Source organism: Musca domestica, unplaced genomic scaffold (genome assembly GCF_030504385.1).
Source record: "Musca domestica strain aabys unplaced genomic scaffold, Musca_domestica.polishedcontigs.V.1.1 7, whole genome shotgun sequence".
NCBI classification, from domain to species: domain Eukaryota; kingdom Metazoa; phylum Arthropoda; class Insecta; order Diptera; family Muscidae; genus Musca; species Musca domestica.
In genome coordinates this window covers 25,695,187-25,765,168 of record NW_026712383.1, presented here as the reverse complement: position 1 = coordinate 25,765,168, position 69,982 = coordinate 25,695,187, and the positions used below count along the sequence as shown (strand labels likewise).

Below are 69,982 nucleotides of genomic sequence, written 5' to 3'. Positions count from 1 at the left end.
GATTTTTTCTGGTTTAGCCATGAAAATAATTGATACCTTGAAGAAGAAGAAGAAAAAAAAAAAAAAATCCTGAAACTAAAGAAAAGACAACTGAAAACCAAGTTTTGAATAAATACCAGAAACACAGAAAATCTTAATGATAAATGTCCAGACCAGGAGGAAATTGGAGCCAACGAGCCTTTAAAGGACTTAAAGGCTCCAAAAGTTATAAACCAATAAATAAATCAAATATTTTTCCGGAAGTTTTTTTGAAGAGAGTTTCAAAACTAAAATCTTAATATAATCCTAAAACTAAAGAAAACCAATTTTAAATAAATACCAGATAAATATCCAGACCAGGATCGCCCGTCCAATCCACCACAGTGAGATAAGAATGTCTTCGGCTTAAGCCCCATTAAAAAGTAGGTGGGTATGATTTGAAAGCGGTGAGTTAACGATCAAATCTGGGACGATAAGTAGACGTCATGGCGAGAGGTGTTCTCTGAGGGAGTGCTAGCTCCTGGTTGGACAGCCGCCAGGAGTGCTGTTTCTATAGCTATAAACTAGGTTAAATGAGTTTTGGGATTTGGTGTAGTTTTGGGTGAATATCCTTTTGTTTTCTTTCTTCGACATATTTCAGGTTCCTTTCACCCCAATTTAATTTGAATTTTTTGCAAGTCCGGTATGATTTTTTTCTGGTTTAACCATGAAAATAATTGATAGCTAGAAGAAGAAGGAGAATGTTGCCAACCATTATTAGGAAGCAGCTGATTATTCCAATTATCTAAATGTCACGAAGGGGGAATACTTGAAAAGAAAATGGAAAAAACCAAATGAGGAAAATGGCAGCCTGAATTTCCTGGCAGAAAAATCTTTCCATTTTTACTTAACCCCTGAAGAAGATTGGACGTGGCGCCCTGACTAACCGAAGGAAGGAAAATTTAACAAAATTCTGGTGACTTCAGTGAAAATTGAATTCAACGATTTATTTGGTTGAAACACAAAAATACAAGCATTTTTAAGCCGAATATTAAGCCTTAAGCAATGAAATTCAAATCAAATAAATCAATAAATAAATCAAATATTTTTCCGGAAGGTTTTTTTGATGGCAGTTTCAAAACTAAAATCTTAATCTAAACCTGAAACTTAAGAAAAATCAACTGAAAACCAAGTTTTGATTGAATACCAGAATTACAGAAAATCTTAATGATAAATATCCAGAGCAGGAAATTGAACACCATCGCCCGTCCAATCCACCGAGGGACACATAGAATGTCTTTGGCTTAAGCCCTATTAAAAAGTTGGTGGGTATGATTTGAAAACGCTAAGTTAACGGTCAAATCTGGGACGATAAGTAGACGTCATGGCGAGAGGTGTTCTCGGAGGAAGGTGTTCAAATATTTTTCCGGAAGTTTTTTTGAAGACAGTTTCAAAACTAAAATCTTAATCTAATCCTGAAACTAAAGAAAAGTTAACTGAAAACCAAGTTTTGAATAAATACCAGAAACACAGAAAATCTTAATGATAAATATCCAGACCAGGAGGAAATTGGAGCCAACACCAGCCACACCATCGCCCGTCCAATCCACCACCGAGGGAGATAAGAATGTCTTCGGCTTAAGCCCTATTACAAAAGGTGGTGGTAAGTTAACGATCAAATCTGGGACGATAAGTAGACGTCATGGCGAGAGGTGTTCTCGGAGGGAGGGCTAGCTCCTGGTTGGCTCCTGGCCGCCAGGAATGCTGTTTCTATAGGTATAAACTAGGTTAAATGAGTTTGGGATTTGGTATAGTTTTGGGTGAATGTTCATTTGTTTTCTTTCTTGGACATGTTTCAGGTTCCTTTTATCCCAATTTAATTTGAATTTTTTGCAAGTCCGGTATGATTTTTTCTGGTTTAGCCATGAAAATAATTGATACCTTGAAGAAGAAGAAGAAAAATGTTGCCAACCATTATTAGGAAGCAGCTGATTATTCCAATTACCTAAATGTCACGTAGGGGGAATACTTGAAAAGAAAATGGAAAAACTAAATGGGGAAAATGGCAGGCCAGAATTTCCTGGCAGAAATTGTGAGAAAAATCTTTCCTTTTTTACTTAACCCGTAAAGAGGATTGGATGTGGGGCTCTTTTTGTTTTCATTTCTAAGACATGTTTCAGGTTCCTTTGAACCCAATTGAATTGGCATTTTTTACAAGTCCGTTATGATTTTTTTTGGCTCAACCGAAAAAGTCTGAAAAGAACCAACACCCAAATCCGACGAGCCATAGCCGCACTATACGCCAGCATACCGGCAACGCCACTTAAGGACAAACACAGCGATTTTTCATTCGTTTTTCTTGAACGCGGTTTTTTTGGACTCGATAGTTGATATCTCCGCCAAGAAGTAGTTGTTACGATACCCGAAGTATCAGTCATGTACCAGTTGCTAAGTTATCGGTTACCGCTTGTTAGTTCCTTTCATTGATATTTTCTTCTGGTGGTTTGTGCGTACTATAAATGAATTTGCACAATTCATTAAAGTGTTCGCTGGAGAAGGTTTTGAGAATTGCTGGTAAGTCCGGGAAAATCGTGAAAATATCTAACCGATCATTGCGGTATTTAGGACATACAAAGATTTGGTGATTGTCGGTGTTTGGCATATTGCAGATTTCGCATATGTTGGAATTTTCAGCCTTTATTAAAACCAGGTAATTTTTGCCATAGGTGTGGCCTGTGAAAAGACTTGAACGCGGTTGTGACACATTATTCACTCTCTGATAAGACAAGAGCGAATGAATTCATTTTCTAGTTCTATTTTCTTTTTCTATTATATTCTTGCAGCCAACTTCATTAGGATCTTACATACGATTTTAGTACGAAATATAACAACCATGAAATTCAATGAAATGTAAACGTACATTAAGTGGAGAGAAAAGTGTTGCCAATCTACACCACTTTTATGTAGGGATCTAAGAACAAAATGCCACCATGGTCAAGTGTTAGGGATTCTAAGATAGAATTTAAACAAAGTCAAATAAAAACGAAAAAAATTGGCCAAAATTATGGAAAAGAGGGGAAAATTGGCAAGATTTTACTTAGAATAAAAGAAAAAAAATTATCCAAGGCTGGGATCAATTTTAAAGTATTGCCATAAAGATTGGTTTCTAAATTCAATATTAACAATTAAAAAAGAATCAGTCGGCAAAATCGACAGATGTATACCCTGTGTACAAAAAATTTTGAACATATTCTTGAGTGCGGCTGAGGCGCTGGGAAAATCTAACCATTAAAAATAAATATTTCAAAGCATGGAAAGCAGTTGAAGAAAATGCTGGAAAATGCTTAAAGTGAAATTTTTAGAATAACGGTCCTTGACAAAAATATTCTTTAAAAAAATCCACGTTTCATCAACTGATGGTCGTTGAAAAAATATTCTTTAAAAAATTCTACACCCAAGCGAAGCGGTCGTACTCTTTTCTCGCCCTCTTACATCCTGAGCCAATGTTCGATTATTTAATTATATTTTGACGTCCGTCACGATTATTCAAATGCTTGAACCTCTATGGAGTAGGTTCCAAAGGAATGGCCCAATACTGTCAAATTCGTACCAGTCATAAATAAATATTGCTACGTGCCAGACTTGGACCATATCGCCTCCTCCTTGTCCACTTTACGGGTGAAATGAAAAAACTGCAGCCAACTTCAGACTGCTGTCATTTCTAAGCCACTCGTCCGACAGCTGTTAAAATTATTCCAGTGACAGCTCATTATATTGTTTACAAGTGTAGAAGAGCATTTTGCTGAGAATTTTTCAGAAAAAAAAAATTATTCGTGGAATGGATGGAGTTCAAGCGGGATAGTGGGATTCCTCCTTATTTGTCTGGAAAACCACAAGTGACTATCGTTAGAGCACTCCAGCATTTAAATGGGAATAAATCTTTTGTGTCTCGTACCATAGCTCATTACCGTGATGCTGGTAGCGTAGCCCGACGTCAAAGAGGTGGACGGAAGAAAAGACGGAAGCAACATCAGCAGAAATGGTTCGAAAAGTAAAGAAGCGACCACGTCGCAGTGACCGAAAAATGGCTCGTGAGCTGAACATACCGCAATATTCCATTCGGCGGCAAATATTGAAAATATGAGCTCGGGGTAAAGCCATTAAAATTCCAAAAAGTGCAAGAACTTACACCGCAACAGCAAGAAAATAGACTCAAAAGAGCCGTGGCATCAGCAGAATAAATGCCGAATATTATCGCGAAAATATTCTGGAGGCTGTATTAAAGCCTTGGGAGGCGTATAACAGCCGATGGTTGCTCTCCGCTCGTATTAATCGTCCGTGGCATCAGAATTAATTCCGAATATTTTACGCGAAACTATTCTGGAGGGAGTATTAGAGCCTTGGGAGGGTGTATAACAGCCGATGGTTGCTCTCCGCTCGTATTAATCGAGCGTGGTCTCAGAATAAATGCCGAATATTATCGCAAAAATATTCTGGAGGGTGTATTAAAGCCTTGGCCAGGCAAACATTTTGGCTGCAGACCTTGGACATTCCAACAGGACTCAGTCAGCACCATTGCACTCAGCACGCGTTACCTAAGAATGGTTAATAAATGGGGTTCCTCACCTTATTTCTACTATTGAGTGTCTGGAGTATTTGGATTAAAGCAAAGTTGGCACTAAAAAAAAATACCAAAGTGTCGATCACCTCAAGCAAGCCCCGCTTCGTCGGGAATGGGCCAAAATATCGCAGAGCAACATTCGGGCAGCGTGTGACGGTTTCATTGGCCGTTTAAAGGCCATAATTCGTGGCAAAGGTGACCAATTCGAGCAGATCTAAACTTATTTTAAAATTTAATGCCGAATTTCCGACATTTTTTTGCTGTCATTCAATAAAATTTGAAAAAAAAATGTAAAAATTATGGCGTTTGACTTTGTTGCAGCTTTTTTTATCACACCCTGTATATAGACGTTTCTCTTCCGGGGGGATAAAGTGCTTGGAAAGAACTTCTAGTATCGGTTTTGAGGCAAATCCATTGAAAAATTTAGCTAAAATCATCAAAATACCAAATATATGCAGGTAGCGAATATAGGGAGATACCGGTAGCGAATATAGGGAGATACCGGTAGGTAGACAATTTTCTTCCAGGGGGTAAAGTACTCAGAAGGAACTCCTTTCGCGGATTTTCAGACAATTCCATTGAAAAATTTTATTATTTATCAATAATGGCGCCCAACTTGGGGTCGTTCGTAAATTTGGGTTTCGCAAATATTTTGCCTTGAATATACCTACTCATGGCAAATTCTCCACAAATTCTCTTTCGAAATTCTCTTTATTCAAATTTTCCAAATTCATGAGATAAATTCCAACAAAGGTTTTACTGATGTCGGCATCCTCATCCTTTATTCCTTTAATAGCATTTTTTTAAATTAAGGAATTATTTAAAAAATCCCATTGTGGAGTCTTAGGGTTCGGGAGACCTTCCCCTGTTAAAAAAAAAAAAATATACTGTCTTAGATTTTATTTAGAAAATGTGTGCAGTCAAATATTTATGCAGTCTCTTGGTGAGTTTTTTTTTTTTTTTTTGCTCCAAACAAATTCCACACTAAATGCGACGCACTTGCGCGCTATCGCTGATGATGGACGCTGACAATTATGGTGTATTTTAAGGTAATGTTTAAAGATTTTTATGTCAATCATAATAATTGCAAGCAAATGGTGAACAAAAAGCGAATTGTTTCAACAAATGATTTCGAAAAACAAAACAAAAAGTGAGGTTTGTTATGAAAGCAAATTTCTGTTACATTTTTAGTGGATATTTACTTAACAGATTTTTAAGCTTTTATTTTCATATAAACGAAGTTTTACATGTATTAAGATAAGAGAGAGAGAGGGGAAACACATAAAAGTTGAATGCCCTTCAGGGGAATTATTTCTGTTAATTAAATTTTAAAGAAATGATCAGTAATTTAATTGTTTTCCCTCATTAAAACCCATTAAGGGGAGGAGCAAATGTATTTTTCTCTCTCTCTCTCTCTTTCCGTTACTCTTTGAATGATTTTTTTGTTTTCTAACTTCCACTGATGAAGGTGTGTCTTTGTTTTGATCTCTCTCCCTCTCCGTATTGCTTACTCACTAATTCTTAATTTATGAGCCAACACGAACAGTTATCGCTCTCTCTATCTCTCATTCTCATTGTTATTCACACTTGAACAAAGCACCTACCTGTCGAGTTCATTGTGAGTCCGTTATTGTTGTATTTGTTGTTGTTGTTGGTATATTTGTTGTTTCTAGTGTGTGTGTGTGTAATTTCGTAGCACCTTCCATATAATTTTATGCAAATCATGTTCGGTTCGTTTAACTGGATTGAAAATGTCATGACCGAAAATAAAGATGGAGTTTTGTTCAAACAAGTTTCATGCTCTACAGGGGGGAGACTAAACGGCATTATATCTCACATTCTTAGGTGCCATTAGACTCTAAAAGTTAGAAATTAGAAGAAACAGTAATTCATGAATACTTTACCTGAATTTAAATCTCTTCAACTAATGGTCCTTGGAAAAATATTCATTAAAAAATTTACGTTTTTTCAACTAATGGTCCTTGGAAAAATATTCATTAAAAAATTTACGTTTTTTCAACTAATGGTCCTTGGAAAAATATTCATTAAAAAATCCACGTTTTTTCAACTAATGGTCCTTGGAAAAATATTCTTTAAAAAATCCACGTTTCATCAATTGATGGGCCTTTGGAAAAATATTCTTTAAAAAATCCACGTTTCATCAATTGATGGGCCTTTGGAAAAATATTCTTTAAAAAATCCACGTTTCATCAATTGATGGGCCTTTGGAAAAATATTCTTTAAAAAATCCACGTTTCATCAATTGATGGGCCTTTGGAAAAATATTCTTTAAAAAATCCACGTTTCATCAATTGATGGTCGTTGAAAAAATATTCTTTAAAAAATCCACGTTTCATCAATTGATGGGCCTTTGGAAAAATATTCTTTAAAAAATCCACGTTTCATCAATTGATGGGCCTTTGGAAAAATATTCTTTAAAAAATCCACGTTTCATCAATTGATGGGCCTTTGGAAAAATATTCTTTAAAAAATCCACGTTTCATCAATTGATGGGCCTTTGGAAAAATATTCTTTAAAAAATCCACGTTTCATCAAATGATGGGCCTTTGGAAAAATATTCTTTAAAAAATCCACGTTTCATCAATTGATGGGCCTTTGGAAAAATATTCTTTAAAAAATCCACGTTTCATCAATTGATGGGCCTTTGGAAAAATATTCTTTAAAAAATCCACGTTTCATCAATTGATGGGCCTTTGGAAAAATATTCTTTAAAAAATCCACGTTTCATCAATTGATGGGCCTTTGGAAAAATATTCTTTAAAAAATCCACGTTTCATCAATTGATGGGCCTTTGGAAAAATATTCTTTAAAAAATCCACGTTTCATCAATTGATGGGCCTTTGGAAAAATATTCTTTAAAAAATCCACGTTTTATCAATTGATGGGCCTTTGGAAAAATATTCTTTAAAAAATCCACGTTTCATCAATTGATGGGCCTTTGGAAAAATATTCTTTAAAAAATCCACGTTTCATCAATTGATGGGCCTTTGGAAAAATATTCTTTAAAAAATCCACGTTTCATCAATTGATGGGCCTTTGGAAAAATATTCTTTAAAAAATCCACGTTTCATCAATTGATGGGCTTTTGGAAAAATATTCTTTAAAAAATCCACGTTTCATCAATTGATGGGCCTTTGGAAAAATATTCTTTAAAAAATCCACGTTTCATCAATTGATTGGCTTTTGGAAAATATTCTTTAAAAAATCCACGTTTCATCAATTGATTGGCTTTTGGAAAAATATTCTTTAAAAAATCCACGTTTCATCAATTGATGGGCCTTTGGAAAAATATTCTTTAAAAAATCCACGTTTCATCAATTGATGGGCCTTTGGAAAAATATTCATTAAAAAATCCACGTTTCATCAATTGATGGGCTTTTGGAAAAATATTCTTTAAAAAATCCACGTTTCTTCAACTAATGGTCGTTGAAAAAATATTCTTTAAAAAATCCACGTTTCTTGGTCTTTTGGTCGTTGAAAAAATATTCTTTAAAAAATCCACGTTTCTTGGTCTTTTGGTCGTTGAAAAAATATTCTTTAAAAAATCCACGTTTCTTGGTCTTTTGGTCGTTGAAAAAATATTCTTTAAAAAATCCACGTTTCTTGTTCTTTTGGTCGTTGAAAAAATATTCTTTAAAAAATCCACGTTTCTTGGAGTGATGGTCGTTGAAAAAATATTCTTTAAAAAATCCACGTTTCTTGGAGTGATGGTCGTTGAAAAAATATTCTTTAAAAAATCCACGTTTCTTGGAGTGATGGTCGTTGAAAAAATATTCTTTAAAAAATCCACGTTTCTTGGAGTGATGGTCGTTGAAAAAATATTCTTTAAAAAATCCACGTTTCTTGGAGTGATGGTCGTTGAAAAAATATTCATTAAAAAATCCACGTTTCTTGGTCTTTTGGTCGTTGAAAAAATATTCTTTAAAAAATCAACGTTTCTTGGTCTTTTGGTCGTTGAAAAAATATTCTTTAAAAAATCCACGTTTCTTGGTCTTTTGGTCGTTGAAAAAATATTCTTTAAAAAATCCACGTTTCTTGGTCTTTTGGTCGTTGAAAAAATATTCTTTAAAAAATCCACGTTTCTTGGTCTTTTGGTCGTTGAAAAAATATTCTTTAAAAAATCCACGTTTCTTGGTCTTTTGGTCGTTGAAAAAATATTCTTTAAAAAATCCACGTTTCTTGGTCTTTTGGTCGTTGAAAAAATATTCTTTAAAAAATCCACGTTTCTTGGTCTTTTGGTCGTTGAAAAAATATTCTTTAAAAAATCCACGTTTCTTGGTCTTTTGGTCGTTGAAAAAATATTCTTTAAAAAATCCACGTTTCTTGGTCTTTTGGTCGTTGAAAAAATATTCTTTAAAAAATCCACGTTTCTTGGTCTTTTGGTCGTTGAAAAAATATTCTTTAAAAAATCCACGTTTCATTAACTGATGGTCGTTGAAAAAATATTCTTTAAAAAATCCACGTTTCTCGGAGTGATGGTCGTTGAAAAAATATTCTTTAAAAAATCCACGTTTCATTAACTGATGGTCGTTGAAAAAATATTCTTTAAAAAATCCACGTTTCTTGGTCTTTTGGTCGTTGAAAAAATATTCTTTAAAAAATCCACGTTTCATTAACTGATGGTCGTTGAAAAAATATTCTTTAAAAAATCCACGTTTCTTGGTCTTTTGGTCGTTGAAAAAATATTCTTTAAAAAATCCACGTTTCTTGGTCTTTTGGTCGTTGAAAAAATATTCTTTAAAAAATCCACGTTTCTTGGTCTTTTGGTCGTTGAAAAAATATTCTTTAAAAAATCCACGTTTCTTGGTCTTTTGGTCGTTGAAAAAATATTCTTTAAAAAATCCACGTTTCTTGGTCTTTTGGTCGTTGAAAAAATATTCTTTAAAAAATCCACGTTTCTTGGTCTTTTGGTCGTTGAAAAAATATTCTTTAAAAAATCCACGTTTCTTGGTCTTTTGGTCGTTGAAAAAATATTCTTTAAAAAATCCACGTTTCTTGGTCTTTTGGTCGTTGAAAAAATATTCTTTAAAAAATCCACGTTTCTTGGTCTTTTGGTCGTTGAAAAAATATTCTTTAAAAAATCCACGTTTCTTGGTCTTTTGGTCGTTGAAAAAATATTCTTTAAAAAATCCACGTTTCTTGGTCTTTTGGTCGTTGAAAAAATATTCTTTAAAAAATCCACGTTTCTTGGTCTTTTGGTCGTTGAAAAAATATTCTTTAAAAAATCCACGTTTCTTGGTCTTTTGGTCGTTGAAAAAATATTCTTTAAAAAATCCACGTTTCTTGGAGTGATGGTCGTTGAAAAAATATTCTTTAAAAAATCCACGTTTCTTGGAGTGATGGTCGTTGGAAAAATATTCTTTAAAAAATCCACATTTCTTGGAGTGATGGTCGTTGAAAAAATATTCTTTAAAAAATCCACGTTTCTTGGAGTGATGGTCGTTGGAAAAATATTCTTTAAAATATCCACGTTTCTTGGAGTGATGGTCGTTGAAAAAATATTCTTTAAAAAATCCACGTTTCTTGGAGTGATGGTCGTTGAAAAAATATTCTTTAAAAAATCCAAGTTTCTTGGTCTTTTGGTCGTTGAAAAAATATTCTTTAAAAAATCCACGTTTCTTGGTCTTTTGGTCGTTGAAAAAATATTCTTTAAAAAATCCACGTTTCTTGGTCTTTTGGTCGTTGAAAAAATATTCTTTAAAAAATCCACGTTTCTTGGTCTTTTGGTCGTTGAAAAAATATTCTTTAAAAAATCCACGTTTCTTGGTCTTTTGGTCGTTGAAAAAATATTCTTTAAAAAATCCACGTTTCTTGGAGTGATGGTCGTTGAAAAAATATTCTTTAAAAAATCCACGTTTCTTGGTCTTTTGGTCGTTGAAAAAATATTCTTTAAAAAATCCACGTTTCTTGGTCTTTTGGTCGTTGAAAAAATATTCTTTAAAAAATCCACGTTTCTTGGTCTTTTGGTCGTTGAAAAAATATTCTTTAAAAAATCCACGTTTCTTGGTCTTTTGGTCGTTGAAAAAATATTCTTTAAAAAATCCACGTTTCTTGGTCTTTTGGTCGTTGAAAAAATATTCTTTAAAAAATCCACGTTTCTTGGAGTGATGGTCGTTGAAAAAATATTCTTTAAAAAATCCACGTTTCTTGGAGTGATGGTCGTTGGAAAAATATTCTTTAAAAAATCCACATTTCTTGGAGTGATGGTCGTTGAAAAAATATTCTTTAAAAAATCCACGTTTCTTGGAGTGATGGTCGTTGAAAAAATATTCTTTAAAAAATCCACGTTTCTTGGAGTGATGGTCGTTGGAAAAATATTCTTTAAAAAATCCACATTTCTTGGAGTGATGGTCGTTGAAAAAATATTCTTTAAAAAATCCACGTTTCTTGGAGTGATGGTCGTTGGAAAAATATTCTTTAAAATATCCACGTTTCTTGGAGTGATGGTCGTTGAAAAAATATTCTTTAAAAAATCCACGTTTCTTGGAGTGATGGTCGTTGAAAAAATATTCTTTAAAAAATCCACGTTTCTTGGTCTTTTGGTCGTTGAAAAAATATTCTTTAAAAAATCCACGTTTCTTGGTCTTTTGGTCGTTGAAAAAATATTCTTTAAAAAATCCACGTTTCTTGGTCTTTTGGTCGTTGAAAAAATATTCTTTAAAAAATCCACGTTTCTTGGTCTTTTGGTCGTTGAAAAAATATTCTTTAAAAAATCCACGTTTCTTGGTCTTTTGGTCGTTGAAAAAATATTCTTTAAAAAATCCACGTTTCTTGGAGTGATGGTCGTTGAAAAAATATTCTTTAAAAAATCCACGTTTCTTGGAGTGATGGTCGTTGGAAAAATATTCTTTAAAAAATCCACATTTCTTGGAGTGATGGTCGTTGAAAAAATATTCTTTAAAAAATCCACGTTTCTTGGAGTGATGGTCGTTGGAAAAATATTCTTTAAAATATCCACGTTTCTTGGAGTGATGGTCGTTGAAAAAATATTCTTTAAAAAATCCACGTTTCTTGGAGTGATGGTCGTTGAAAAAATATTCTTTAAAAAATCCACGTTTCTTGGAGTGATGGTCGTTGAAAAAATATTCTTTAAAAAATCCACGTTTCTTGGAGTGATGGTCGTTGAAAAAATATTCTTTAAAAAATCCACGTTTCTTGGAGTGATGGTCGTTGAAAAAATATTCTTTAAAAAATCCACGTTTCTTGGAGTGATGGTCGTTGAAAAAATATTCTTTAAAAAATCCACGTTTCTTGGAGTGATGGTCGTTGAAAAAATATTCTTTAAAAAATCCACGTTTCTTGGAGTGATGGTCGTTGAAAAAATATTCTTTAAAAAATCCACGTTTCTTGGAGTGATGGTCGTTGAAAAAATATTCTTTAAAAAATCCACGTTTCTTGGTCTTTTGGTCGTTGAAAAAATATTCTTTAAAAAATCCACGTTTCTCGGTCTTTTGGTCGTTGAAAAAATATTCTTTAAAAAATCCACGTTTCTTGGTCTTTTGGTCGTTGAAAAAATATTCTTTAAAAAATCCACGTTTCTTGTTCTTTTGGTCGTTGAAAAAATATTCTTTAAAAAATCCACGTTTCTTGGAGTGATGTCGTTGAAAAAATATTCTTTAAAAAATCCACGTTTCTTGGAGTGATGGTCGTTGAAAAAATATTCTTTAAAAAATCCACGTTTCTTGGAGTGATGGTCGTTGAAAAAATATTCTTTAAAAAATCCACGTTTCTTGGAGTGATGGTCGTTGAAAAAATATTCTTTAAAAAATCCACGTTTCTTGGAGTGATGGTCGTTGAAAAAATATTCTTTAAAAAATCCACGTTTCTTGGAGTGATGGTCGTTGAAAAAATATTCTTTAAAAAATCCACGTTTCTTGGAGTGATGGTCGTTGAAAAAATATTCTTTAAAAAATCCACGTTTCTTGGAGTGATGGTCGTTGAAAAAATATTCTTTAAAAAATCCACGTTTCTTGGAGTGATGGTCGTTGAAAAAATATTCTTTAAAAAATCCACGTTTCTTGGTCTTTTGGTCGTTGAAAAAATATTCTTTAAAAAATCAACGTTTCTTGGTCTTTTGGTCGTTGAAAAAATATTCTTTAAAAAATCCACGTTTCTTCAACTAATGGTCGTTGAAAAAATATTCTTTAAAAAATCCACGTTTCTTGGTCTTTTGGTCGTTGAAAAAATATTCTTTAAAAAATCCACGTTTCTTGGTCTTTTGGTCGTTGAAAAAATATTCTTTAAAAAATCCACGTTTCTTGGTCTTTTGGTCGTTGAAAAAATATTCTTTAAAAAATCCACGTTTCTTGGTCTTTTGGTCGTTGAAAAAATATTCTTTAAAAAATCCACGTTTCTTGGTCTTTTGGTCGTTGAAAAAATATTCTTTAAAAAATCCACGTTTCTCGGTCTTTTGGTCGTTGAAAAAATATTCTTTAAAAAATCCACGTTTCATTAAGTGATGGTCGTTGAAAAAATATTCTTTAAAAAATCCACGTTTCTCGGTCTTTTGGTCGTTGAAAAAATATTCTTTAAAAAATCCACGTTTCTCGGTCTTTTGGTCGTTGAAAAAATATTCTTTAAAAAATCCACGTTTCATTAACTGATGGTCGTTGAAAAAATATTCTTTAAAAAATCCACGTTTCATTAACTGATGGTCGTTGAAAAAATATTCTTTAAAAAATCCACGTTTCTTGGTCTTTTGGTCGTTGAAAAAATATTCTTTAAAAAATCCACGTTTCATTAACTGATGGTCGTTGAAAAAATATTCTTTAAAAAATCCACGTTTCTTGGTCTTTTGGTCGTTGAAAAAATATTCTTTAAAAAATCCACGTTTCATTAACTGATGGTCGTTGAAAAAATATTCTATAAAAAATCCACGTTTCTTGGTCTTTTGGTCGTTGAAAAAATATTCTTTAAAAAATCCACGTTTCTTGGTCTTTTGGTCGTTGAAAAAATATTCTTTAAAAAATCCACGTTTCTTGGTCTTTTGGTCGTTGAAAAAATATTCTTTAAAAAATCCACGTTTCATTAACTGATGGTCGTTGAAAAAATATTCTTTAAAAAATCCACGTTTCTTGGTCTTTTGGTCGTTGAAAAAATATTCTTTAAAAAATCCACGTTTCATTAACTGATGGTCGTTGAAAAAATATTCTATAAAAAATCCACGTTTCTTGGTCTTTTGGTCGTTGAAAAAATATTCTTTAAAAAATCCACGTTTCTTGGTCTTTTGGTCGTTGAAAAAATATTCTTTAAAAAATCCACGTTTCATTAACTGATGGTCGTTGAAAAAATATTCTTTAAAAAATCCACGTTTCTTGGTCTTTTGGTCGTTGAAAAAATATTCTTTAAAAAATCCACGTTTCATTAACTGATGGTCGTTGAAAAAATATTCTTTAAAAAATCCACGTTTCTTGGTCTTTTGGTCGTTGAAAAAATATTCTTTAAAAAATCCACGTTTCTTGGTCTTTTGGTCGTTAAAAAAATATTCTTTAAAAAATCCACGTTTCTTGGTCTTTTGGTCGTTGAAAAAATATTCTTTAAAAAATCCACGTTTCTTGGTCTTTTGGTCGTTGAAAAAATATTCTTTAAAAAATCCACGTTTCTTGGTCTTTTGGTCGTTGAAAAAATATTCTTTAAAAAATCCACGTTTCTTGGTCTATTGGTCCTTGAAAAATATTCTTTAAAAAATCCGCGTTTCTTCAACAAATGGTCCTTGAAAAAATATTCTTTAAAATTTCCTACAGGGTAGCCCTATTAAAAGTCAATTATGGCAATTCATGCTTCAGTTTATTATTTTGAAATTAAATAATTTAACAAAAACCGGACATGCATTTACCATCCATGAGAATATCAGACTCCAATACAAATCCCTCATCAAATTCCAATTTCTTTACAATCCAGTCGAATATTGCACCTGACATTTATCGGCCTCATACATTTTTCTCTCCTCTGGGAATAGAGCCATAAATACCATTACCATTTTCTGTTGTTTAACATAGTCCGTTTGTTGGGCAAATTTCTTATGCCACTCGACAAGATCTTCCGACTGAGCCGAATTATCAACTCCATTTAAATAGTTCTCCACAGTTTCCTTGAGGAATGCAAAGAATTGTTCATTGGAATTTCTGCTAATCGAACGCATTGGCACGCATTCATGTACTTCTTGACCCAATCACGTCTCAACTTTTCATCATCGACTGAATCGAAAAGATGGCGTATCTCCTCATGCGTCTCCTTCAATGCCAATTGTTTGGCACAATTATCCGGTTGGGCTTTGAGATCTTGAAGTTCTTCGGAGCATTTTTTAAGTTGTTCATGAAATTTATTATAGATTGAGGATGTTTGGAGATTTTCATCAGATTCCGACCACTCTTTTAGGACATTTAAATATTCCTCAAATGTGCCCAAGATTTCTTCGGACCAAACGGATTTTTGCAATTTCCCGGCTACCGTTTCGAAAAGTTGATAACCTTTGCTCTCTTCGCCACTGCCACTGGGAGCACCCAAGGCAACCTGCAAAAATATTGAGATTTTTAGAAAATAATTATTTATTATTTATTTATTATTTAATACTTACCACTATGCCTAAGGCTACCAGAAAAATTGCAATGATTTTATTCATTTTTGTTTTGATTTGTATTCGATCACCTTGCCTTTGCGACTGATGCCCAATCATGCTCTTGACCGCACTTTTATACATTATGTTTGTTTGTTTATTTTTGAATTTCTTATCACCTTATTTGCCTGCCATATGTTCGATGCCAAGCATTCGCACTATCAGCGGTTTCAATTTAAATTGTATTTCATAGAAAAAAGATCTCTATTTTCTTATCAATTTTAATATTTGTGAGAAATTCGATAATTTTGAGTAATTAAGAAATTACAGGGATTCTCAGAAGAAAATCAAAGTCATTGCAAAGATTTTGTTTACAGGAGAGCAAAATTGACCAAGGAGAGAAAAAATGGCCAAGGAGAGAACAAATGGCCAAAAGATATACTCTTGAGAATATGAAGATATAAAAGAGAGTGAATAAATCGATAAATACCAAAGAAGGTAAGGAAAATACAAAATATCGATACCAAAAAGTGACCAGAGAGTATCAGGATGCAAAAATCGATGAGAGAGAAAAAAAAACAAAATATCAATACTAGTGATATAATAGGTGTGTCTGGTTACTTTTCCTGCAGGAATTGTCCAGTAACTTCTTTCTGAGAGAGTAAGGTAGTTTTATTCTCTTTTGCAAGGAAAATGCGAAAAGTAAACAGACGGTATTCCTGCAGAAGCTTGCAACTAATCAGCTGATTTGTCAAAACAAACCAATTTGTCCCCCATAAGGAGAATTAAAACAAAGGAACCAATACTAATTTTACAAGTTTTTTAAATAAAAATGTTGAAAATAGCCTTTTACTTTTTTATTACATATTAACATTTACGTTTTTCACATTTTGTAAAGTTGTTCTCCAAAAACTATTAGTCTTGCTAATTCCAAAAAAATATTTTCAAATTGAAAGCACAAAAATAAATAAACAAACAATAGAAAACATCTGATTGAATGTCGATGAATGAGAAGAAGAAGAGTTGCAAGCGATTGCAAGAAGAAATTTTTCCAGCAAGAATTTGCAAACTCTCACTGAAAGAACTGTCAAAATTTCTCTCTCCGACCGCTCTCTTTTGCAGAACTTTTGGGTTAACAGACGACTTCCAGTAACAATTTGTAACAATTGTTACAAACTTTAGGGTAACCAGACACACCTAATGTTGAGAGTACGAGGATACAAAAGAGAATGCATAAATCGATAAATACTAAAGAAGATAAAGAAAATACTAAATATCGATACCTAAAAGTGGACAAAAGATGTTATTTTCGATGTATGGGGATAGAAAAAAGAAGATGCATAAGTCGATGAATACTAAAGATAAAGATAATGCAAAAAAATCAATACTAAAATATGTACCAAAGATATAATCATGGGAGTATGAGGATACAAAAGGGAGAATTCATAAATCGAAAAAATACTAAAGAAAAATATCAATACCAACAAATAAAAAAGCATCATTCGGATTTGCCGACAGGTGTATACTCTCAGCTAATGTTCGATTATTTAAATGTTATTTGGCCTCTGTTGTGAATGTTCAAATTGTTGACCCTCTATGGAGTAGGTTCCGAAGGGATGGACCAATATTGTCCATTTCATATCGGACCTAAATAAATATGATATAAATATTGCGACTTGCCAAGCTTGGGCTATATCGACTACATTCTTCACTTTATTTGAGATACGTGATAATTTTTAAGGAAATGTAAAAAAGTGCATGGGGTACCAGATATATAGTCGACCGATACATCGATACATATAAAAATATTGATATGGGCAAAATTACAAGAAAATCGAACATTTATATCAAATTTTATGCGAAATCATAAATTCCATATTGATCTCAGATTTCTGCTTTAGAGAAATATTTAGAAATATGGCAAGTTGTAAACAATCGCTGACTTGTTTCGCAAATTATGACAGATATATGTATTGGAAATTGTAAACCTTTGTGGGTGAGGTACCAGAAGGGGTTGGCAGATATGTATCATCTTCCCAACACATTTTGTGTTAATAAAAATATTGTGATTTGTGAGATTTGAGCAGAGTTGGATTCTTATTTCGCTATTTTTGAGCGTTTTGTTGTTCAAAATCTTAAACCCTATGTGGGGGTGGTATTAGAAGGAGTGTGCCGATATATCCCATCTTCACAGCAGATCTTGTGTTAGTAAAATTAATGGGATGTGCAAAATTTGAAAAAAAAAAACCATATGCTCATATCGAGTTTTGACCGTTTTGTTTATTCAAAATTTTGAACCTTTGTGGGGGAGATACCAGAAGGAATGATCCGATCTCTGCCATATTTATACCAGATCTAGTGCTTATGGAAATATTGAAATGTACCAAATCTGATTGGAATCGAATGTTAATATCGCGTTTTATGAGCCGCATGGATATTTAAAATTTTGACCCTTTGTGGGGGAGGTACCAGAAGGAGTGGACCGATTTATTCCATCTTAACAACAGACCTTGGGTTAATAAAATTATTGGGATGTGTGAAATTTGAAGACAATCAGACTCTTACATCACATTTTATAAGAGTTGTAATTATTCAAAATATTGACCCTTTGTGAGGGAAGAACTTGATGGAGTGGACCGATATTGTCCATTTTCGCACCTGACCTAGCACTGACGCAAATATTAGGATTTGCAAAGTTGTAGCAAAATTGGATTATCCTTTCTCTTTGTGTGCAATAAAATATTTTCTTTGAAAATTTTGACATTTTGTGGGGGAGGTACCAGAAGGGGTGAACAGATATTGTCCATCTCCAAACTCGATCTAAGTTTGACAATAATATTACGATGTACCAACTTTGGATAAAATCGGATACTCCCTTCGAGAGTTATCGTGCGCACCAACTAGACAGACAGACGGACGGATGGATGGACGGATGATTTTAGCGACATTATTCACCCGAATTGTTTCAAATTTGGTATCTGAAGTTCGTAATGGGTACTACAGCCCATGACAAAAAACTTCGTAAGCAGGTCCACGTCTTCGTATAGTTTCCATATAACAGTTTTCATTTAATTGGTAGTTTCCGGAAGTTTTTTTTTTTTTGCAATTTTTCAAGTTCCTTCCAAATGATGGAGGGTATTAAAAGTTCAGCCCGGTCGAAGTTAGCTGCTTTTTTATTTGTTTTTTTTTTCTTTTTTTAAGAAAATTCACATCTTTTAAACGCCATTGATTATCATAAAATTATATAAAAATTCACGTTTATTGGGCGCCTAGCGTGTTTGTTTCTAAAATTGAATTGGGCGCCATATCGGCTTCCAAAAAACTTTCAAGAATCCAAGTTCTTTTTACTAAGCTCTCTATCTTTCAATCCATTGGGCGCCATGAATTCTCCTTCAATGGTTTAAGAAATCCACGACTATTGGGTGCAATGGGCGCCTATAAATTTGTATAAAATATCCAGTTATTGGGCGCCATGAATTCGCCTAAAATTGTTTAAAAATTCAAGTTTATTGGGCGCCATTGGACCGCCTAGAATTGTTTAAGAAATCAAATGCCAAGCGTATTTGTTCCTGAAATTGTATTGGGCGCCATTTAGCCTTCAAAAAATATTTCAAAAATACAGGTTATTTTTATCATGCTCACTCTCCAAGTCTATTGGGCGCCATGAATCCTCCTTCAAATGTTTAAGAAATCCAAGATTATTGAGGGCAATGCATCCCTTTAAAATTGTATAAAATATCCTCTAAAATTGTTTAAAAATTCACCTTTTTTGTGCGCCATTGGACCTCCTAGAATTGTTTAAGAAATAAAATGCCAACCGTGTTTGTTACTAAAATTGTATTGGGCGCCATATTGCCTTCAGAAAATATTTCAAAAATACAGGTTATTTCTATTATATTTATTTTATCCACGTTTTGAGCGCCATGGGACCTCCCAGAATCGTTTAATAAATCCATGCCAAGCGCGTTTGTTACAAAAGCTATATTGGGCGCCATATAGGCTTCTAAAAATCCACTTTTTTTTGACTATGCTCTCCCTTACTGCATTGGGCGCCATGAATCCTCCTTTAATGGTTTAAGAAATCCACGATTTTTGGGGGCAATATATCCCTTAAAAATTGTATAAAATATCCAGTTATTCGACGCCATGAATTCGCCTAAAATTGTTTAAAAATACAGGTTTATTGGGCGCCATGGGACCTCCTAGAATCGTTTAAGAAATCAAATGCCAAGCGTGTTTTTTTCTTGAAATGGTATTGGGCGCCATATAGCCTTCTAGAAATCAACGTTCGTTTTACTATGCTCTCTCTCGCTCTCTCTCTCTCTCTCATAATCCACTGGGCGCCATGAATTCTCATTTTATCGTTAAAAATCCAAAATTGTATTGGGCGCCAAATTGCCATGTTCTTTTACTATGTTCTCTCTCTCTCTCTCTCTCTCTCTCTCTCTCTCATTCTCCCAAGAAACGAGCCTTTTTGGTTTTATGAACGGCGTTCATGAAATCCAAAAAAATAATCATATTGACAATAATCATAACCTCCCTGTAAATATTGTTTAAAAAAATCCCCAACTGATTTGAGCCTTTGTTTCCATTTTTCCGAAGCGCAGATGACTTTAAATCTCTTTTCGAAAAATTGTCCATATTTTTATTATTTCTTAAAATTTATGAAATTTCTCATGAATATTGAAATTTATGAAATTTCTCACGAATATTGAAATTGATAAACAAGAACTCAGTTTTTCACACGAATTTTTAGTTCAACTGTGAAAATCGGTGATAATGAAAAAGGCCTAGCATCGAACATATGTCAGGCAAATGTGGTGATAAGAAATTCGAATAACAATCTAGATGTATAAAAGTCCGATGCCAAACGTGGCTGGTTATCAGTGCAGCACAGACAAGGTGATCAGCGAGAAATCACAAAAGAAAGTTCAAAATTAAAAAAAAATGAATAAATTTATTCCAATTTTTCTGGTAGCCCTTGGCGTTGTGGTAAGAATTATAAAAAAAATCAAAATATATTTTTATAATTATTTTCGAAAAAAAAAAATCAATATTTTTGCAGGTTGCCTTGGGTGCTCCCAGTGGCAGTGGCGAAGAGAGCAAAAGTTATCAACTTTTCGAAACGGTAGCCGAGAAATTGCAAAAATCCCTTTGGTCCGAGGAAATCTTAGGCAAATTTGAGGAGTATTTAAATGTTCTCAAAGAATGGTCGGAATCGGATGAGAAGCTCCAAACATCCTCAGTCTATGACAAATTCCGTGAACAACTTAAGAAATGCTCTGAAGAACTGCAAGATCTCAAAGCCCAACCCGATAATTGTGCCAAACAATTGGCATTGAAGGAGACGCATGAGAAGATACGCCACCTCTTCGATTCAGTCGATGATGAAAAATTGAGACGTGATTGGGTTAAGAAATATATGAATTTTGCCGTGCCAATGCGTTCGATTAGCAGAAATTCCAATGAACAATTCTATGCATTCCTCAAGGAAACTGTGGAGAACTATTTAAATGCCGTTGATACGTCGGCTCAGTCGGAAAATCTTGTCGAATGGCATAAGAAATTTGCCAAACAAACGGACTATGTTAAACAACAGAAAATGGTAATGGAATTTATGGCTCTATTCCCGGAGGAGAGAAAAATGTATGAGGCCAACAAATGTCAGGTGCAATATTCGACTGGATTGTAAAAATTTTGGAATTTGATGAGAGATTCAGATTGAAGTCACATATTCTCATGGATGTCGAACGCATGTCCGATTTTTGTGAAATTATTTAATTTCGAAATAATAAACTGAAGCATGAATTGCCATCATTGATTTTTAATAACGCTACTCTGTAGGACATTTCAATGGTAAATAGCTTCTGACTTCCTTTTGCCTGTATCACCTGAACTGCTGACCAAGTGTAGACAAGCAATCCTGTTTTTCCTATAGACATTTTCTATGAGCTTGTCCTTCGAAAGTCTCTAGGGACATTGTGAATAGTAGGTCAGTAGTTCTTACGGGGCCATATGGAGACATTGGAACCATTGCGCCTGTAGTCCATGAGGGATGATATGGAGGCATGGGAACAAGTTAGTCAGTGGTCTATGAGGGGTCATATGGAGATTTCCTTGTTTTTTTTTTTAATAAAGTATCGATCGTTTCTGCCGACAGATGCATAACCTCAGCTAATATTAGATTATTGAAATATATATTTGGAATTCTGTAATGATTGTGTTCATCCCTAGAAGAATGTTAAGAAAAGAGGAAGAGATAGAGTTATAGACTGTGATCTAGGGCTGAGGAGTTTGCCGTGTCGTCTTTAGCCACTTGAATCTTCTGGCTAATTGAAGGATTACTATAGGATCAGTGTTAGAAAAAAAAAACAGAGATCATGTTATACTAGTTCTCCCACCAGTCTGTGTCTCAGACTAATGAGTGCTTGGCAGTGGCAGAGCAAGTTTTCGACTGTCTCGATTTCTTCTTCTTCATCTTGTCAGATCCTACAGTAGTCAATGTCGTCGCTGTCCCATTTCGAGGTCATAGCCCTCACCTTACAATGATCTGTGATGATATCCACCACAAGTTTTAGATCAGGTTTCGACAATGACAGTAGCGACCTTGTTCTCTTCTCTGAGAGTGTGGGCCAGATTTTTATATATTCTTAATATTTTTAGAGCACCGTGGATATTCAAAATGTTGATCCTTTGTTGGAGAGGTACGAGTAGAAATGGTCCGATCTCTACCATCTTTATTACAGATCTTGGATTTATTAAATTTTTGAGATGTGCCAAGTCCGAATGGAATCATAATCAAAATTCCTACCCTTTGTGAGGCCTCCCTCCCGCTACCAGGGTGTTTTTTAATAATGAAAACGGAATCCAATCTCTCTCTTCGATTGTCAACTCTATTCCCTATTCGACTCGACTGGAGCAATATAAAGTGAAAAAGGACACAACCGCTTCGTTTGGGTGTAGATTCAATTCTAGTTTTTATTTTAAAAATATGTTCCTTAAGTACTACTGAAACTAATCTAACTTAACCTAATCGCAGCTACACAATTCTTATCTATTCTTATAATGATAGGAGATCATTGTAGGGCTGCTTGTTATTTCATTTAAGTGGTCTTGTACATCTACTGAGCGCATCAATATCTGTGCGGATGTGTCATAACCTTTACTATCTCACACATTATTGTACACAGAGGGAGTGGATCGATATATCCCATCTTCACATCAAATCTTATGTTAGTAGAAATAATGGGTATGTGAAATATGAAGAGAACCGGAAGCTTATTTTGGATTTTATAATAGTTTTGGTTATTCGAAACTTTGATCCTTTGTGGGGGAGGTACAAGAAAGAATGATCCGACCTCTACAATCTTTATAACAGATCTTGTGGAAACGGTCGTTAATTTTCTAACCCTATATGGAGGGGGAGTAGATTGATATATTCCATCTTCACACCAGACTTTGGGTCAATAAAAATAATATGATCTGTTTAATTTGGAGACAATCGGACACTTATATCAAATTTTATAAGAGTTATACCGATAATGTTAATTTTCACACCTGACCTAGCTCCGATGCAAATATTAGGATTTACAAAGTTGGAGCATCGGAATATTATTTCTCTTCCTGTGCAGTAAATTATTTTCTTTGAAAATGTTGACATTTTGTGTGAAGGTACCAGAAGGAGTGCACCGATATTGTCCATCTCCGAACTCGATATAAGTTTGATAATAATATTACGATGTACCGAGTTTTTATCAAATCGGATACTGCCTTTAAGAGTTATGGTGGGCACCAGACAGACAGACATATGGCTGAGGGTATAAAACAATTACTTTTCTTAAAATTTTCCACTTTTTTCTTAATTGAATATCCCTCGTTATGGTTAATAGGAGCGCCATTTATGTTACATTTTCCAATATTTTTTATTTATTTTTAATTTTTCCGGTTCATAATTTATTTCATACCTATGGAACCCTAATGTCATACAGTGTTGTATTTTGTAAATCCCTTTAAGTGGCAACACTGAAATGTTTATATGGGCCGACAGTTCACTCTTTAGTCTAGAAGCAAGTACATCAAATTTGCTGAAAATCGGTTCAAATATAGCTATAGCTCCCATATATATGTTTCATCCGATTTGGGATTTTATGTCCTTCACATGCGTAATATGCACTACGCAAAAATGATATTAAGTGCCAGATATCAGATACAGCTCAGGAATAAGTGGTTAAAATTTTGTCAAGATCGGTTCAGATTTAGATACAACTCCCATATATATAAATAAATTGTGCACCAATATATAGTCGCCCCGCCCGGCTTTTGAACTTTCCTTACTGTTTTTGTTTGGTTCGGTAGCGTTCATTCCCATGAAATTCTTAAGAAATGCCTTTATTCTTATTATCCCTAATTATTTATAATTAATATTGAGTTTTTAATTCAAAATTTCATTAAATAATTCAGTTTTTAATTTATTTTTTCACCATTTCTCATTAGCACAGCTAAAAAGGCGCTAAATGTGAATTTGAAGTACTCTGTGTCACCATGTGAATATCGATAACTCGTTGACATCGAAAGTAAGCGTGGGTCTACTTTCTGAGATGTGACACTCTTTAAGTAAATGAGCGGCAAATTAGCGCACTCACACATAGACCCAGCAGTCTGCTGGCCGTTACCCATCCAAATGTATGCTATTTTGTCAATAGGAAAAAATTAAATAACAGTGGTTAATAGCATACAACTAGAATCCGATTTAGATGAGTCGTATTGCTATTACATTGTGAAACGAAATCCATATTGGAATCAAAGAATAAAACAAAATATAATAAAATGTGTCCATCGCACTTGTATCTGAATCGGATGTCGATAGATTTCGAATCCATCCAGCCTTCGCTTACAATGTCGGTAGATTTCGAACCCATCCAACATTCACTTACATTGTCGATTGATTTCGGACACGTCCGACGGCCTAGGCCATCGCTGTTCAAATGTAAGTAGAAATTGTGTACAGGCTTTGGATGAGTCGCACCTACATTGTCAGTGATCTCAGATGGAACATGTATGTGCAAAAAACTCCGCTGGGAAATGAAGATATAGACAACGAAAAGCTCTCACCGTTTATCTTCGAAAAAAAATCGGATCAGCAGATGTCGTCTATATCGTTTCAGGAGTTTGAGTGGGAATTTTTAAGTCACTCAATTCAAAAATGTTAAAAATAATAAAAACTGTAGTATATTTGTCAGTTGAATATTGTTCCATAATAAAAGATAAGTGAAAATTATGTAGTGACATCGAAAAATACGTGAATATTCCTGTGAAATTCTTGAAAAACGATAAATTGTGTTTTCGAAGTCGATTGGGTTGAACGCTTAATCAGCATGTAGACTATGCAAAACATGATGAGAGCCACCTGGATAAAAAGACAAAACTAAATTTTCGTTGTCTATATCTTCATTCGTGCATTCACACGAAATAGCATTGACATTTTTAAAGATTTTAAAGTCGATGGTGTTTACATAAATTATTATGTCAGTCATATGGTCTGTTCCAGAACCTGCAAGAATCTACTAGTATTGCAATTTTTTTCGATATCATAAATGGAAAATCGGTTATTGTAGTAAAAACTTTACATTCTTGCAGTTCTGGAGCAGACCATATGACTGACATAATAATTTATGTAAACACCATCGACTTTAAAATCTTTAAAAATGTCAATGCTATTTCGTGTGAATGCACTTTATATTTAAGAAGCTATACAAACCCCTTGTTGTTTATTGACCTCTATTATCTCTCCTTTACAACACGAGTCGTACATTTCTCATAGATGACCTTTTCTGTGACCATTCTTTTGATTATTTCTTGTAATTATGGAATTTGTCAATGTCTTGAAAAATTAATTCAGGAATGAAAATGAGATGATAAGAATTTAATACAGCCTAACAAGGCATAAAAAGGGACACAGCAAATTGAATTGCAAAACAGTTGCCTATCGATCAGGAACAAATCAACAACAACAATTGCTTTACACCATAGATGAGCAAAACTGTTCAAAAACATACGTTAGCGGCATTATTCTCTTTTTCTCACTCTCTCTACGTCAAAGATTTGTTGATTGTGAATAGTTACACTCATACACTTTTTCTCGATTTATTTTGTTTGCACATCATTGCTTTACATACGCGAAACATGAAGAAATTTCTTATAGTAGCATTTATTATAAAGGTAAGTAGTGCTTTTTTTGAAGAACAGTTCCCAATGGCAGTTTACGTTAATATATATCCCCTTTCAGCTTGCTTTTGCTGATGCAGTTGCCGACATTGAACATACCCCTCGATATCAGTTGTACGAAAGTGTTATCGATAAATATCTAAACATAATTTGGTCGCCAGAAATCTACCAAAAAGCAGAGGAATATATAAACACACTAAAAAAATGGTCACAATCTGATGAACGTCTTCAAACGACACCAATCTACAATGAACTACAGGAAGAAATTGAAAAATGTCTGCAACTATTGGAGGCTTTAAAAAAAGGTCAAATCAACAGCTGTCAAAAACAAATTGCATTAACAAAAAGTCACTCTAATATTGGAGCACTATTGGTTTCAATCAAAGATGAAACGCTACGCAATGATTGTGTGGGAAAATTATTTGATTTTGCGAGACCATTGCGTTCGTTCAAAGCGCAGCGTAAAGAAGATTTTTACAAATTTTTATTGCAATCTATGGAAAAGTATTTAAATGAAAATGACTCAACGGTGGAGTCTGAAGATGTGGTCGAGTGGTACAGAAAGTTTTCTGAGCAACAGAACCTATTTCTTGTAGTTAAATTTATTTATCTATTTCCGAACGAGAGAGTCCATTATGTGGAGAAGAGGAAATGTCAAATTCAAATTGTAAATGGATTTTAATGATTATATTATAAATATGTACTTGTCATCATGGTAAAATAAAGAAGGATATGTCATTTTATATCAGAATTCCCAGCTCTGCATTCCCTGTAATTTACCTTGTCAAATTTAACTACAGAGAATATAGGTTCCCATCTCTGATTAGTGTATATACCATGGATTTATAAATACCTATTTTGCCAGATAAGAGATGTTGTCAAATTCTGGTACCTCCCCCACAACAAGGTTCAAAATTTTGAACTTGGCTCATCTCAATATTTTTATCAACACAAGATCTGTTATAAAGATGCTAGATGGTATTTCATGATTTTATTATATTTTTAATCTGATAATTTGTAACAACGAAGCCTTTTTAGGCCAAAAATAGTAATTCTCCCAAATAGAAAATATCTTTACAACTATAATAATACAACTATTTATTTTATACTACATTACATTACAATATTTTATTTTTTATTATATTTTATTGTCCATTTTTTAAAACAAATTTATATAAATGTCTCAAATGTAAATCAACTCGAGTGCTGTGAAATCAGTGTGTTTAAAGTACCCTTAATTATTTAGTATCTAAAGAAAAAACCGTTCCACACCTATTTCTGTTCACATTCATTCCTCTACCACTACGAAATTAAACAACCCATGTCTGCATTGACAATTTGTTTACCATTCAACTTTTATTTTTGTGGATAAACGAAGGGAAACCCCAAGCAACATAACTTATCTTTTTACCAAAGGTGCATTTAGTTTTGTTACAAAACAAATAACATTCTAGTTATTTAGTAATTAGTAACAAAATACAACAATAAAAAACCTATTGCAATTGAAGCAAGCCTGCATGAACAGTTGTGAGTGAGAGAGACTTGTGTCAATTATTCGAGAGAGAGTGAGAGGTGGTGTGGGTGTTTCCTAAAGTGCATTTGACAAAGACTAGACTGAGGCAGTAGGAAAAACAATTAAGGAAATTTCCAGGAATTTATGTTATAATCCCAATAAAACGCTAATTTGTTGGCAAACACAGAAAAACAACCGCACACAGGTAGGCATTGGTATATTTTCTCATAATTTTGGCTTATAAATAATTCACAAAACTTTCTCGATTTCAGTAGTCGTCTGCAAGAGTTCAGTTCTCTTTGTTCAATAGCCAGCAGATCAACAACGTACCTTTTCGCCCGCATTTTGTTGGAAATTTTATCAAGTGTTTTGGAAAATTGAAAAGGGAAACCATGACCATTGAAGTGGCCACCAGTGTTGCTGGGAAAAAAGAAATGTTAACCCGCACCCTTAAACAATCCGGTCACGTAGGTTTCGACAGCCTTCCCGATCAATTGGTCAATAAATCGGTACAAAATGGTTTTGTATTCAATGTCATGTGCATCGGTGAGACCGGTTTGGGAAAATCAACACTCATGGATTCCTTGTTTAATACCAGTTTCGAATCAACACCCAGTCCCCATACGCTACCCAATGTAAAGCTAAAGGCCAATACCTATGAATTGAAGGAAAGCAATGTCCAGTTGAAGTTGACCATTTGTGATACTGTTGGTTTTGGTGATCAAATCAATAAGGAGAACTCCTTTAAGGCTGTCGTCGATTATATTGATACCCAATTTGAGGCTTATCTGCAGGAAGAGCTGAAAATAAAACGTTCCTTGGTCGACTATCACGATAGTCGCATACATGCTTGTCTCTATTTCATTTGTCCCACGGGTCATGGTCTGAAATCTTTGGATTTGGTGTGTATGAAACAATTGGATAGCAAGGTGAACATAATACCGATCATAGCCAAGGCTGATACTATTTCCAAAACGGAACTGCAACGTTTTAAGGCAAAAATCCTGCAAGAACTGAAGGAGAACAATGTAAATATCTATCACTTTCCCGTGGATGATGAGACAGTGGCCGAGACAAATGCCCTGATGAATGATCACACACCCTTTGCCGTGGTGGGTAGTAGGGAATTTGTAAAAATCGGCAATAAATTGGTAAGGGCCCGCCAGTATCCCTGGGGCACCGTCCAAGTGGAAAATGAATTACATTGTGATTTCGTTAAGCTGCGTGAAATGTTAATACGCACCAACATGGAAGACTTGCGTGAACAGACCCATCAAACCCACTATGCATTGTATCGCCAGAAACGCCTCTCCGAAATGGGTTTCTGTGATGTGGACAATGACAATAAGCCGGTATCGTTCCAACAAATATTCGAAATTAAACGAGCCCATCACTTGAGTGAGCTGCAGGCCAAAGAGGATGAGGTACGGCAAATGTTTGTGCAGCGTGTCAAGGAAAAAGAGGCCGAATTGAAGGAAAGTGAACGTGAACTCCACTCACGTTTCGAAAAACTCAAAAAAGAACATGCCGAAGAAAAACGTAAATTGGAAGAAGCTCGTCAAAAACTCGACGAAGAATATTTGGAATTCACAACTCACAAAACCAACTATGTGGCCTCACATCATACCATGACCCTGGGCAAGAAGAGCAAAAAATAAAGTTCTGCAAATATATAAATGGAAAACAACAATGACAACATATTTTGCCATATTTTTTAAATAATTATCACAAGACTACGACTTTTACATAACATATGCATGTGTATTTTTGGTTGCAATTATTTTTAATTTTGTTTATTATTTAGTGTTTTTTTCTTTATTCTATTCTATTTCGTAATTAAGTACTAAGTATGCTAAAAAAGGCCAGTTTTAAACATTTGTTTAATAAACAATAAAATAGCAATAGCTACATATAAATATTTATGGTGTGTTTTGCAGAATTTGAAAGTATATCAGCTTTAAAAACTGGAAAGGAATTTTTCTTTATAAAACTATTAGCTTTGAATTTATATGAATTAAAAAATGAAGAAGATACTGTTCTTAAAACGAATATTTAGAATTTTTTGAAATGATTTTTAAACGGAACTTAAACTTTTAAAATCAGTTGAGGAAAAAATCTTAATTTTTGTTCTGTTCCAGAACCTGCAAGAATCTACTAGTTTTGCAATTTTTGTCGATATCGTAAAGGGAAAATCGGATATCGTTTATGTTTTTAAAGAATTTTCTTCAAAATAATAGCGTTAAAAATTAATCGTATTAAGATCCTTTCATTTAAAACATGAATCAGACTTTTAAATTGAATTTTCAAGTTGCCGGTATTTGAAGAATACTTTTTAACAAATATCGGGGGAGCAAAGAAAGATTGCTTCTCTACTTTGCGTTGCCGTCTTAAATATTCGTCTTTAAATGTTGCTTAAACCATAAAAGAGCTATTCTTTCAATAATTATCTTAGTTTCCTTTCATTGAAATTATATACGGGTGAGCCCTGACTTTGTGAGCGACTATAGGGACACCTAGTTCAACGTTTTGTTCGTTTTATTTAAAAGTTAAACTAATAATCGATTTATCGGCGCCAAATTACAATAGAAAAAAGTTAGAAGTAATTTGCAGAATGAGACGAAAAAAAATCAGTTTTCTTTCTTTGAAACTATATGTGGATGAGCCCTGGCTTTCTGAGCGGGATTAGTAGGGACACCTAGTTAATATTTTTGTTCGTTTTATTTACAAGTTAAACTAATAATCGATTTATCGGCGCCAAATCACAATAGAAAAAAAGTTAGGAGTAGTTCACAGGGTGAAATGAAAAAACTGCAACCAACTTCAGACTGCTGTCATTTCTAAGCCACTCGTCCGACAGCTGTTAAAATTATTCCAGTGACAGCTCATTATATTGTAGACAAGCGTACAAAAGCATTTTGGTGAGAATTTTCCAGGAAAAAAGTTATTCGTGATAGAATTCAAGCGTGATAATGTGATTCCCTTATATTTGGCTGGAAAACCACAAGTAATTATCATTAGAGCACTCCAGCATTGAAATGTGAATAAATTTTTTGTGTCTCGTACCATCGCTCGTTACCGTGATACTGGTAGCGTAGCCCCATGTCAAAGGAGTGGAAGGAGGAAAACAGCAACATCAGCAGAATTGATTCGAAAAGTAGTCGAAGTGACTTCATCGAACCCCGCAGTGACCGAAAAATGGCTCGTGAGCTCAACATATCGCATTATTCCATTCGGCAAATATTGAAAAATGAGCTCGAGGTAAAGCCATTGAAATTCCAAAATGTGCAAGAACTTACACCGCAATAGAAAGAAAATAGACTCAAAAGAGCTAAAGAGTTGCTTCGGTTGGACGAAAATGGTGAACTGCCGAATTTGGAATTTGGTTTTCTCCGATAAGAAAACATTCGTTGTCCAGCAGTTTGTAAACAAACAAAATGATGGTATGATCGACGCTTGCCAAAGAGGTCAGCTGAAAATGTCCACCAGACACTAGAACTCAAGCGCCGGGCATGGTGATGTTGTGAACCGCCATAACAGCCGATGGTGACTCTCCTCTCGTATTAATCGACTGTGACAGTAGAATAAATGCCGAATATTATCGCGAAAATGTTCTGGGCACGCAAACATTTTGGCCGCAGACCTTGGACATTCCAACAGGACTCAGCACGTGCCACCCAAGAATGGTTACAAAATGAGCTTTCTCGCTTCATATGCAGTGCACAATGGCCACCAAAAATCTCCGGATACCAATCACCTCAAGCAAGCGCTTCGACGGGAATGGGCCAAAATACTGTAGAGCAACATTCGGGCAGCGTGTAACGGTTTCATTGGCCGTTTGAAGGCCATAATTCGTGCCAAAGGTGACTAATTCTAACAAATCTAATCTTATTCTAAAATTTGATGTTCTTTCCGACATTTTTTGCCTTCATTCAATAAAATTTAAAATAAAATTTTAATTTCATTTTTGTTTTATTTTATCTCACCCTGTACTTGAAATTTGGTCTGTTCCAGAACTGCAAGAATGTAAAATTTTTACTACGATAACCGATTTTCCCTTTACGAAATCGGAAAATATTGCAAAACTAGTAGATTCTTGCACGTTCTGGGACTGAGCAATTGTTTTGTGTAAATTTGATGATCTAAATTGAGTAAAAGTACGTTTATATATATGAGGGTTAACCCACTGGATTTGGATTTAAATTGTCATATCCATTACTTTTACTTCAAATAAATCCTCTCAAAGTAGGTTAACCCTACAAAAAGTTCTAACGTAAACATGGCATAAATTAAATTAAAAATAAATCGAATATATCGATCTAAAAAAAAGATCAGGGTTTTCATACTCTCATCTATTAAGGGAGAAGAAGCGAGAATGCGTTATATCCATAAAAGAAGACAGAATGAAGGTATATTGCATTGTTTCATGTGAACCTTTATCGATAAACCACTGACCGTGTGGGCCGCTCTCTGTCTATCAGTGTCTGTCTTTCTTTAGATTTTATTTATTTTTATTCTTTAACTTCTAAACTTCTTTTCCCATCCATACACCCAAGAATTTCCCATAAAATAATTACCATTGTGGCACAAGCTCTTGTTACACATCACCGAAACTCTCCACGTGTGCTTGTCATCATTTGAACTTGAGTAACCTATTAACGATAAATCGATTAGTGCAAAGTCGACCTACACATCCCTAATTTCGTTGAATTAATGTCAAAAAGAATAAGTCAGCAGCAGCGACAGAAGAACAAACTTTTTTTTGAACTATTTCGTTTTCTTTTTGCATGTGTGCGGGTGTAAGTGAGTGTTGGCTTTGCGAAATAACCAATAATTCAAGTTCCCCTACCGATAGCTTTCCTATCAAGCTGTCAATTTCATAATCTACCGACATTGTAGCTTTCTTTTGGTCAAATATTTAAGTCCATTTTCTCTTTGATTTTCGTTTCATTCGTGTGTGCAGAAAAAAAAAAAATTGCAAGTGTGTGTTGGTACAAAGAAAAGAAGCAGCAACAGCAGCACAGCCGTCATCGACGACGACGACAACGAAGACAAAACGGGTGAAAAGCCAACGAAGAAGCGTGTATCCGCTACGACGGTCCTATTGTAGTTGTGGCATATACGTGGGACTTTCCCAAGTCTCACCAGCAACACTTTAGGGGGCCAAGTTCCTTATGTAGCCACCATAAGCCTTCATTTTTGTAGTTGGGTAGAATAACCAAACAGCGGTACTGATCACAAGCCAAGGCTGTGCGTAGGCCCTTGTGGCCGGAAAAAGCGTGAGTCGACGAAAAGCTCTTTTTGGCTTGGCTGGCTAACTTGGTCGAGAACCATTAACCAGGGAATTGAAGTTAGACGGATAGTAACTTGCCGTTGTTGTCGTTCTCTGTGTCAAGTTCATTTGAAGCAGTTTGACAGCATTATACTACCACCATCACAGTGACAAGGCAGCGTGGTTTCCCATATCTTTCTCCCCCTCTGAACGGCAAACAACACACACACAACTCCCCTCTTATCAACATGTCGGCAGACCCTAAATCGCAACAAACTCAGCCACCAATTTCCCAGCTATGGCCAGGATTTGGTGCCAACACATCGGATGTCAGCAACTTAAATAATACTTCAACGGTGGCAAAGGACGCCAATGGCATTGCTGGTAAAAATCAAGCGAACAACAACAGTAATAATAACAACAGGGATTACGTTAACTTCAATCAATTTATAATGCAACATAATCTTCTAGTTGGAGGAGGAGGAACAACAGCAGCAGGAGGAGGCCTTAGTAGTGATATTACTGGTCCAGGATTGGGCATTAGCCCCTCAACGTATTCAAATAATGCTGGTGGCCTATTTCCTAATCCCCTAATGGGTCAATATCAAGCTCAAGATCACCACGAATATCGATCAGCTATTGGCAACAAATTGCCACAACAACAACCACAATACAGTGTAAGTTGTTCTATTTTATTTTCTTAATTATTGTTTCGTAATATGTTTTTTGTTGTTGTTGTGATAGATATTGTTGACTCATGTTGGCATAGCATATGGGCTAAGGTTTGCGGTCTTAGGAATACAATGTTATGAGGGTGCATTGAAAAAGGGCTCAACAATATTGATACAGAATTAATGAGAACAATTTTAGGGGATTCTGAAACAAATTTATAAAATTCCTTGGCACCCAATATACCAGGATTGTATATAATTTTAGGAGAAAGGAGACTTTCTTAAACCATTTTACCAGAATGTATATTGGATTGAATGGATTTCTTTAACAATTTTCGAAGAATGCATGTTACTAAGTAAATGGTATCCAAATTCATGGCAAATCTAGGTATGCCCAACACTGGCTACTTGACCCAAAATGTTCAAAATTTTATACTTTTAATATTATCAGGTACTAAAAGGACTATAGAGGTTCATAACTCGGACATCCTGCCAAATTATATACTTGTACTGAAGACCTCTGGGTTCCTGTAGTAAAGTTTACAGATCGATTCACGAGAAGCTCTACTTAATCCAAATATTAAAAAATAACGCGAGAGGCTCCGATATATACTTTTAACAAATCCTCGATCACTTCTCTTGTTGAGGATATATTCTGAAGGTTTCTGGATTATTGCAAGGATGGGAGATCAAAAGTTCCAAATTCATAAAAAAGTAGGCATTCAAAATTTGTCTTAAAATACGCGAATATTGCTGAGACTTCAGGAGACTATCTGTGAAATTGTCGCACATATTATCATATCATTAATAAGATGTTATTAAAAATCTACGATTATTTCTAAAAAAAAAATCCGATATTGTCCTGAGATGCTAGTATTTTCAAAAAGGCCTCTAAAGGTCGATTAGCTTCCGAAATGTCTTCCAAAAATGGGAGATCTTTTGAAAAAGGGACTACTAAGTCTAAGTCCTTCCAGTAGAACCGACTAAAAAGGTATGAATTTACAAAATGTCATGCGATCCTTGCTGCTTTTAAGTCCATTTTTATACCCTCAGCCATATGGCTAGAGAAATAACGGTTTTTGACCATATGTCTCTTTGTATCAAATCCGTTTCAGGACACTGAGTCGATCTAGCGTCCGTCTGCCTGTCTGGCTGATGCTCACGATAACTCTCGAAGGGAGTATCCGATTTGATCCAAACTTGGTACATCGTAATATTTTTGTCAAACTAAGATCGAGTTCGGAGATGGGCAACACCGGTCCACTCCTTCTCGTACCTCCTATACAAAAGGGTCAACATTTTCAAAGAAAATAATTTACTGCACAGAAAGATAAATATTAATCCGATTTTGCCCCAACTTTGCAAATCCTAATTTTTTCGTCAGTGCCAGGAGAGGTGCGAAAATGGACAATATCGGTTCACTACATCCAGTACCTTTCCACCAAAGGGTCAAAATTTTGAATAATTGTAAATCATATAAAATGTGATGTAAGTGTCTGATTGTCTTCAAATTACTCACATCACAATATTTTTATTAACCCATGGTCTGGTATGAAGATGGAATATACCGCTCCACTCTTTCTGTTACCTCTCCCACAAAGGCTCCCAATTTTGAATATTCATGAAGCTCATAAAACACGAAATATACATTCGATTCCATTCCGACTTGGCACTTCTCAATATTTCCCTCACCTCAAGACCTATTGATAAGATGGTAGAGATCGGACCATTCCTTGTGGTACCTTCCCAAAAAAGGGTCAAAATTTTGAATAGCAAAAACGATCATAAAATCTGAAATAAGCATCCAGTTCTCTCCAAATTACACACATCACAATATTTTTATTAACCCAAAGTCTTGTGTGAAAATGGGATATATCGGTCCACTCCTTCTGGTACCTCCCCCGCAAAGGCTCAAAATTTTGAATATTCATGAAGCTCATAAAACTCTAAATTCACATTCAATTCCATTCAGCCGTGGCACATCTCAATATTTCCATCACCACAAGACCTGTTATGAAGATGGTAGAGATCGGACCATTCCTTGTGGTACTACCCCACAAAGGGTTAAAGTTTTGAATAACAAAACGCTCAAAGAAAGCGAAATAAGCATCCGACTCTCTTCAAATTACACAAATCACAATATTTTTATTGACCCAAAGTCTTGTATGAAAATGGGATATATAAGACCACTCCATCTGGTACCTCCCCCACAAAGGGTCAATGTTTTGAACAACGAAAAACGATCATAAAATCTGAAATAAGCATCCGGTTCTCTTCAAATTACACACATCATAATATTTTTATTAACGCATGGTCTACTGTGAAGATTGAATATGCCAGTCCACTCCTTATCGTATCTCCCCCACAAAGGGGCAGAATTTTGAATATCCATGAAGCTCATAAAACGCGAAATAGACATCCACTTCCATTCAGACTTGACACTTCTCAATATTTCCCCCACCTCAAGACCTGTTATGAAGATGTTAGAGATCGGACCATTCCTTGTGGTACCTCCCCCACAAAGGGTCAATGTTTTGAACAACGAAAAACAATCATAAAATCTGCAATAAGCATCCAGTTCTCTTCAAATTACACACATCACAACATTTTTATTAACCCATGGTCTGCTGTGAAGATTGAATATGCCGGTTCACTCCTTCTGGTACCTCCCCCATAAAAGGGCTGAATTTTGCATATTCACGAAGCTCATAAAATACGAAATATACATTCGGTTCCATTCAGACTTGGCACTCTTCAAGATTTCCATCACCACAAGACCTGTTATGAAGATGTTAGAGATCGGACCATTCCTTCTGGTACCTACCCCACAAAGGGTCAATGTTTTGAACAACAAAAAACGATCATGAAGATGGAATATATCGGTCCACTCCTTATGGTGTCAAACAAAAGGTTCAAAGAAAGCGTAAAAAGCATTAACCTCTCTTCAAATTTTACACTTCCAAATATTTTTGCTCACTCAGGGTCTGTTGTGAAAATGATACGGGCGTATACATCTGTCGGCAAAACCGACTGATATTATTTTACTTGTTTTTGTACCATTCAAAAAAATCTCTCCTCATTATATTTTGTTAATAACGTTTTCTTTCTGCTTTTCAGTATTTCAATCCCCAGAGCACACCTTTCATGTCTTTCAACAACTTCCAAATGGATGCGGGCCCCAAAAGCAACAACAACAACCTGATGATGGGTGACAATTTACAAAACTATAATGTACATCCTTTCAGTAGTAACTCCAGTTCCACAGGCGGTATGACTGCTAATAACTTGTATGACAACAAATCCGGTAGTAGCTATGGTTTAAATTTTAATGGTAGCAGTGGACTTGATACGGCGAACGGTGGTACAACATATTATGCCAATCCTTTTGCGACTGGTTTTGATTTTTCCAATACCAAGTTGCAGGCTACAGCACCTGAATTTGTGCCTCGTTTTGATAAGCTTTCGTTGAACGAAACTAATCAAACAAACTTAGAGACTAATGGTAATAATGTTGGTGGGGAAAAGCATGGGCGGCCAACAACGGCAGACTTAACACAAACTACTTCCAATGGCCGGGCAGGTGATCACAAAGAAACTGCTCCCTCAACGGCCGATACTAGTTTTGAAAAGGAAGAGAAGCGACATCAGCATCGACGCAATAATCGCCACAACAATACGAAACAAGATAAAGAGAACAATAGACGTAATCACAATCGCATTGAAAGAAATATGGAAAGATTTTCCAGAAATTTGCAGGAGAAAAATACGAACAATGATTCGGCATCAAATTCGAATTCTTCAACGCCTTCACTAATCATGAATGGTGGTGGTGGGGGTGGTGGGGGTGGTGGGGGCAATGGATCCAGCACATCGGCATCTGGAAATAATCATCAACAGCAAGTGGATGGTAATGGTGGTGGGGTACAAAAGAATACCGGAGCCTTTAGTAAATCATCACAAAATCAGCGCAACGGCGATAGGTTTAGAAATGGCAATTCAGAACAGCATCCTGAGATGCATGACAAAAATGACAAACACAATTATCAGGGACAAAACAAACGCTATCAAAACGGCCGAAGATCCCAAGAATATTCAGCCCCAGCCCCTGGGGAACGTGAAGAACGTTTCGATCGCTATGAACGCAATGATCGTAGCGAACGTGGTGGCCGCAATCAACGCAATGACCATCATCAACGTTACGACAATTATCGCAGCAACAAACGCCGTGACGATTGGAATCGCCATCGTGACCGTATCAATGGCTATCGTGTTGACGAAAAATACTCCCATGACAATGGCAAAGACAGCCCCTTGCCTAGTCCCGAAAAGAAATCCCCGAAAAAAGTGTTCCCCGAAAATGAAAAACTATCGCAAAGGGAAAAGTTGATACGCGACATAGAATGTCGTCGTTTGGAGTGCTTGGTTTGTGTCGAATCTATAAAGGCCCATCAGAGTGTGTGGTCCTGTCACAACTGCTATCACATTCTACATTTGCAGTGTATCATCAAGTGGGCCTCCTCGTCGAAATCAGATGATGGCTGGCGTTGTCCGGCCTGCCAGAATGTGGAAAAGGATGTGCCACGTGATTACTATTGTTTTTGTGGCAAGGTGAAAAATCCTCCTAACAATCGTCAGGATATTGCCCATTCATGTGGTGAGGTTTGCGGCCGAGTCGAAGGGTGTCCCCATGCCTGCACCCTACTATGTCATCCCGGCCCATGTCCACCGTGTCAGGCCCAGGTAAAACGGGAATGTGGCTGTGGTAAGACCTCCAAAACCATGCAGTGTTGCATTAAAGAGACCATTGAATGTGACTCCACCTGTGAGAAATTGCTTAACTGCGAATTGCATGTGTGCCAGGAGAAGTGTCACGAGGGCAAGTGTCCACCGTGCAAGGAGAAGGTCGATCAAAAATGTCACTGCAGTAAAAATGAACGTCAAGTCACATGTACCCGGGAGTCGCATCTCAAACATGTCTATTCATGCGGCAAACCTTGTGGCAAGGATTTGTCTTGTGGCAATCACAAATGCAATCAATGTTGCCATGGCGGCGAGTGTAAGCCATGCAAAATGAGTCCCGACCTTGTGACCTCTTGTCCCTGTGGCAAAATGCCCATTGTGGCCGAGCAACGCAAATCATGTCTAGATCCCATACCGCTATGCGAGGGTGTGTGTGGTAAAACCTTAAAATGTGGCAAGGCCACAAATCCCCATCACTGCACATTCAAGTGCCATGCCGGCAATTGTCCACCCTGTAACAAACAAACTGCTGTCAAATGTCGCTGTGGCCACATGGATCAAATGATCAAATGTCGCCAGCTTTCGACCCGGGCCGATGATGCTCGCTGCAAGAAACTCTGTACCAAAAAACGTTCCTGTGGCAAACACAAATGCAAGCAAGAATGCTGCATCGATATCGATCACTTCTGTCCACTGCCATGTAGATTTACGCTGTCGTGTGGCAAACACAAATGCGATCTGCCATGTCATCGTGGCAATTGTCCACCCTGTTATCGTTCCTCGTTCGAGGAGCTATTCTGTGAATGTGGTGCTGAAGTCATCTATCCACCGGTGCCATGTGGCACCAAAAAGCCGATATGCAAAAAACCCTGTTCCCGTCAACATCCATGCGATCATCCACCCCAACACAATTGTCATTCGGCTGCCACCTGTCCGCCCTGTATGATGTTCACCACCCAGTGGTGTTATGGGCAACATGAACAACGCAAGACCATACCATGTTCGCAGAAAAGTTTCTCCTGCGGTCTGGCGTGTAACAAACCGCTGCCATGCGGACGTCACAAATGCATAAAGACTTGTCACGAAGGACCCTGCCAAACGCCAGGGGAAATTTGTAAACAAAGTTGTACAACTGCCCGACCGAATTGTGGTCACAAATGTATGGCACCGTGTCATGATGGTGATTGCCCGGAGACGCCATGCAAGGAGATGGTAAGTGCAAGGGGAGGGAGGGAGGAAGTGATTGATTTTTTTTCAAGGACTATTATTTGAGCAAACGTGGATTTTTTAAAGAATATTTTTTCAAGGACCAAAAGACCAAGGAACGTGGATTTTTTAAAGAATATTTTTCAAGGACCAAAAAACAAGAAACGTTGATTTTTTTAAAGAACATTTTTTCAAGGATTAAAAGAAGAAGAAACCTAGTTTTTTTAAGAATATTTCTTCAAGGACCATTTGTTGAAGGAACGTGGATTTTTTAAAGAATATTTTTTCATCGACATTTAGACAAAGAAACGTGGGTTTTTTAAAGAATATTTTTATCAAGGATCCAAGAAACGTGGATTTTTTAAAGAATATTTTTATCAAGGATCCAAGAAACGTGGATTTTTTAAAGAATATTTTTTTTCAAGGATCCAAGAAACGTGGATTTTTTAAAGAATATTTTTTTCAAGGATCCAAGAAACGTGGATTTTTTAAAGAATATTTTTTCAAGGACCAAAAGACCAAGAAACGTGGATTTTTTAAAGAATATTTTATCAAGGATCCAAGAAACGTGGATTTTTTAAAGAATATTTTTTCAAGGATCCAAGAAACGTGGATTTTTTAAAGAATATTTTTTCAAGGATCCAAGAAACGTGGATTTTTAAAGAATATTTTTTCAAGGATCCAAGAAACGTGGATTTTTTAAAGAATATTTTTTCAAGGACCATCCGAACAACAAACGTTAATTTTTTAAAGAATATTTTTTCAAGGACCATCCGAACAAGAAACGTGGATTTTTTAAAGAATGTTTTTTCAAGGAACAAAAGACCAAGAAACGTGGATTTTTTAAAGAATGTTTTTTCAAGGAACAAAAGACCAAGAAACGTGGATTTTTTAAAGAATGTTTTTTTCAAGGAACAAAAGACCAAGAAACGTGGATTTTTTAAAGAATATTTTTTTAAGGACCAAAAGATCAAGATACGTGGGTTTTTTTACACAATAGTTTTTCAAGGACCATTAGTTGAAGAAACGTGGATTTTTTAAATATTTTTTCAAGGACCAAAAGACCAAGAAACGTGGGTTTTTTTACACAATAGTTTTTCAAGGGTCATTAGTTGAAGAAACATGGATTTTTTAAAGAATATGTTTTCAAGGACCATTAGTTGAACAAACGTGGATTTTTTAAAGAATATTTTTTCAAGGATCATCCGAACAAGAAACGTGGGTTTTTTAAAGAATATTTTTTCAAGGATCATCCGAACAAGAAACGTGGATTTTTTAAAGAATATTTTTTCAAGGATCATCCGAACAAGAAACGTGGATTTTTTAAAGAATATTTTTTCAAGGACCATTAGTTGAAGAAACGTGGATTTTTTAAAGAATATTTTTTCAAGGACCATTTGTTTGAAGAAACGTGGATTTTTTAAAGAATATTTTTTCAAGGACCATTTGTTTGAAGAAACGTGGATTTTTTAAAGAATATTTTGTCAAGGACCATTTGTTTGAAGAAACGTGGATTTTTTAAAGAATATTTTTTCAAGGACCACTAATTGAAGAAACGTGGATTTTTTAAAGAATATTTTTTCAAGGACCATTAGTTGAAGAAACGTAGATTTTTTAAAGAATATTTTTTCAAGGACCATTAGTTGAAGAAACGTTGATTTTTTAAAGAATATTTTTTCAAGTACCATTAGTTGATGAAACGTGGATTTTTTAAAGAATATTTTTACAAGGACCATTAGTTGAAGAAACGTGGATTTTTTAAAGAATATTTTTACAAGGACTATCCGAACAAGATACCTGGATTTTTTAAAGAATATTTTTTCAAGGACCAGTAGACCAAGAAACCTGGATTTTTTAAAGAATATTTTTCCAAGGAATATCCGAACAAGATACCTGGATTTTTTAAAGAATATTTTTTCAAGGACCAGTAGACCAAGAAACGTGGATTTTTTAAAGAATATTTTTCCAAGGAATATCCGAACAAGATACCTGGATTTTTTAAAGAATATTTTTTCAAGGACCATTAGTTGAAGAAACGTGGATTTTTTAAAGAATATTTTTTCAAGGACCATTAGTTAAAGAAACGTGGATTTTTTAAAGAATATTTTTTCAAGGACCATTAGTTGAAGAAACGTGGATTTTTTAAAGAATATTTTTCAAGGACCATTAGTTGAAGAAACGTGGATTTTTTAAAGAATATTTTTCAAGGACCATTAGTTGAAGAAACGTGGAATTTTTAAAGAATATTTTTTCAAGGACCAAAAGACCAAGAAACGTGGATTTTTTTAAAGAATATTTTTTCAAGGACCATTAGTTGAAGAAACGTGGATTTTTTTAAAGAATATTTTGTCAAGGACCATTTGTTTGAAGAAACGTGGATGTTTTAAATAATATTTTTTCAAGGACCATTAGTTGAACAAACGTGGATTTTGTAAAGAATATATTTTCAAGGACCATTAGTTGAAGAAACGTGGATTTTTTAAAGAATATTTTTTCAAGGATCCAAGAAACTTTTTCAAGGCCCATCAAAGCCCATAAACTTATATTTTTGAAAGAAAATGCCATTAAACCTCCTAATTCTCCTTTATTTTTCCTTTTTGCAGGTTGAAGTTCAATGCGAATGTGGCAATCGCAAACAGATGCGCACCTGTGCCGAATTGGTACGTGAATTCAGTCGCATTGCAACGGCTCAATTGGCCTCCTCGATGGCGGAAATGCAACGTGGCAACTATATGGAACTCTCGGAAATTCTGGCCCCCGTCAAACTTACCAATAAATCCAACAAGACACTCGATTGCAGTGATGACTGCCGAACTCTGGAACGTAATCGCCGTTTGGCTATTGGTTTACAAATTCGAAATCCTGATTTGCCACAAAAACTATTGACAAAGTACTCCGATTTTATACGCAACTTTGCCAAACGTGATCCGGCCCTGGTTAAGTCCATACATGAAGCGCTCACCACCCTGGTGAAATTGGCTAAGGAAAGTAAGCAGAAATCACGTTCACACTCGTTTCCCACAATGAATCGAGAGAAACGCCAGCTGGTCCATGAAATGTGTGAAATGTTTGGTGTGGAATCGGTGGCCTATGATGCTGAACCGAATCGTAATGTTGTGGCCACGGCGTTTAAGGATAGGGTAAGTTTGAAAATCGTATGAAATGAGATTGGTTTTTTATTTAAATTTGTTGGGTTTCTTTTAGTCTTGGCTCCCCGCCACCAGTATCATGGAGGTAATGGCTCGTGAATCTGGCCAAAGACGTGTGCCAGTGCCCAGCAACAATGCCTGGGGTTTGAAAAGATAATAATGCTAATATAACAAAACTACCAACGGTCAGCAAATCGTGTATTTTACAAAATTCTATTTATCTTATGTTATGATTGATTGATTGATTTTGAAATTACATACAACTAATCCCCCTTTTGCTTATATTGAATTTGTATTGTATTATTATTTTCTTTCCTTTTTTTAAGTTGTTAAAAGAAAAATTATGTTAATAAATTGAGTTTTGTGGTCAGCACTTGGGGTGTGGTAGATAAAATACTATTCCACCCACCCCCACTATTTAAAGTGTAGAAAAAAGTATTCGAGTGCTGGCTGTAAAACTTAATTTTCCTTTCACTTTATTGTATGGCAATTAAAATGTATAATGAAATTTACAAAGCAATTGTGCCCCCATTTATTTTTTAACTAATTTTGTTTACCTTTCCATTTTCAAAAGTTATAATTATTCCCTTATATCTGCTACTCAATATTATTTGATTTCCCCACACACAAATCGAACCAAAATCAAACCCATCTTTAACTTAAAGTTCAAGTGAAAAATATACAGAAGATATATAAAAAAACAATAAAACCCTGGCTCTTTGAAATTACAAAAATAATTTATAAACATAAATTTAACATAAAAAATAAACAAACACACATCCACACTTACAAGAAACCAACTTCTTCTACTACTATTACATAAAAGAAATAATAATAAAAAAACTATAAATTTGTTTAGTAATAAAGTTGTTTATCAATGAAATGTAAAAAGATTTTTTTTGAAGAAACCCATGTTTTTATTTTTTAAATAATCTACGTTTCTTGGTTTACAGGGTGAGTTAAAAAAGTATTTTTATAAAATCCACGTTTATTAAAGACTCTTGAAAAAATATTTTTATAAAATCCACTTTTTTTGAAGACCCTTGAAAAAATATTTTTATAAAATCCACGTTTACTGAAGACCCTTTAAAAAATATATTTATAAAATCCACGTTTATTGGAGACTCTTGAAAAAATATTTTTATAAAATCCACATCAATAGAAGACTCTTAAAAAAATATTTTTAAAAAGCCCACGTTTATTGAAGACCGTTGAAAAATATTTTTATAAAATCCACGTTTATTGAAGACCCTTGAAAAATATTTTTATTAAGTCCACGTTTATTGAAGACCCTTGAAAAAATATTTTTATAAAATCCACGTTTATTGAAGACCCTTGAAAAAATATTTTTATAAAATCCACGTTTATTGAAGACCCTTGAAAAAATATTTTTTTTTAAATCTACGTTCATTAAAGGCTCTTAAAAAAATATTCTATAATAAATCCACGTTGCTCGGCCCTTGAAAAAATATTATTTAAAAAATCCACGTTTCTTGGTCCTTGAAAAAATATTCTTTAAAAAATCAACGTTTCCTGGTCCTTGAGAAACTATTCTTTAAAAAAATCCACGTTTGAGAAAATCCTTGATTTTTTAAATCTACGTTTATTGAGAATCTACGGAAATATATTCCTGAAGTTAAAAGGGGGTACTTTGAAATGTACTTTTAAAATTTAAAAACTTTTATTGAATATCGCTGTAAAAGTAATCAGTTGTTTTGGAGCTATTCCTCATCGTCCTGGTTAAGGTCCGTAAAATACACATTGAGCACCCCACGTATAATTTGCTCATAACTTGTGCGGAAAACAGTTAACCGACAATTGACATGTCCGGCTTTCGTTTCACGTTCGTATTCATTTAGGAATATTTCAAGAATATCATGGAATGCAGCAAGCTTGTCTTTGTCCGTAGTTTTGGTTTGCAGAACATTAAACCAATTGATAAGATCTTGATTTTCTTCCCGGCCAACTGCATCCAGGCTGGCGATGAAATTTTCCACTTGCCGAACCGCAGAGGGCAAATCATTATTCAAAAAGTTATTTTTAATTTCTTCAAATTTGGCATCCTGCGATGTCTCTGTATGCCTCAGAAAGATTTCATTGACTTCCTGTCGTCGCAAGACATTACGGATATGTGCAATGTCGAATAGTAGCGTATATGCCTGGTGACGTAGCGTGCAATTTGTGGGATTATTTTCAAAGCTTTCCGCAGTTGTAACATAAGCTTGTAGTTTTTCTTTCATTTCCTCATAGACTGGCAATTTTTTAGGTGACAATTTTGGTTTCTTATCCTCCAACCAGGCAGAATAGTCTTTCAGCACTTTGGCATAGATAGAAGATTTGGCCATGTTTTCCGAGGCGATAATATTATTCGCCATCAACAGAAGAGAGTCGAACAATTGAAAACGTTTGTCATGGGTGGGGGTTTCAGGGGCCGATACTACATCGGTACTGGAAGTCTCTACTGGAGCAGCCCATGAAATCTAGGAAAAAGGAGGTTAAATATATGATAATCGATTTATTTTTTTCAAACTTACCTGTGCTGCCACCAGCAGAGTTAGGCAAATGCTGAGAAGAAATTTCATAGTTAACATTCAACTGTTTCAACGTCGGTTTCCCAAAGCGATCTAATCGGAATCTGTTGTAAAACGCATTTAAATATTATTAATTTTTTTTCTTATCTGCTTGGATTTGGGGTCATCACCTCATTGCAATATTATTCATTTCCCATTTGCCAGGAATTCTTGCCGGAAAAAATAGTTTTATTCTGGGTTTTCGAAAAACCGATTATTCTATTTTCAATATATAAAAATTATTAAGAGGATGATGGTCCTTGAAAAAATATTCTTTAAAATATCCAACTGATGGCCCTGAAAAAATATTCTTTAAAAAATCTATGATTCTTCAACTGATGGTCCTTGAAAAAATATTCTTTAAAAAAATCCACGATTCTTCAACTGATGGCCCTGAAAAAATATTCTTTAAAAAATCCACGATTCTTCAACTGATGGCCCTGAAAAAATATTCTTTAAAAAATCCACGATTCTTCAACTGATGGTCCTTGAAAAAATATTCTTAAAAAAATCCACATTTCTTGTTCGGATAGCCCTTGAAAAAATATTCTTTAAAAAATCCACGTTTCATTAACTGATGGTCCTTGAAAAAATATTCTTTAAAAAATCCACGTTTCATTAATTGATGGTCCTTGACAAAATATTCTTTAAAAAATCCACGTTTCTTGGTCTAGTGGTCCTTGAAAAATATTCTTTAAAAAATACACGTTTCATTAACTGATGGTCCTTGAAAAAATATTCTTTAAAAATCCACGTATCTTGGTCCTTGAAAAAATATTCTATAAAAAATCCAAGTTTCTTGGATCCTTGAAAAAATATTCTTTAAAAAATCCAAGTTTCTTGGATCTTTGAAAAAATATTCTGTGAAAAATACACGTTTCGTGGTCCTAGAAAAAATAATCTTTAAAAATCCTTGTTTCTTGGTCTTTTGTTCCTTGAAAAAATATTCTATGAAAAATCCAAGTTTCTTGGTCATGTTTATTCAAGTTTCAAATATTTTTCTTATTTGTTTTACTAAATTTCAAATCGCTGCAAGTTTTTGCGAGAAATCTTCAATTTTTCCCCCATTCCATTTACAGTCCACCTTATTCTCACTGCGAACCCGCATAGTTCGGCTGTGTATCAGATCATAGATAAGCCTTTCGAATGACTCATTCTTTTTCTTCGAATTGGGGGCGATTAAGAACTCACTACAATATTTTAGAAAATCTTTATACTCCTCCCTCTCGGGTTGATTTAAATCTCGGCGAAAGCGTTCAATAACCGTGGGCAGTTTTTGATAAATACCATTCAGGAATATTGGAAATTCTTGTTGAATTTTGGCATTGGCTTGATTGTAACGCTGACGGAAGGCATTAAAGATCTGTGAGTTATTCGGATTTTCATTTAATAATTGCAAATATTTGGGTAATTCTTCCAATTCTCGGCCAGCTTCGGCTTGCAGTTCACAATTTTCACCGTTTGTTTTCAGTTTCTCTGTGGCCTTGATGTAACGTTCAATTTGTTCTCTGATCCTTTGGAGAGATCTGGCTGCTGTCGTTTTTTCACTGCGATTTTGAAGTTCATCGAATTGTTTCAACATTTCCGAATATGTTGAAGCTTCCAATATCAATTGTTTGACATTCCATTCATTGATTTGGGTTGTGAGGAATTCAAAGACCTCCGAACGCTTATCGGGTCTTGGAGGTAGCCCAGACGCCTTGGTGGCCAATGTTCCCGGTCCATAAAAGAGAAGCTGAAAATTTTGAAAATTAATTTATATATTTTGTTAAATATTTGCTTGTCCTAACCTGTAGCAGAATAGCCAAACTTGTCAATTGAAGTCCATTCATTCCGAGCGGTTGTGTGTAGGCAAGTTGTTGATTTTAATCTGTTGAGACTTGAATATTTGGTTTCAATTTCTTAATGGATTTCGGTTTTCTTATCTCTAAAATGTCGTAGCTTTTGTTTATTAATTTACAGCAAAGAATAGGGTGGATTAGGTTTCGATGCAGTGGCTTTTTAATAAAAAAATATTAAAGCCCGAGGACCATTAAAATGGATTTTTCAAAAAACAAGGACCTAGAAATGTGAATTTTTTAATTTCATTTTATCAAGAATCATCAGTTGAGGAAACGTAGATATTTTATCAATGCCCATCAGTTGAAGAAACGTGGATTTTTTAAAGAATATTTTTTAAAGGACCATCAGTTGAAGAAACATGGATTTTTTAAAGAATCTTTTTTTTAAAGACCAATAGTTGAAGAAACGTGGATTTTTATACCCTCCACCAAAAAAGGTATGGAGGGTATATTAACTTTGTCATTCCGTTTGTAACTCATCGAAATAATCATTTTAGACCCAACAAAGTATATATATTCTTGATCAGCGTAAAATTCTAAGACGATTTAGCCCTGTCCGTCCGTCTGTCCGTCTGTTGTAATCACGCTATAGTCTAAACGAATTAAGATAGGAAGCTAAAATTTTGCACAGATCTCTCTTTTGTCTGCAGGCAGGTCAAGTTCGAAGATGGGCTATATCGGTCCACGATATCGTATAGCCCCCATATAACGGTACCCCCCGATATTCGGTATTTTGATGATTTTACCCACATTTTTCAACGGAATTGTCTGAAAATCCACACAAGGAGTTCCTTGTGGGTACTTTTTACCTCGGCAGAGAATTATCCATATAGGTCCACGATATCGTATAGCCCCCATATAACGGTACCCCCCGATATTCGGTATTTTGATGATTTTACCCACATTTTTCAACGGAATTGTCTGAAAATCCACACAAGGAGTTCCTTGTGGGTACTTTTTACCTCGGCAGAGAATTATCCATATAGGTCCACGATATCGTATAGCCCCCATGTAATGGTACCCCCCGATATTCGGTATTTTGATGATTTTACCCACATTTTTCAACGGAATTGTCTGAAAATCCACACAAGGAGTTCCTTGTGGATACTTTATACCTCGGCAGAGAATTATCTATATAGGTCCACAATATCGTATAGCCCCCATATAACGGTACCCCCCGATATTCGGTATTTTGATGATTTTACCCACATTTTTGAACGGAATTGTCTGAAAATCCACACAAGGAGTTCCTTGTGGGTACTTTATACCTCGGCAGAGAATTATCTATATAGGTCCACAATATCGTATAGCCCCCATATAACGGTACCCCCCGATATTCGGTATTTTGATGATTTTACCCACATTTTTCAACGGAATTGTCTGAAAATCCACACAAGGAGTTCCTTGTGGGTACTTTTTACCTCGGCAGAGAATTGTCCATATAGGTCCACGATATCGTATAGCCCCCATGTAATGGTACCCCCCGATATTCGGTATTTTGATGATTTTACCCACATTTTTCAACGGAATTGTCTGAAAATCCACACAAGGAGTTCCTTGTGGGTACTTTTTACCTCGGCAGAGAATTATCCATATAGGTCCACGATATCGTATAGCCCCCATGTAATGGTACCCCCCGATATTCGGTATTTTGATGATTTTACCCACATTTTTCAACGGAATTGTCTGAAAATCCACACAAGGAGTTCCTTGTGGATACTTTATACCTCGGCAGAGAATTATCTATATAGGTCCACAATATCGTATAGCCCCCATATAACGGTACCCCCCGATATTCGGTATTTTGATGATTTTACCCACATTTTTGAACGGAATTGTCTGAAAATCCACACAAGGAGTTCCTTGTGGGTACTTTATACCTCGGCAGAGAATTATCTATATAGGTCCACAATATCGTATAGCCCCCATATAACGGTACCCCCCGATATTCGGTATTTTGATGATTTTACCCACATTTTTCAACGGAATTGTCTGAAAATCCACACAAGGAGTTCCTTGTGGGTACTTTTTACCTCGGCAGAGAATTGTCCATATAGGTCCACGATATCGTATAGCCCCCATGTAATGGTACCCCCCGATATTCGGTATTTTGATGATTTTACCCACATTTTTCAACGGAATTGTCTGAAAATCCACACAAGGAGTTCCTTGTGGGTACCTTATACCTCGGCAGAGAATTGTCCATATAGCTCCATGATATCGTATAGCCCCCATGTAACGGTACCCCCCGATATTCGGTATTTTGATGATTTTACCCACATTTTTCAACGGAATTGTCTGAAAATCCACACAAGGAGTTCCTTGTGGGTACTTTATACCTCGGCAGAGAATTATCTATATAGGTCCACAATATCGTATAGCCCCCATATAACGGTACCCCCCGATATTCGGTATTTTGATGATTTTACCCACATTTTTCAACGGAATTGTCTGAAAATCCACACAAGGAGTTCCTTGTGGGTACTTAATACCTCGGCAGAGAATTCTCCATATAGGTCCACGATATCGTATAGCCCCCATGTAATGGTACCCCCCGATATTCGGTATTTTGATGATTTTACCCACATTTTTCAACGGAATTGTCTGAAAATCCACACAAGGAGTTCCTTGTGGGTACCTTATACCTCGGCAGAGAATTGTCCATATAGGTCCATGATATCGTATAGCCCCCATGTAACGGTACCCCCCGATATTCGGTATTTTGATGATTTTACCCACATTTTTCAACGGAATTGTCTGAAAATCCACACAAGGAGTTCCTTGTGGGTACTTTATACCTCGGCAGAGAATTATCTATATAGGTCCACAATATCGTATAGCCCCCATATAACGGTACCCCCCGATATTCGGTATTTTGATGATTTTACCCACATTTTTCAACGGAATTGTCTGAAAATCCACACAAGGAGTTCCTTGTGGGTACCTTATACCTCGGCAGAGAATTGTCCATATAGGTCCATGATATCGTATAGCCCCCATGTAACGGTACCCCCCGATATTCGGTATTTTGATGATTTTACCCACATTTTTCAACGGAATTGTCTGAAAATCCACACAAGGAGTTCCTTGTGGGTACTTTATACCTCGGCAGAGAATTATCTATATAGGTCCACAATATCGTATAGCCCCCATATAACGGTACTCCCCGATATTCGGTATTTTGATGATTTTACCCACATTTTTCAACGGAATTGTCTGAAAATCCACACAAGGAGTTCCTTGTGGGTACTTTTTACCTCGGCAGAGAATTGTCCATATATGTCCACAATATCGTATAGCCCCCATGTAACGGTACCCCCTGATATTCGGTATTTTGATGATTTTACCCACATTTTTCAACGGAATTGTCAGAAAATCCACACAAGGAGTTCCTTGTGGGTACTTTATACCTCGGCAGAGAATTATCTATATAGATCCACGATATTGTATAGCCCTCATATAACGGTACCCCCGATATTCGGTATTTTGATGTTTTTAGCCATATTTTTCAACGGAATGGTCACAAGGGGTTCTTTGTACACAAGGGGTTCTTTGTGAGCACTTTACCCACCGACAGAGAATTCTCTATATAGGTTAACGATAACGTATAGCTCCCATATAACGGTACCCCGCGATATTCGGTATTTTGATGATTTTAGCCACATTTTCACATCGTATTGTCTGAAAATCCACACAAGGAGTTCCTTGTGAGTACTTTACACGCAGACATAGATTTGTCTTTATAGGTCCACAATATCGTATATCCCCCCATATATCGGTACCTTCCTATATTAAATATTTTAAAGAAATTTATTGGATTTTATTTTTTTGAAAATTTTCTAATTCGTTCCAAATGGTGGAGGGTATTCAAAGTTCGGCCCGGCCGAACTTACTGCTTTTTTACTTGTTTAAAGAATATTTTTTCAAGGACCATCAGTTGAAGAATCGTGGATTTTTTAAAGAATATTTTTTCAAGGACCATCAGTTGAAGAATCGTCGATTTTTTAAAGAATATTTTTTAAAGGACCATCAGTTGAAGAAACGTGGATTTTTTAAAGAATATTTTTTAAAGGACCATCAGTTGAAGAAACGTGGATTTTTTAAAGAATATTTTTTAAGGGACCATCAGTTGAAGAAACGTGGATTTTTTAAAGAATATTTGTTCAAGGACCATCAGTTGAAGAATCGTGGATTTTTTAAAGAATATTTTTTAAAGGACCATCAGTTGAAGAAACGTGGATTTTTTAAAGAATATTTTTTAAAGGACCATCAGTTGAAGAAACGTGGATTTTTTAAAGAATATTTTTTAAAGGACCATCAGTTGAAGAAACGTGGATTTTTTAAAGAATATTTTTTAAAGGACCATCAGTTGAAGAAACGTGGATTTTTTAAAGAATATTTTTTAAAGGACCATCAGTTGAAGAAACGTGGATTTTTTAAAGAATATTTTTTAAGGGACCATCAGTTGAAGAAACGTGGATTTTTTAAAGAATATTTTTTAAGGGACCATCAGTTGAAGAAACGTGGATTTTTTAAAGAATATTTGTTCAAGGACCATCAGTTGAAGAATCGTGGATTTTTTAAAGAATATTTTTTCAAGGACCATCAGTTGAAGAATCGTCGATTTTTTAAAGAATATTTTCTCAAGAACACTTAGACTAAAAAACGTAAATTTTTTTGAAGAATATTTTCTCAAGGACCATCCGTTGAAGAAACGTGGAATTTTTAAAGAATATTTTTTTAAGAACCATCAGTTAAAGAATATTTTTTCAAGGACCATCAGTTGAAGAATCGTGGATTTTTTGAAGAATATTTTTTCAAGGACCATCAGTTGAAGAATCGTGGATTTTTTAAAGAATATTTTTTCAAGGACCATCTGTTGAAGAATCGTGGATTTTTTAAAGAATATTTTCTCAAGAACCCTTAGACTAAAAAACGTAAATTTTTTTGAAGAATATTTTCTCAAGGACCATCAGTTGAAGAATCGTGGATTTTTTAAAGAATATTTTTTTAAGGACCATCAGTTGAAGAATATTTTTTCAAGGACCATCAGTTGAAGAATCGTGGATTTTTTAAAGAATATTTTTTCAAGGACCATTAGTTGAAGAATCGTGGATTTTTTAAAGAATATTTTCTCAAGAACCCTTAGACTAAAAAACGTAAATTTTTTTGAAGAATATTTTCTCAAGGACCATCAGTTGAAGAATCGTGGATTTTTTGAAGAATATTTTTTCAAGGACCATCAGTTGAAGAATCGTGGATTTTTTACAGAATTTTTTTTCAAGGACCATCAGTTGAAGAATCGAGGATTTTTTAAAGAATATTTTTTCAAGGACCATCGGTTGAAGAATCGTGGATTTTTTGAAGAATATTTTTTCAAGGACCATCAGTTGAAGAATCGTGGATTTTTTAGAGAATATTTTTTCAAGGACCATCAGTTGAAGAAACATGGATTTTTTAAAGAATATTTTTTTTAAAGACCAATAGTTGAAGAAACGTGGATTTTTTAAAGAATATTTTTTCAAGGACCATCAGTTGAAGAATCGTGGATTTTTTAAAGAATATTTTTTCAAGGACCATCAGTTGAAGAATCGTGGATTTTTTAGAGAATATTTTCTCAAGAACCCTTAGACTAAAAAACGTAAATTTTTTTGAAGAATATTTTCTCAAGGACCGTCAGTTGAAGAATCGTGGATTTTTTAAAGAATATTTTTTTAAGGACCATCAGTTGAAGAATATTTTTTCAAGGACCATCAGTTGAAGAATCGTAGATTTTTTAAAGAATTTTTTTTCAAGGACCATCAGTTGAAGAATCGAGGATTTTTTAAAGAATATTTTTTCAAGGACCATCAGTTGAAGCATCGTGGATTTTTTAAAGAATATTTGTTCAAGGACCAACAGTTGAAGAATCGTGGATTTTTTAAAGAATATTTTTTCAAGTACCATCGGTTGAAGAATCGTGGATTTTTTAAAGAATATTTTTTCAAGGACCATCGGTTGAAGAATCGTGGATTTTTTAAAGAATATTTTTTCAAGGACCATCAGTTGAAGAATCGTGGATTTTTTAAAGAATATTTTTTTTAAGTACCATCGGTTGAAGAAACGTGGATTTTTTAAAGAATATTTTTTAAAGGACCATCAGTTGAAGAAACGTGGATTTTTTAAAGAATATTTTTTAAAGGACCATCAGTTGAAGAAACGTGGATTTTTTAAAGAATATTTTTTAAAGGACCATCAGTTGAAGAAACGTGGATTTTTTAAAGAATATTTTTTAAAGGACCATCAGTTGAAGAAACGTGGATTTTTTAAAGAATATTTTTTAAAGGACCATCAGTTGAAGAAACGTGGATTTTTTAAAGAATATTTTTTAAAGGACCATCAGTTGAAGAAACGTGGATTTTTTAAAGAATATTTTTTAAAGGACCATCAGTTGAAGAAACGTGGATTTTTTAAAGAATATTTTTTAAAGGACCATCAGTTGAAGAAACGTGGATTTTTTAAAGAATATTTTTTAAAGGACCATCAGTTGAAGAAACGTGGATTTTTTAAAGAATATTTTTTAAAGGACCATCAGTTGAAGAAACGTGGATTTTTTAAAGAATATTTTTTAAGGGACCATCAGTTGAAGAAACGTGGATTTTTTAAAGAATATTTGTTCAAGGACCATCAGTTGAAGAATCGTGGATTTTTTAAAGAATATTTTTTCAAGTACCATCGGTTGAAGAATCGTGGATTTTTTAAAGAATATTTTTTAAAGGACCATCAGTTGAAGAAACGTGGATTTTTTAAAGAATATTTTTTAAAGGACCATCAGTTGAAGAAACGTGGATTTTTTAAAGAATATTTTTTAAAGGACCATCAGTTGAAGAAACGTGGATTTTTTAAAGAATATTTTTTAAGGGACCATCAGTTGAAGAAACGTGGATTTTTTAAAGAATATTTGTTCAAGGACCATCAGTTGAAGAATCGTGGATTTTTTAAAGAATATTTTTTCAAGTACCATCGGTTGAAGAATCGTGGATTTTTTAAAGAATATTTTTTAAAGGACCATCAGTTGAAGAAACGTGGATTTTTTAAAGAATATTTTTTAAAGGACCATCAGTTGAAGAAACGTGGATTTTTTAAAGAATATTTTTTAAGGGACCATCAGTTGAAGAAACGTGGATTTTTTAAAGAATATTTGTTCAAGGACCATCAGTTGAAGAATCGTGGATTTTTTAAAGAATATTTTTTAAAGGACCATCAGTTGAAGAAACGTGGATTTTTTAAAGAATATTTTTTAAAGGACCATCAGTTGAAGAAACGTGGATTTTTTAAAGAATATTTTTTAAAGGACCATCAGTTGAAGAAACGTGGATTTTTTAAAGAATATTTTTTAAAGGACCATCAGTTGAAGAAACGTGGATTTTTTAAAGAATATTTTTTAAAGGACCATCAGTTGAAGAAACGTGGATTTTTTAAAGAATATTTTTTAAGGGACCATCAGTTGAAGAAACGTGGATTTTTTAAAGAATATTTTTTAAGGGACCATCAGTTGAAGAAACGTGGATTTTTTAAAGAATATTTGTTCAAGGACCATCAGTTGAAGAATCGTGGATTTTTTAAAGAATATTTTTTAAAGGACCATCAGTTGAAGAAACGTGGATTTTTTAAAGAATATTTTTTAAAGGACCATCAGTTGAAGAAACGTGGATTTTTTAAAGAATATTTTTTAAAGGACCATCAGTTGAAGAAACGTGGATTTTTTAAAGAATATTTTTTAAAGGACCATCAGTTGAAGAAACGTGGATTTTTTAAAGAATATTTTTTAAAGGACCATCAGTTGAAGAAACGTGGATTTTTTAAAGAATATTTTTTAAAGGACCATCAGTTGAAGAAACGTGGATTTTTTAAAGAATATTTTTTAAAGGACCATCAGTTGAAGAAACGTGGATTTTTTAAAGAATATTTTTTAAAGGACCATCAGTTGAAGAAACGTGGATTTTTTAAAGAATATTTTTTAAAGGACCATCAGTTGAAGAAACGTGGATTTTTTAAAGAATATTTTTTAAAGGACCATCAGTTGAAGAAACGTGGATTTTTTAAAGAATATTTTTTAAAGGACCATCAGTTGAAGAAACGTGGATTTTTTAAAGAATATTTTTTAAAGGACCATCAGTTGAAGAAACGTGGATTTTTTAAAGAATATTTTTTAAAGGACCATCAGTTGAAGAAACGTGGATTTTTTAAAGAATATTTTTTAAAGGACCATCAGTTGAAGAAACGTGGATTTTTTAAAGAATATTTTTTAAAGGACCATCAGTTGAAGAAACGTGGATTTTTTAAAGAATATTTTTTAAAGGACCATCAGTTGAAGAAACGTGGATTTTTTAAAGAATATTTTTTAAAGGACCATCAGTTGAAGAAACGTGGATTTTTTAAAGAATATTTTTTAAAGGACCATCAGTTGAAGAAACGTGGATTTTTTAAAGAATATTTTTTAAAGGACCATCAGTTGAAGAAACGTGGATTTTTTAAAGAATATTTTTTAAAGGACCATCAGTTGAAGAAACGTGGATTTTTTAAAGAATATTTTTTAAAGGACCATCAGTTGAAGAAACGTGGATTTTTTAAAGAATATTTTTTAAAGGACCATCAGTTGAAGAAACGTGGATTTTTTAAAGAATATTTTTTAAAGGACCATCAGTTGAAGAAACGTGGATTTTTTAAAGAATATTTTTTAAAGGACCATCAGTTGAAGAAACGTGGATTTTTTAAAGAATATTTTTTAAAGGACCATCAGTTGAAGAAACGTGGATTTTTTAAAGAATATTTTTTAAAGGACCATCAGTTGAAGAAACGTGGATTTTTTAAAGAATATTTTTTAAAGGACCATCAGTTGAAGAAACGTGGATTTTTTAAAGAATATTTTTTAAAGGACCATCAGTTGAAGAAACGTGGATTTTTTAAAGAATATTTTTTAAAGGACCATCAGTTGAAGAAACGTGGATTTTTTAAAGAATATTTTTTAAAGGACCATCAGTTGAAGAAACGTGGATTTTTTAAAGAATATTTTTTAAAGGACCATCAGTTGAAGAAACGTGGATTTTTTAAAGAATATTTTTAAAGGACCATCAGTTGAAGAAACGTGGATTTTTTAAAGAATATTTTTTAAAGGACCATCAGTTGAAGAAACGTGGATTTTTTAAAGAATATTTTTTAAGGGACCATCAGTTGAAGAAACGTGGATTTTTTAAAGAATATTTGTTCAAGGACCATCAGTTGAAGAAACGTGGATTTTTTAAAGAATATTTTTTCAAGTACCATCGGTTGAAGAATCGTGGATTTTTTAAAGAATATTTTTTCAAGGACCATCGGTTGAAGAATCGTGGATTTATAAAATAATATTTTTTCAGGGCCATCAGTTGAAGAATCGTGGATTTTTTAAAACATATTTTTTCAGGGCCATCAGTTGAAGAATCGTGGATTTTTTAAAGAATATTTTTTCAGGGCCATCAGTTGAAGAATCGTGGATTTTTTAAAGAATATTTTTTCAGGGCCATCAGTTGAAGAATCGTGGATTTTTTAAAGAATATTTTTTCAGGGCCATCAGTTGAAGAATCGTGGATTTATAAAAGAATATTTTTTCAGGGCCATCAGTTGAAGAATCGTGGATTTTTTAAAGAATATTTTTTCAGGGCCATCAGTTGAAGAATCGTGGATTTTTTAAAGAATATTTTTTCAGGGCCATCAGTTGAAGAATCGTGGATTTTTTAAAGAATATTTTTTCAAGGACCATCGTGGATTTTCCTCTTAATAATTTTTATATATTGAAAATAGAATAATCGGTTTTTCGAAAACCCAGAATCAAACTATTTTTTCCGGCAAGAATTCCTGGCAAATGAGAAATGTTGCAATATTGCAATGAGGTGATGACCCCAAATCCAAGCAGATAAGAAAAAAAATTAATAATATTTAAATGCGTTTTTACAACAGATTCCGATTAGATCGCTTTGGGAAACCGACGTTGAAACAGTTGAATGTTCAAAATGAAATTTCTTCTCAGCATTTACCTAACTCTGCTGATGGCAGCACAGGTAAGTTTGAAAAAAAAATCAAATTGATTATCATATATTTAACCTCCTTTTTCCTAGATTTCATGGGCTGCTCCAGTAGAGACTTCCAGTACCGATGTAGTATCGGCCCCTGAAACCCCCACCCATGACAAACGTTATCAATTGTTCGACTCTCTTCTGTTGATGGCGAATAATATTATCGCCTCGGAAAACATGGCCAAATCTTCTATATATGCCAAAGTGCTAAAAGACTATTCTGCCTGGTTGGAGGATAAGAAACCAAAATTGTCACCTAAAAAATTGCCAGTCTATGAGGAAATGAAAGGAAAACTACAAGCTTATGTTACAACGTCGGAAGCCTCTGAAAATAATCCCACAAATTGCACGCTACGTCAGCAGGCCTATACGCTACTGTTCGACATTGCACATATCCGAAATGTCTTGCGACGACAAGAAGTCAATGAAATCTTTCTGAGGCATACAGAGACATCGCAGGATGCCAAATTTGAAGAAATCAAAAAGAATTTGCTGGAGAATGATTTGCCTTCTATGGCGCATCAAGTGGAAAATTTCATCGCCAGCCTGGATGCAGTTGGCCGGAAAGAAAACCAAGATCTTATTAATTGGTTTAATGTTCTGCAAACCAAAACTACGGACGAAGACAAGCTTGCTTCTTTCTATGCTATTCTTGAAATATTCCTAAATGAAAATGGACGTGAAACGAAAGGCGGACATGTCAATTGTCGTTTAACGGTTTTCCGAACAAGTTATGAGCAAATTGTGCAGGGGGTGCTCAATACGTACTTCACAGACCTAAATCAGAACGATGAGGAATAGCTCCTAAACAACTGATTACTTTTTCAGCGATCTTCAATAAAAGTCTTTAAATTTTAAAATAACCTTTCAAAGTACCCCCTATTAACCTGGGGTTTCAAGGAATAAACGTAGATTTAAAAAAATCAAGGATTTTCTCAAACGTGGATTTTTTAGAGAATATTTTTCCAAGGACAAAGGAAAGTGGATTTTTAAAAAATATTTTTTCAAGTATCCTTAGACCAAGAAACGTGAATTTTTAATGAATATTTTTTCAAGGACCTTAGACCAAGAAACTTGGATTGAAAGGACCATCAGTTTTTAAAGAATATTTTTTTATGGACCATCAGTTTAAGTTTAAGAAACGTGGATTTTTAAAGCATATTTTTTGAAGGACCGTTAGACCAAGAAACGTGAATTTCTTAAAGAATATTTTTTCAAGGACAAATAGTTGAAGAAACGTGGATTTTTTAAAGAATATTTTTTCAAGGACCAATAGTTGAAGAAACGTGGATTTTTTAAAGAATGTTTTTTCAAGGACAAAGGATCAAGAAACGTGGATTTTTTAAAGAATATTTTTTCAAGGACTCTTAGACCAAGAAGGGTGGATTTTTTAAAGAATATATTATCAAGGACCCTTAGACCACGGAACGAGCTTTTTTAAAGAATATTTTTTCAAGGACCCTAAGACCAAGAAACGAGCATTTTTTATAGAATATTTTTTTAAGGATTTTCTCCAACGAGAATAATTTAAAATCTATTTTTTTCAAAGATATTTACAAACGTGGATTTTGTAAAAATATTATCGCGAAAATATTCTGGATGATTGAAAAAATATTCTTTAAAAAATCCAAGTTTCTTGGCCTTTTGGTCCTTGGAAAAATATTCTTTAAAAAATCCAAGTTTCTTGGCCTTTTGGTCCTTGGAAAAATATTCTTTAAAAAATCCAAGCTTCTTGGCCTTTTGGTCCTTGAAAAAATATTCTTTAAAAAATCCAAGTTTTTTGGTCTTTTGGTCCTTTAAAAAATCCACGTTTCTTGGTCTTTTGGTCCTTGAAAAAATATTCTTTTAAAAATCCACGTTTCTAGCTCTGATGGTCCTTGAAAAAATATTCTTTTAAAAATCCACGTTTCTAGCTCTGATGGTCCTTGAAAAAATATTCTTTTAAAAATCCACGTTTCTAGCTCTGATGGTCCTTGAAAAAATATTCTTTTAAAAATCCACGCTCTGATGGTCCTTGAAAAAATATTCTTTTAAAAATCCACGTTTCTTGCTCTGATGGTCCTTGAAAAAATATTCTTTTAAAAATCCACGTTTCTAGCTCTGATGGTCCTTGAAAAAATATTCTTTTAAAGTCCACGTTTCTAGCTCTGATGGTCCTTTAAAAAATATTTTTTAAAAAATCCACGTTTCTTGGTCTTTTGGTCCTTTAAAAAATATTTTTTAAAAAATCCACGTTTTTTGTTCTTTTGGTCCTCTAAAAAATATTCTTTAAAAAATCCACGTTTCTTGGCCTTTTGGTCCTTGAAAAAATATTCTTTAAAAAATCCACGTTTTTGGCATTTTGGTCCTTGAAAAAATGGTTTTTGAAATAATATTCTCTAAAAATCCAGATTTCTTGGTCTTTGAAAAAAAAAAATTAAAAGCTACCTTTTTGGCAATGGATTTAACGAATTTATTCAAAATTTGGTTGAATATTTTCAAAATGTCGATACAGTTTTATCCCGGATTCACATGTATTACCACGGTATTCCAAGCGATTTCTCACAAATTTCCTGTCAACTATGAACTTATTTAGAAATTCCAAAATTGAGTTATATTTCTCTTTTTCCGTTGCCGAAGTCAGATATTTTTGACACCACGACAATAATTCGGAGAATTTTCCTTTCTCATTTTCCTCGATGCTGCTGACAAAGTCATTGAGGATTTTTGGCAGTTGGTCATAGAGTGCTTCTCGGGTCTCTTGAAAATTTGCCATTTGATCGGCATCATATTTTCGATATTGTTTTTCGACGGCTTCTTTGGGAAAATCGTCCTGAAACATTTTCGCCAATTTATCAAGACGGGGAAAACGATTGTGTTTTTCACGATTCATACGTCGAAAATAATCGGACAATTCCTGATAGGCCTGGCAATTAGTTTGGTCCACCTTGAGCCTATCGACATAACATTGGAAATTTTCAATATATTCTTGAAGGGCTTCATATTCCGATGGGTCGTAGTCGGGATTGGCTCTATGTGATTCCATAAAAGATGATGAAATTTTCAAAAGCTCCACGATGTGCAAACTATCGTCCATGAGTTTCTGGGACATGCCGTTGAAAATTGTGGTTCGTACAAAATTAAGTAAGGGGGAGCTCTTATCACCTGACAGGGCATCTATGGAATTTACCTAAAATGAAAAATGTTGGAAAGTGGAAAATGTGGAAAATTGAAATATGAAGGAAGTACCTGCAGCAGCAATATCCACAAAAGTATAAAAGTGAAAAGCTTCCGAATTTTCATTTTCTGTTTTCAGTTTTCCGGTTACTAAACAATTGGGTTCAGATTACATGTACGGAATGCCGATAGTGCCTATTTGGAAAATACATATTTGTTTTTACGTCATTCTCAATAATCTGTAATGAAAATCAATCATCCGATTAATTGAATTGATTCCAAGAAAAATGTTTGAACGTCGTAATTGCATTGTTTGTTTAGGAGGCCTATACAAGGTCTGATTAGAAACATAGTTATTTTTGGATCAGATCTCGTTCACTGTTTCAATAAAAATAAAAATTAAAAAATTTGAATGAAATATTCTTTAAAAAATCCACGTACCTTCAACTGATGGTCCTTGAAAAAATATTCTTTAAAAAATCCACGTATCTTCAACTGATGGTCGTTGGAAAAATATTCTTTAAAAATCCACGTATCTTCAACTGATGGTCGTTGGAAAATTATTCTTTAAAAAATCCACGTATCTTAAACTGATGGTCGTTGGGTCTTTAAAAAATCCACGTATCTTCAACTGATGGTCGTTGGAAAATTATTCTTTAAAAAATCCACGTATCTTCAACTGATGGTCGTTGGGTCTTTAAAAAATCCACGTATCTTCAACTGATGGTCGTTGGAAAATTATTCTTTAAAAAATCCACGTATCTTAAACTGATGGTCGTTGGGTCTTTAAAAAATCCACGTATCTTCAACTGATGGTCGTTGGAAAAATATTCTTTAAAAAATCCACGTATCTTCAACTGATGGTCGTTGGAAAAATATTCTTTAAAAAATCCACGTATCTTCAACTGATGGTCGTTGGAAAAATATTCTTTAAAAAATCCACGTATCTTCAACTGATGGTCGTTGGAAAAATATTCTTTAAAAAATCCACGTATCTTCAACTGATGGTCGTTGGAAAAATATTCTTTAAAAAATCCACGTATCTTCAACTGATGGTACTTGGAAAAATATTCTATAAAAAATCCACGTATCTTCAATTGATGGTCGTTGGAAAAATATTCTATAAAAAATCCACGTATCTTCAATTGATGGTCGTTGGAAAAATATTCTATAAAAAATCCACGTATCTTCAACTGATGGTCGTTGGAAAAATATTCTTTAAAAAATCCACGTATCTTCAACTGATGGTCATTGGAAAAATATTCTTTAAAAAATCCACGTATCTTCAACTGATGGTCGTTGGAAAAATATTCTTTAAAAAATCCACGTATCTTCAATTGATGGTCGTTGGAAAAATATTCTTTAAAAAATCCACGTATCTTCAACTGATGGTCGTTGGGTCTTTAAAAAATCCACGTATCTTCAACTGATGGTCGTTGGAAAAATATTCTTTAAAAAATCCACGTATCTTCAACTGATGGTCATTGGAAAAATATTCTTTAAAAAATCCACGTATCTTCAACTGATGGTCATTGGAAAAATATTCTTTAAAAAATCCACGTATCTTCAACTGATGGTCGTTGGAAAAATATTCTTTAAAAAATCCACGTATCTTCAACTGATGGTCGTTGGGTCTTTAAAAAATCCACGTATCTTCAACTGATGGTCGTTGGTAAAATATTCTTTAAAAAATCCACGTTTCTTGGTCCTTGAAAAAATATTCTTTAAAAAATCCACGTTTGTTGTTCGGATGGTCCTTGAAAAAATATTCTTTAAAAAATCCACGTTTGTTGTTCGGATGGTCCTTGAAAAAATATTCTTTAAAAAATCCACGTTTGTTGTTCGGATGGTCCTTTAAAATTATATTCTTTAAAAATCCACGTTTCTTGGTCTTTTAAAAAATTCACGTTTCTTGGTCCTTTAAAAAATTCACGTTTCTTGGTCTTTTAAAAAATTCACGTTTCTTGGTCCTTTAAAAAATCCACGTTTCTTGGTCGAAGGGTCCTTTAAAAAAATATCCTTAAAAAATCCACCTTTCTTGGTTCTTTAAAAAAATATTTTTTAAAAAATCCACGTTTCTTTGTCCTTTAAAATTATATTCTTTAAAAATCCACGTTTCTTGGTCTTTTAAAAAATCCACGTATCCTGGTCCTTTAAAAAAATATCCTTAAAAAAAATCCACGTTTCTTGGTCCTTTAAAAAAATATCCTTAAAAAAATCCACGTTTTTTGGTCCCTTAAAAAAATATCCTTAAAAAAATCCACGTTTTTTGGTCCTTTAAAAAAATATCCTTAAAAAAATCCACGTTTCCTGGTCCTTTAAAAAATATTCTTTAAAAAATCCACGTTTCTTGCTCCTTGAAAAAAATATTATTTAAAAAATCCACGTTTCTTGGTCGTTGGAAAAATATTCTTTAAAAAATCCACGTTTCTTGGTCCTTGAAAAAATATTCTTTAAAAAATCCACATTTCTTGGTCCTTTAAAAAAATATTCTTAAAAAAAATCCACGTTTCTTGGTCCTTAAAAAAAAAATATTCTTTAAAAAATCCACGTTTTTTGGTCCTTTAAAAAATATTCTTTAAAAAATCCACGTTTCTTGGCCCTTCAAAAAATATATTCTTTAAAAATCCACGTTTCTTGGTCCTTAAAAAAAATATTCTTTAAAAAATCCTCTTTTTTTGGTCCTTTAAAAAATATTCTTTAAAAAATCCTTTAAAAAATATTCTTTAAAAAATCCACGTTTCTTGGTCCTTAAAAAATATTCTTTAAAAAATCCACGTTTCTTGGTCCATTAAAAAAATATTCTTTAAAAAATCCAAGTTCCTTCAACTGATGGTCCTTAAAAAAAAATCTTTAAAAAATCCAAGTTCCTTCAACTGATGGTCCTTAAAAAAAATCTTTAAAAAATCCAAGTTCCTTCAACTGATGGTCCTTAAATAAATATTCTTTAAAAAGTCCACGTTTCTTCAACTGATGGTCTTTTAAAAAATATTCTTTAAAAAATCCACGTTTCTTCACCCGATGGTCCTTGAAAAAATATTCTTTGAAAAATCCCTTCTCTTCTTCCCCTTTTGAACATCCTTTTTTTTCTCTTATATAAATAACATAATCATCATTACGAAATCCAATTACAACTTTTGGTTTATTTGAAAACATCTAAACAAAAACTAATATTCAAAGTAATTTCAACTTCAACTCTTACACAGAGAGTGAGAGAGAGAGTATGTCAATTATACTTGAAACCAAAGGGTGAATTCGTCTTCAAGGCTGCAGTTTATCCTGGCATTCAGAAGAAATCATAAAGAAAATCAAAACAAGAAATAATTTACGAACTAGTTTTAGAAAATTGTTTGAGAACAGCAGCCAGTAATGATGATGACGAACATGAGTAGAGGCGAACCCATTTCCACAGCGTTCTGTGGAAATTAACCATTGCCGTCGTTGTATTCAGTGATTAACTTAAGGAACTATCCGACGATAATGACTTTGATGATAATAACAACCATATTCATATCTGCACTCCTTGCTCTCCTCTACCTCTCCTTTCCCCTCTCCCTTCACTATTTTGGATACACTGACTATGAGGTAGCATTCGAAGCTATTTTGTTATTAATAATAGCCCTAATTAGGTTGCAATGGTATTAGTAACTGTCCTTCCTAACAAGGCGATGGCAATTTCTTTCATGCTATTCCATTCCCTCCATCTATTCAACACCCTGTTCTGCTCTTGATTTTCTTTGACTTTCATAATGCAATTAAAGGATAGTTATTTTCTTACCAAAGCACATACTCTCAGATTAAATGAAAAGGATTGCAACTACGTGGTTTTTATAGGACTTTTTATAAGAGCCGGTGCGTGTGTCTTAATAAATTATGACCTTCAGGTCAATGATAATTTGTCTCCTTTAATGTTCGGCATTAGTAAATAAAGAGACTTTCTTTAAGAAAATAAGCCCTTAGAGAACTTTCACGGAATATAACGAATTATTTTTACAGAAAAGTGGATTTTTTAAAGAATTTTTTAAGGACCACCAGTTGAAGAAACGCGGATTTTTTAACGAATAATTTTCCAAGGACCATCAGTTGAAGATACGTGGATTTTTTAAAGAATATTTTTTCAAGGACCAACAAATGTGGTTTTTTTTTAAGAATATTTTTCACAAGGACCTTTAGTTGAAGATACGTGGATTTTTTAAAGAATATTGTTCCAACGACCATCTGTTGAAGATACGTGGATTTTTTAAAGAATATTTTTCCAAAGGCCATCTATTGAAGATACGTGGATTTTTTAAAGAATATTTTTTTCGGACCATCTGTTGAAGATACGTGGATTTTTTAAAGAATATTTTTTCAAGGACCATCAGTTGGAGATACGTGGATTTTTTAAAGAATATTTTTCTAACGACTATCAGTTGAAGATACGTGGATTTTTTAAAGAATATTTTTCCAACGACCATCTGTTGAAGATACGTGAATTTTTTAAAGAATATTTTTCCAAAGGCCATCTGTTGAAGATACGTGGATTTTTTAAAGAATATTTTTCCAACGACCATCAGTTGAAGATACGTGGATTTTTTAAAGAATATTTTTCCAACGACCATCAGTTGAAGATACGTGGATTTTTTAAAGAATATTTTTCCAACGACCATCAGTTGAAGATACGTGGATTTTTTTAAAAAATATTTTTCCAACGACCATCAGTTGAAGATACGTGGATTTTTTAAAGAATATTTTTCCAACGACCATCAGTTGAAGATACGTGGATTTTTTAAAGAATATTTTTTAATTTTTTTTTAGAATATATTTCCAAGGACGAAGTTTATAATGTATTCGCTTGCCGCCATCAATGTTTTCCTCGTCAACGTCATGGGAATTATGTTACTGGGTAGAGTTTCCACTGGCTGCCTTATCATGTCGACCATAAAATTGTAAAGTTTTTTCTTCAACTACTTCCTGTGAGCCGAAGACAACACTTTTTATTTTTCTTTGCATATTTTATTTTGTTTATATTTTTTAAAACATAATACAGTTTTTAGTACTGCGTTTATGACGGGAATAATTTTTAACTGGGTTTGAGTTTAACGTCGGTCCACATTTAAATTGTTACGATTATGGTCTTTTATTGGGCGCAAAGAATGGAAGAATATAAGGATATTTACCAAACATTTATTAGCAGCACAAATGGTGTTAATCTCTCTCTCGTTTTCTTCAGTAAATGCCGGCAAATATTGCGGCAGGACTTAATTTTATGCAAAACTGTTTCTCTTATTTTCTTTGAGATTTTTTTGTGGCATACTTTTAGGCCATAAATCATATTCATAGATTCGCTTGGTAGACCCATAAACATGGATGCGAATTTGAGGTGAAGGAGAAATAAAAAATAAACAATGTGCATTGTAACCTTGAAATGAATAGAGTCCTGCAAAGACTTCAATAAACGTGGATTTTAAAAAAATATTTTTTCATAAGACTTCCATAAACGTGGATTTTATAAAAATATTTTTTCATAAGACTTCAATAAACGTGGATTTTATAAAAATATTTTTTCACAAGACTTCAATAAACGTGGATTTTATAAAAATATTTTTTCACAAGACTTCAATAAACGTGGATTTTATAAAAATATTTTTTCCTAAGACTTCAATAAACGTGGAGTTTATAAAAATATTTTTTCATAAGACTTCAATAAACGTGGATTTTATAAAAAATATTTTTTCATAAGACTTCAATAAACGTGGATTTTATAAAAATATTTTTTCATAAGACTTCAATAAACGTGGATTTTATAAAAATTATTTTTTCATAAGATTTCAATAAACGTGGATTTTATGAAAAATATTTTTTCATAAGACTTCAATAAACGTGGATTTTATAAAAATATTTTTTCATAAGACTTCAATAAACGTGGATTTTATAAAAATTATTTTTTCATAAGATTTCAATAAACGTGGATTTTATGAAAAATATTTTTTCATAAGACTTCAATAAACGTGGATTTTATAAAAATATTTTTTCATAAGACTTCAATAAACGTGGATTTTATAAAAATATTTTTTCATAAGACTTCAATAAATGTGGATTTTATAAAAATATTTTTTCATAAGACTTCAATAAATGTGGATTTTATAAAAATATTTTTTCATAAGATGGATTCTATAAAAATATTTTTTCATAAGACTTCAATAAACGTGTATTTTATAAAAATATTTTTTTCATAAGACTTCAATAAACGTGGATTTTATAAAAATATTTTTTTCATAAGACTTCAATAAATGTGGATTTTATAAAAATATTTTTTCATAAGACTTCAATAAACGTGGATTTTATAAAAAATATTTTTTCATAAGATTTCAGTAAACGTGGATTTTATAAAAATATTGTTTCATAAGACTTCAATAAACGTGGATTTTATAAAAATATTTTTTCATAAGACTTCAATAAACGTGGATTTTATAAAAATATTTTTCCAAAAATTTCATTCCTAAACTCCCGAAAATTTAAAAACATAAAAGCCCTCCAGAAGTGTATTGCACATCTGAGTCTTAATATGTAATATTTGTTTGGGAGTCTTAACAAATATTACCCAGACATTGACCATTTCGATTGTCCACCTCCGACACACGAACGAGTGAGTGTGTGTGTGTGTGCAGCAGTTGCAAAACAAATAAGTGTCTCGCCATATGTCCAGTTCATTTACCGGTTTCTCGGAGACAACATATTGCAGGCCTACCTCATGTGTGTGTGTGTATGGGTGTCGAGTATCGTGCCTTGAATACCTATGGTCGATTTCAGTTTTTGGGTGGTTAGGATGGTGCTGGCTGTGGCCACAGGCAATGGCTGACAACACTGGGGGACTTTCAATATTTGCCATGGTTGGCAACAACAAATGATGCTTGACAAAACCACAAAACTCCATTAAATCACGTAGAGGCAATATCGAACATATGTGACATACTCCAGGTTGGCTGAGGGGTGGGGGTGTTGCTCCAACTTCAATTTTCTTAGAGGAGTTTTGTTGTGCAAATACTTGTGTGGCCACCCAGCCATTGTCGGGGGATCGTTAGCAACAATTGCTCCGAAATATGCCAGCCAGGAATACTTGAAATCCTTTCATGGCTCCGTTGCACTCTCTTCTATGGGCTCCTTTTGCGGTTTTGTTGTTATTGTTATATTTTGTTTTATTTCCATTTTTTCTCTTCTTTTATATTTAATGAAGTATTTCCAGAAAAGGAAATAGTTTTGTTTCCTCACAGAAATTAAATGGGTTCCTGGAATTTATTTCAATTGAATTTCCAGGATGCAGGCTTTTGCGGAAAATTATGTTTATTGTTTATTTAATGGAGCACACGAGGGAGAGATATGGGAAAGAATACAAATATATGTGGTTTTTTTAAAAAATATATATTTTTCACGGATGAAATTTGAACGTGGATTTTATAAAAATATTTTTTCAAGAGTCTTAGATAAACGTGGATTTTATAAAAATATTTTTTCAAGAGTCTTAGATAAACGTGGATTTTATAAAAATATTTTTTCAAGAGTCTTAGATAAACGTGGATTTTATAAAAATATTTTTTCAAGAATCTTCAATAAACGTGGATTTTATAAAAATATTTTTTCAAGAGTCTTCAATAAACGTGGATTTTATAAAAATATTTTTTCAAGAATCTTCAATAAACGTGGATTTTATAAAAATATTTTTTCAAGAGTCTTCAATAAACGTGGATTTTATAAAAATATTTTTTCAAGAATCTTCAATAAACGTGGATTTTATAAAAATATTTTTTCAAGAGTCTTCAATAAACGTGGATTTTATAAAAATATTTTTTCAAGAATCTTCAATAAACGTGGATTTTATAAAAATATTTTTTCAAGAATCTTCAATAAACGTGGATTTTATAAAAATATTTTTTCAAGAGTCTTCAATAAACGTGGATTTTATAAAAATATTTTTTCAAGGGTCTTCAAAGGTCTTCTTATAAAAAAAATTATTAAGGGTCTTTAATAAACGTGGATTTTATAAAAATATTTTTTCAAGAGTCCTTAATAAACGTGGATTTTATAAAAATATTTTTTCGAGAGTCTTCCATAAACGTGGATTTTATTAACATATTTTTTCAAGAGTCTTCTTGAATTTTTTCAAGAGTCTTCTTGAAAAATATTTGTATAAAATCCACGTTTATTAAAGGCCCTTGAAAAAATATTTTTATAAAATTCACGTTTATTGAAGACCATTGAAAAAATATTTTTATAAAATCCACGTTTATTAAAGGCCTTGAAAAAATATTTTTATAAAATTCACGTTTATTGAAGACCATTGAAAAATTATTTTTGTAAAATCCACGTTTATTGAAGACACTTGAAAAAATATTTTTATAAAATCCGCGTTTATTGAATAGCCTTGAAAATATATTTTTATAAAATCCACGTCTATTGAAGACACTTGAAAAAATATTTTTATAAAATCCGCGTTTATTGAATAGCCTTGAAAAAATATTTTTATAAAATCCACGTTTATTAAAGACTTTTTCAAGGGTCTTTTTTCAAAAGTCTTCAATAATCGGGAATTTTATAAAAATATTCTTCAAGAGTCTTAGATAAACGTGGATTTTATAAAAAATATTTTTTCAAGGGTCTTTTTTCAAGAGTCTTCAATAATCGGGAATTTTATAAAAAATATTTTTTCAAGGGTCTTTTTTCAAGAGTCTTAGATAAACGTGGATTTTATAAAAAATATTTTTTCAAGAGTCTTCAATAATCGGGAATTTTATAAAAATATTTCGTGGATTTTATAAAAATATTTTTTCAAGAGTCTTTAATAAACATGGATTTTATAAAAATATTTTTTTCAAGTGTCTTCGATAAACGTGGATTTTATAAAAATATTTTTTTCAAGTGTCTTCGATAAACGTGAATTTTATAAAAATATGTTTTCAAGAGTCTTTAATAAACGTGGATTTTATAAAAATATGTTTTCAGGGCTCTTCAATAAACGTGGATTTTATAAAAATATTTTTTCCAGAGTCTTTAATAAACGTGGATTTTATAAAAATATTTTTTCCAGAGTCTTTAATAAACGTGGATTTTATAAAAATACGTTTTCAAGGCTCTTCAATAAACGTGGATTTTATAAAAATATTTTTTCCAGAGTCTTTAATAAACGTGGATTTTATAAAAATATTTTTTCCAGAGTCTTTAATAAACGTGGATTTTATAAAAATATCTTTTCCAGAGTCTTTAATAAACGTGGATTTTATAAAAATATTTTTTCCAGAGTCTTTAATAAACGTGGATTTTATAAAAATATTTTTTCCAGAGTCTTTAATAAACGTGGATTTTATAAAAATATTTTTTCCAGAGTCTTTAATAAACGTGGATTTTATAAAAATATTTTTTCCAGAGTCTTTAATAAACGTGGATTTTATAAAAATATTTTTTCCAGAGTCTTTAATAAACGTGGATTTTATAAAAATATTTTTTCCAGAGTCTTTAATAAACGTGGATTTTATAAAAATATTTTTTCCAGAGTCTTTAATAAACGTGGATTTTATAAAAATATTTTTTCCAGAGTCTTTTTATTTTATAAAAATATTTTTTCAAGAGTCTTTAATAAACGTGGATTTTATTAACATATTTTTTCAAGAGTCTTCTTGAATTTTTTCAAGAGTCTTCTTGAAAAATATTTGTATAAAATCCACGTTTATTAAAGGCCCTTGAAAAAAATATTTTTATAAAATTCACGTTTATTGAAGACCATTGAAAAAATATTTTTATAAAATCCACGTTTATTAAAGGCCTTGAAAAAATATTTTTATAAAATCCACGTTTATTGAAGACACTTGAAAAAATATTTTTATAAAATCCGCGTTTATTGAATAGCCTTGAAAATATATTTTTATAAAATCCACGTTTATTGAAGACACTTGAAAAAATATTTTTATAAAATCCACGTTTATTAAAGACTTTTGAAAAAATATTTTTATAAAATCCAGGTTTATTAAAGACTTTTGATAAAATATTTTTACAAAATCCACGTTTATTGAAGACTCTCGAAAAAATATTTTTTTTTTGAATCCACGATTATGAAGACTATCGAAAAAATATTTTTATAAAATCCAAAAATATTTTTTTAAATATTTTTAAACAAGTTCTTTTGTTCCATAAAATTTTAACACAATTTTCAAATTTAAACTTTCATCTCTGTATCGAACAATAATTATTATTTTTTTTACAGCATATTAACTTTGAAAATGACAACCTGCATTGAAAAACCAGCTCCGAGCAATTTTTATGAAATTAAAAGCCGTAAAAAACAAACTTTGAATCTTTGCTGATTTTTCAATAAGTTTTTCATAGCTCCGTTTCAGTCCCAATTGCATTTTCATTTCAGTTGATGT

The 69,982-nt window shown here is 33.5% G+C and overlaps 8 protein-coding genes across 12 annotated transcripts; 5 read left to right on the top strand and 3 right to left on the bottom strand.

The window, feature by feature from the left end:
• Positions 1-14,560: 14,560 nt before the first annotated feature.
• On the bottom strand, positions 14,561-15,325 carry LOC101901229 (uncharacterized). Its single transcript, XM_005175925.4, has 2 exons — positions 15,177-15,325; positions 14,561-15,112 (listed from the first exon to the last, which is right to left on the bottom strand). Exons 1-2 carry the CDS (start codon positions 15,297-15,299, stop codon positions 14,669-14,671), a joined length of 567 nt encoding a protein of 188 aa, XP_005175982.2. The 5' UTR covers positions 15,300-15,325; the 3' UTR covers positions 14,561-14,668.
• Positions 15,326-20,000: 4,675 nt separating this feature from the next.
• Positions 20,001-20,969, top strand: LOC101901394 (uncharacterized). The gene is made up of 2 exons (XM_005175926.4): positions 20,001-20,147; positions 20,221-20,969. The coding sequence occupies exons 1-2, from the start codon at positions 20,103-20,105 to the stop codon at positions 20,845-20,847; spliced, it is 672 nt and encodes a 223-aa protein (XP_005175983.1). The 5' UTR covers positions 20,001-20,102; the 3' UTR covers positions 20,848-20,969.
• A 4,102-nt stretch (positions 20,970-25,071) lies between these two features.
• On the top strand, positions 25,072-26,130 carry LOC101887376 (uncharacterized). Its single transcript, XM_011296165.3, has 2 exons — positions 25,072-25,373; positions 25,441-26,130. The coding sequence occupies exons 1-2, from the start codon at positions 25,185-25,187 to the stop codon at positions 26,059-26,061; spliced, it is 810 nt and encodes a 269-aa protein (XP_011294467.1). The 5' UTR covers positions 25,072-25,184; the 3' UTR covers positions 26,062-26,130.
• A 607-nt stretch (positions 26,131-26,737) lies between these two features.
• On the top strand, positions 26,738-28,808 carry LOC101901558 (septin-2). 2 transcript variants are annotated; one of them, XM_005175928.4, is made up of 2 exons: positions 26,738-27,097; positions 27,168-28,808. In XM_005175928.4, exon 2 carries the CDS (start codon positions 27,285-27,287, stop codon positions 28,548-28,550), a length of 1,266 nt encoding a protein of 421 aa, XP_005175985.1. In that variant the 5' UTR covers positions 26,738-27,097; positions 27,168-27,284; the 3' UTR covers positions 28,551-28,808. The 2 variants fall into 2 exon arrangements, with proteins under 2 accessions (XP_005175985.1, XP_005175984.1); XM_005175927.4 differs by having other exon boundaries at positions 27,165-28,808.
• Positions 28,809-31,566: 2,758 nt separating this feature from the next.
• LOC101887548 (protein shuttle craft) lies at positions 31,567-43,235 on the top strand. Of its 3 annotated transcripts, none has more exons than XM_059130267.1 (5): positions 31,567-31,688; positions 31,853-32,838; positions 35,950-38,784; positions 41,382-41,918; positions 41,983-43,235. In XM_059130267.1, the coding sequence occupies exons 2-5, from the start codon at positions 32,410-32,412 to the stop codon at positions 42,082-42,084; spliced, it is 3,903 nt and encodes a 1,300-aa protein (XP_058986250.1). In that variant the 5' UTR covers positions 31,567-31,688; positions 31,853-32,409; the 3' UTR covers positions 42,085-43,235. The 3 variants fall into 3 exon arrangements, with proteins under 3 accessions (XP_058986250.1, XP_058986251.1, XP_058986249.1); XM_059130268.1 differs by having other exon boundaries at positions 31,621-32,569; positions 32,633-32,838; XM_059130266.1 differs by having other exon boundaries at positions 31,621-32,838.
• A 275-nt stretch (positions 43,236-43,510) lies between these two features.
• Positions 43,511-46,398, bottom strand: LOC101887701 (uncharacterized). 2 transcript variants are annotated; one of them, XR_009343994.1, is made up of 4 exons: positions 46,288-46,398; positions 44,629-46,232; positions 44,462-44,562; positions 43,511-44,407 (listed from the first exon to the last, which is right to left on the bottom strand). XR_009343994.1 is itself a non-coding variant. In XM_059130269.1 (3 exons), the coding sequence occupies exons 2-3, from the start codon at positions 44,516-44,518 to the stop codon at positions 43,649-43,651; spliced, it is 816 nt and encodes a 271-aa protein (XP_058986252.1). In that variant the 5' UTR covers positions 44,519-44,562; positions 44,629-44,647; the 3' UTR covers positions 43,511-43,648. The 2 variants fall into 2 exon arrangements, 1 of the variants encoding a protein (XP_058986252.1); XM_059130269.1 differs by lacking the exon at positions 46,288-46,398 and having other exon boundaries at positions 44,629-44,647.
• A 9,922-nt stretch (positions 46,399-56,320) lies between these two features.
• On the top strand, positions 56,321-57,369 carry LOC101887203 (uncharacterized). The gene is made up of 2 exons (XM_005175929.3): positions 56,321-56,414; positions 56,472-57,369. The coding sequence occupies exons 1-2, from the start codon at positions 56,358-56,360 to the stop codon at positions 57,228-57,230; spliced, it is 816 nt and encodes a 271-aa protein (XP_005175986.2). The 5' UTR covers positions 56,321-56,357; the 3' UTR covers positions 57,231-57,369.
• A 1,488-nt stretch (positions 57,370-58,857) lies between these two features.
• Positions 58,858-59,934, bottom strand: LOC105262307 (uncharacterized). The gene is made up of 2 exons (XM_011296955.3): positions 59,658-59,934; positions 58,858-59,598 (listed from the first exon to the last, which is right to left on the bottom strand). Exons 1-2 carry the CDS (start codon positions 59,709-59,711, stop codon positions 58,882-58,884), a joined length of 771 nt encoding a protein of 256 aa, XP_011295257.1. The 5' UTR covers positions 59,712-59,934; the 3' UTR covers positions 58,858-58,881.
• Positions 59,935-69,982: the final 10,048 nt, after the last annotated feature.

What these genes read in the sequence shown, in the direction of transcription:
- LOC101901229 (XM_005175925.4), bottom strand. Translation starts at nt 15,299, where the DNA reads ATGTATAAAAGTGCGGTCAAGAGCATGATTGGGCATCAGTCGCAAAGG. An exon ending in TGGTAGCCTTAGGCATAGTG is followed by an intron (nt 15,113 to 15,176) that starts GTAAGTATTAAA and finishes ATATTTTTGCAG; the next exon opens with GTTGCCTTGGGTGCTCCCAG.
- LOC101901558 (XM_005175928.4), top strand. Translation starts at nt 27,285, where the DNA reads ATGACCATTGAAGTGGCCACCAGTGTTGCTGGGAAAAAAGAAATGTTA.
- LOC101887548 (XM_059130267.1), top strand. Translation starts at nt 32,410, where the DNA reads ATGTCGGCAGACCCTAAATCGCAACAAACTCAGCCACCAATTTCCCAG. An exon ending in AACAACAACCACAATACAGT is followed by an intron (nt 32,839 to 35,949) that starts GTAAGTTGTTCT and finishes TCTGCTTTTCAG; the next exon opens with TATTTCAATCCCCAGAGCAC. An exon ending in CCACGGCGTTTAAGGATAGG is followed by an intron (nt 41,919 to 41,982) that starts GTAAGTTTGAAA and finishes GGTTTCTTTTAG; the next exon opens with TCTTGGCTCCCCGCCACCAG.
- LOC101887376 (XM_011296165.3), top strand. Translation starts at nt 25,185, where the DNA reads ATGAGCAAAACTGTTCAAAAACATACGTTAGCGGCATTATTCTCTTTT. An exon ending in TAGTAGCATTTATTATAAAG is followed by an intron (nt 25,374 to 25,440) that starts GTAAGTAGTGCT and finishes ATCCCCTTTCAG; the next exon opens with CTTGCTTTTGCTGATGCAGT.
- LOC101887203 (XM_005175929.3), top strand. Translation starts at nt 56,358, where the DNA reads ATGTTCAAAATGAAATTTCTTCTCAGCATTTACCTAACTCTGCTGATG. An exon ending in CTCTGCTGATGGCAGCACAG is followed by an intron (nt 56,415 to 56,471) that starts GTAAGTTTGAAA and finishes CCTTTTTCCTAG; the next exon opens with ATTTCATGGGCTGCTCCAGT.
- LOC101901394 (XM_005175926.4), top strand. Translation starts at nt 20,103, where the DNA reads ATGAATAAATTTATTCCAATTTTTCTGGTAGCCCTTGGCGTTGTG. An exon ending in TGGTAGCCCTTGGCGTTGTG is followed by an intron (nt 20,148 to 20,220) that starts GTAAGAATTATA and finishes ATATTTTTGCAG; the next exon opens with GTTGCCTTGGGTGCTCCCAG.
- LOC101887701 (XM_059130269.1), bottom strand. Translation starts at nt 44,518, where the DNA reads ATGTTAACTATGAAATTTCTTCTCAGCATTTGCCTAACTCTGCTGGTG. An exon ending in CTCTGCTGGTGGCAGCACAG is followed by an intron (nt 44,408 to 44,461) that starts GTAAGTTTGAAA and finishes CCTTTTTCCTAG; the next exon opens with ATTTCATGGGCTGCTCCAGT.
- LOC105262307 (XM_011296955.3), bottom strand. Translation starts at nt 59,711, where the DNA reads ATGAAAATTCGGAAGCTTTTCACTTTTATACTTTTGTGGATATTGCTG. An exon ending in TGTGGATATTGCTGCTGCAG is followed by an intron (nt 59,599 to 59,657) that starts GTACTTCCTTCA and finishes TTTTCATTTTAG; the next exon opens with GTAAATTCCATAGATGCCCT.